At 34.6% G+C, this 59,910-nt stretch overlaps 1 protein-coding gene and 1 long non-coding RNA gene across 2 annotated transcripts; both read right to left on the bottom strand.

The window, feature by feature from the left end:
• Positions 1-7,118: 7,118 nt before the first annotated feature.
• Positions 7,119-7,502, bottom strand: LOC101257505 (ethylene-responsive transcription factor ERF020-like). The gene has a single exon (XM_004229082.5). The coding sequence runs from the start codon at positions 7,500-7,502 to the stop codon at positions 7,119-7,121; it is 384 nt and encodes a 127-aa protein (XP_004229130.2).
• A 7,715-nt stretch (positions 7,503-15,217) lies between these two features.
• Positions 15,218-17,862, bottom strand: LOC138340843 (uncharacterized). The gene is made up of 3 exons (XR_011213688.1): positions 17,775-17,862; positions 16,535-16,611; positions 15,218-15,527 (listed from the first exon to the last, which is right to left on the bottom strand). It is a non-coding gene; the product is annotated as an uncharacterized lncRNA (long non-coding RNA).
• Between the last annotated feature and the right edge of the window lie 42,048 nt (positions 17,863-59,910).

Consider the following 59,910-nt stretch of genomic DNA (forward strand, 5'->3'; position numbering starts at 1 on the left):
TTATGAAGATCTGACTCTGGTGGAGAATATATGTCTCATGAATTCAAAAAAATCTTGCTTGACAAAGGAATTGTCTCGAAACACTCTTGCCCATATACACCACAACAATATGGAGTTGGTGATCGAACAAATCATCATCTTTTAGATGTCACTCATACTTTATTGATTAAGTCATCTGTACCATCTAAATATTAGGTGGAATCATTTTCTACTGTTCTCTATTTAATTAATAGATTTTTATCGAAAGTGCTAAATGTTGAGTCTCCATATTTTTTTCTTTATCAGCAAAATCCTAACCATAGTGATTTTCATGCATTTGGTTGTGTTTGTTTTAGGCATTTGCCTCCTTCACGGCTCAACAAACTTTTTGTACAGTCTACTAAATGTGCTTTTATGGGTTATAGTACTTCACAAAATATTTTTATTTGCTATGATCCCTGTTTTATAAACTTCGTATTTCTAGAATTGTTGTTCTCTTTGAGAATCAGTATGTCTTTCCTACGATATTAGAATATTCATCTTCTGCTTCTCTTCTTATTCCTACTTTTGAGGATTTATCATCTTCTTTTAAGAGGTTCAAACCTAGATTTGTGTATGAACAACTTCGGCTAACTTTATCATATCTTGATATTGAATTGCCACCTGAAATTGTGCCACAACAAGAATTTAAGAATTCTTCAAGATCTGATCCTCTTGAGCCTACTCGGCGATCTACCAGAGTATCTCATACTCCAAATTGGTATGGTTTTTCCTATGCTTTATCCAACATATTTGTTCCATCTTGTTACTGACAAGCTTCCAAGCATGAACGTTTGTAGAAAGCAAAGGAGGAACAACTTTTGTCTCATAAATAAAATGGCACATGGAACATTGTTTAATGTCCTGTAAATATCTGCCCTATTGGATGAAAATAGGTTTATTCAATTAAGCTTCATTCTGATGGAACTCATGATTGGTATAAAGCTCTATTGGTTGTTCTTGGTAACAGACAAGATTATGGGGTGGACTATGAGGAGATTTTTGCACCCTCAGCCAAAATGACAACAATGCTAACTATTATTGCCATTGTTGCTTCACAAAACTGGTCTCTTTATCAAATGGATGTCAAAAAAAAATTCTCTATGGTGATCTTAAAGAAGTATTTATATGAAACCTCCAGCTGGTTTGTTCTCATCGCCTACATCGGATGTATGCAATTTGAAGCAGTCTTTGTATGGATCAAAACAAGCTCCAAGAGCTTGAGTTTGATAAGTTTCAGTTTTCTTTTCTACAATTTTCTTTTGAGCAGAGCAAATATGAATTTTTTTCTTCAGAAAACCTCTACGGGTTGTGTTTTCTTTTGGTGTATGTATATGACATTATTATTATCACAGGAACTGATTCTTCACTGATAACTATCCTCCAACAGTATCTTAAAGATTTTTCATATGAAAGATCTTGATACTCTTACTTATTTTTTGGGTTTGGAAGTTCATAATGTTGCTTTAGGTATGTTTCTAAACCAACACAAATATACTCAGGATTTCTTTGGCTGGTCTTCAAGGTTCCCCCTCCTTAGATACTCCATTGGAATTGAATGTGAAGTATCGTCGTGAGGACAACAATCTTCTGCCTGATCCAACTATATTTCGACAATTAGTTAGAGTTTGAATTACCTTACTATTACTCGTCCTGAAATCTCTTTTGTAGTTTAACAAGTTAGTCAATTTGTGCAAGCTCTCTGTCATATCCACTTGGTAGTTGTTCGTCACATTATTTGGTATCTTCTAGGAACATCTACTCGTGGTTTGTTCTTTAGAAGTGGTTCTCCTATTTGTCTAAATGTTTTTAGTGATTCTTATTGGGAGGGATGTCTCTATACTCATCATTCAGTCTCTGGTTGGTACATGTTTCTTGAAAAGTCATTAATATCTTCGAAGAGTAAAAAGCAATATCGCGTATCAAAATTTTCAACACAGGCTGAATATCGATCTATGTCTACTGCTTGCTCCGAGGTTGTATGGCTTCATGGATTACTTGTTGAGATTGGATTTCCTCAATCTTATCCTACTCCTCTCCCGTTGACAATATAACTGTTATTCAATTTGAATTGTCATTATATACGAGAAGTTATAGATAAAGGAGTCATTACTCTTCCAACAGTGTCCTGTGACCTTCAAATAACTTATGTGCTTACAAAATTCATGGCACAACAATGCCATCAATTTCTAGTATGCAAATTGATGCTTCTTGATCAACCAGCATCAATTTTAGGGGGGATTCTAGCATGATGGACAACTAAATGATTTTATATATTAATGTAATTAAATAGTGATATAAATTAGCATGATCATATACATTTTTCGTAGAATCAAAAGAATAAATATTGTGATAGAATAGTTGATTTAGAGGGATAGCATAGAGGGATTGAATAGCAAATATGTAGAGATATAATAGCTGATCTTTAGGGATAGGAATGGCAGATCTTTAGGGATGTATAATCTTTATTTTCTCTATATAATGGAAAGACTCTCTCACTTTGAGAGGCATTAACCAGAAAAATGATAGTTCTATAAAAATACTTGTCATATATATCGGAGATCACAAACCAAATGGGGCATATATGATGACAAGCTAATGCCTAAAATTATATGTAAATTCCAACTTATTTTGACTGACTCTAAAGCATAAAAATAATAATCATGTTTTACAATGTGTTAACCATTTCTTCCTTTATTATCATATGAACCCTTCCAATTGTGCATTATGAGGCTCTGCAGGTTCTTAGATAACTAAACTGTATTTTGAAAAATGTATTATCAATTTCTGCGGTAACATGTATCCTACATATGTAGCTTTACCTAACTTGTGGCAAACCAGAGGCCGAGTCATCGTGAATGCATCACTGAAACCTGGTTACCCTTGCTACGAACAAGCTTATACTCTATACGTATTGAACACCATATAGACCTTTAAATGCATTTGTTCTGCTTTCTGATTTAACATTCTTGAGATTCTTCTTTTGTCAGTGTTCATATTAAGTATAAAATATTTTTCCCGTATCAGTTGCAGAAAAAGCTGCAGTAATAAACTTTTATGAGACCCTGAGGTCACAGATGAAGAATGACGTTGGGATCAAGGGCGGAGCCACGCAAGCTCCAGGGTGTCCAATTGGACACCCTTTGTGGAAAAAACGCTATATATACACGTGAAATTTTGATTCAATATTGATATATATATAAAATTTGGACCCCTAAAATAACTAAATAAGACGCAGTCGAGTTGGCAATGGCTGGTGAAATCCCTACAGTATGTACGGGTTCAATTCCCCGCTACTCATTTCAATTTTTATAGTTATTTTTGACTTCTCGAATTTAATTATTAAATAGACACACATAGTTTTGGCATAAACATTTAGTGGCTTGTTAGTTAATTGTATCATGAATCGCTCCTTGACCAAAGATCGAATCCCCTCTAACACAAATTATTTTTTTTCAATTTCTTTTCGGACTACGTGGCACTAGTTTGAAAAAAAAGTCAATCAGCATTGGGGCCCACAAGATAGTGCCACGTAAGCCAAAAAGGAATAGAAAATTATTAATATAATTAGTTCAGGGGGTAATAGGACCTTTGTATAGTATAGCGTGTCTCTGAGATTTCGGGCATAGGTTGAGGGGATACTTGTGCATTATACCTAAATTTTAATATCTTTTCACAATGAAATAAGATTTCCTAAAATTTAATACTTTCTCATTGTGGATTTATACAATTAAAATTGAATTATTTCCTTAAATTTTAATACATTTTCCTTATAGAATAAGATTTTGTTAAATTTTAATACCTTTTCTTTGTAGAATAAGATTTTCTTAAAAAAAAATTAATAATTCTAATGGAATAAGGTTTTCTTCTCTATAAATACAAGACGCAATTATCCAAATTATATCGCCATATTATTAAGAATAGAATCTCAATAATTCTCTTTTTTTGTCAATCTTTTATTTTATAATAAAATAACCAATTTGCTTTGCTTTTGTCAGTTGCTACTGCAACCGACAAAAGAGCTTTCTCGGCAATGAAGTATATTAAAAATGACTTGTGAAACCGAATAGATTATGAGTTTTTAGACGGTTGTGTAGTGCCTTATGTAAAAAGGAAGTATTTCGTACTATTTCTAATGAGTCTATTATATAAACATTTCAGGATATGAAACCTCGTCGGGTACAATTGTAAAAATAATTTTGAATCATGTTTTCAGTAGTAATTTATTTTTTTATGTTTGTTTTGAATTATACACTTATAATTCTGTTAAAAATATTCTTATATTCAATTAGATATTGTTTAACTTGATTATTGTTTTGGTAGTTTAAATTATCTTTTTATTTTCGGAAAAAGACCTAAAATACCCTTGAAGTATTGAAAATGGTACAAAATTATCCTTCATCCACCTATTGGCTCCAAATTGCCCTTTTCGTCCACCTATTGACTCCGAAAACCCTTGTCATCCACCTTTGGGTTTAAAATTGATCACTTTTTTAATTGTTTTAAAATAGAACTCTTTAAATATTTTTTAAAACACTTGGCGTTCAACTATTGATTATAATTTTAATTTATTAATATAATTTATAAATCAACCCACTACCCACTCATCACTCAATTAATAATCCAATAATAATATCAAAATTGTCATAAACATTACTAAAACACGATGAAATTATAGACTCCTGAAAATGACATCCAAAATTATTCGAGTCCGAATCAAAGCCCCAATCAAATTTAGGTTGAGCCGCTTATTTAGGAGGACACTTTCTTTCAAAATAGAATTAGAAATTTATGATTAAAGGTACATAAGTTATACATTCCGAATAAATTAATGCACTTTTTTAAATATAATTTTATAAATATTTATGATTTGTTTTAAAACCTTTAATATATTATTTTGAAAAAAAAAGTTACCTATGAAGTAACATCACATAACTGAAACATAAGAATAATTAAGATGAACATAATCAGACTTTTAAGTTTATCGGTGATTTTTATTTAGCCACTTGAATATATGATAAGTTACTTCTATAATTTTTAAAAACACTCAATTGACAGTAGATTGCATTAATAACGTGACGGGTTTATTAAGAGAAATTTAATTAGTGTTGGGTGGGTAATGAATTGATTTATAAATTATACTAATAAGTTAAATTATAACAAACAGTTGAGCACCACGTATTTTAAAAAATATTTAAATAGTTTAAATATAAAACCGTTAAATAAGTGGTCAATTTTGAACCAAAAGGTGGATGACAAGGGTATTTTGGACCTAATAGGTGGGTGGAAAGGATATTTTGGAGCCAATAGGTGGATGGAGGGTAATTTTATACCATTTTCAATACTTTGAGAATATTTTAGGGTCTTTTCTGTTTTATTTTTAAAAAGTACTATAAAAAGTTTGGACACCCTTCATGAAATTCCTGATTACGCCACTGGTTGGGATGAGGTTACCAACACATAGATGAATAGGGCCTGAAATAACAAGGGGAAAATTCATGATGGATTGGAGGAAGGTGTATATATGCAATGGAAAGAAGAAACAGAAGTAAGACTCTCTTGGAATTGATATTATCTGACTCTTCCAATGCACTGCTACTTCATCGATGAAGGAACACGTTTAGGCAGAAAACAGTCATTCTTTCATTTAATAGTTTACCCAAGAGTTGCTCAATGAATCGGTTGATTAGAATTGTGAGGAAAATTTCCTTTAGCAACACGAAACACACGTGGTAGCCTGGTAGGTTTTTCAATGTGTAAAGCTTACAGGATGGAACACAAGGCATAGATACTGCATATGTTTTCCATTTCAAAAGCACCAGTTATGTTTTACCAGTTTTAATTTCCATATCTAGCAACTGATACAATTACAAGGTTATTGGAATAAGCTACACAGCTTTCGCTGTAAATTTTATAAATAGGGGTTAAATTTTTGCAGAGTTAAAGATTGTGTGAAGATGTGAAATTACCACTACTATGTATTTTCCTTGTCATTTATCAGGATCTCAGCTTCACTTCATTTAATGTATTACTAATTAGTGGTAATACATTATGTCCATCACATTGGAGCGAGATTTGATGCTAGTTCGCTTCATCCCCAGTAACTTGAAGGTAGGTTTGGAGAATGAAGTGGGTTTTCTTAGAGGGTTTTCTTTCCCAATTTTAATATAATTAAATTGGGGTTTTTTTGTTTTAGTGCAGGAGTAAATTATATATGCTTAAAACGTTATTCCCAATAACGTAGAGTTAAAACGTAATTTCCACTTACGTATTATTATTTAACGTCGTTAGCAGTCCGTCCTTTTCTCATTAATTTTTTTAAAATAAAATAATTTTTTTTAAAATAAATAAAGTATAAAACGTTATTGTGAACCACGTTTATATTAGTTTTGTAAACAAAATTAAAAACATACTATATTGGTGAATTGATTTATAGAATGACTTATTTTGGTCAAAAATTTCTTCTATCACTTTTGAGTTAATTGTGCAGGGGGCATGTCCGTATATGAAATATCCGAGCTGGTACGACATTCTCCTTCTTTATAGAGTTTTCGTGCCAAACATCCTATCATGATGACAGAGCTGCAGAAAATGGAATGAAGACAACATTAAGACTGAGTCATCACTCTGATTTTCCATTTGTATGTTGAAAAATGTTTCTTTACACAATGATATTTTATGCTCTCAAGCTTAGCTTTTGTATCGTTGTTACTGCTTTAACTACTACTTTTTTCCCCTTTGATGAAGTAGAGCCTACAAGAGCAGCTTGATTACTCACATAGTTTTGATTAAGGCTAGTAAAGATTAAAGAAGCTCTTTCGGACAGGAGCAGACTCGGGGTGCAAGGAGGCTGCTCTGTGTTAGGGAGATTCTATTGCAATGCTTATAGGTTTCCGTTAATCCAGTAGCTTTATATTTGTGTTCATTATACGTATAAGAATTTTTAGGTCATTTAAAATAAATTTGTGAAATAAAGTTTTGTGTCATTACTCAATCCGTCCAATTACTCAACATCATCAAAATTCATGAAATCGAACCAAACTACAAGCCAAAAAGATATTAAAAATTGATTTGAGTAATGTTGTGCTGTGCTTCACTTATCAATATTGATAATCTTCAACGGAAATGTTGAGATCTTGATTTTGCCCATAATTATCAGCATGTTGTTGAGCAGGTGTTGGTGTTGTAAGAAACTGAGCATCAATAGCCATGGCAGCATCAGAGGCAACTTTTTGTACAGATGTTGGTGACATTCCAGGTTGAACATTAGGCGGTAACATGGAAGGGAAGTTTAATTTATGTAAAGACGATGATGATTCTGGACGGAGACAATAATAGGCTATGTCATGTGCTACAGCTGCAGCTTCAGGGCTAGTGTAAGTACCTAGCCAAAGTCGTTCACTACTACCTGGAACTCGAATTTCCGACACCCATTTCCCCCATTTTCTCTTCCGAATACCTCTGTATTTTGCACCTGAACTCATCTTTCTTCCTTATTACTCTTATGCTTGCTGACTGTTGTTGCCTTTTGACAAAAATAGTGTTGGTTATTTATAGGTTGAAGATTGTGCAAGTCAACCCCTTAAGCCTCATGCATGTGGAGTGTGTGGACATAGAATACCTACTCAGGTCAATGGTCAAATTAAAATAGGCTTATGCAAGTTGAAGCAATATGGACTAGTTTTTGATCCACTTAAGGTGCTAAATTGCTAGAAAGAGGCTCAAAAATATCTTCATGATATGATTGAAGTTTGATGCCTTAACAATTTATTTGATGACCAACGTGAATTGTGGTGTGGTGGGAGTGGTTTACTATTAATCAGAGGTTTTGGGTTTGAAATCTGAGTATAAAAAAAATTATGTTGAGATACACCTGTGGGAGTGTTTCACCTTTAACTAGAGGTCTCAGGTTTGAGCCTGCATGTGAAAAAATTATTTTGAGCGTCAATCCAAATGAGCCTTGCAGTGGTCAATTCCGATTTAGTCAGAGTTTCAATGTGAACTTTGAACACCGAATGAGAAATTAAAAAATATTTGATGTATAATTTAAAACATGCAATGCTATTCGGTTTATGGATTCTCGTTGGATTTTAAATCATTATCGAATTAATATCAAGTGATTTGATGTATTACTCCCTCCGTCCCTATTAATTTGTAAAATGTTTTCTAATTTGATTTTTCTTTTTTAGTGGTTATTTTTGACTAATTAAGAATAGACAAAAAAAAAATTATTATAGCCTCGATTTATTAATATTAAGTTAATGTCTTTGAAAATATAGTGAATAAATATGTTTGAGATTCTTTCATTAGTAATTTAGTATGAATAAAATGGTAAACTCACTTCAGTAATTATTTTTTCTTTAATAGGTGTGTCAAGTCAAATTTTGATAAGTTAATAATGGCGTAATGTATTATTTGAAGCATGTCTTTCTATTAATTAAATCGGATATTTCATTTTTCAATTTATGTTGTTTTTTACATTATTTTTGTAGAAATGTTATTTTGCAGTTTAAGAGTTGACCAATCTTGATGTTCAAAGCTATTTCTCCACAATTTAAAAAAATAAAATAATCTTAAGAACAAAATGTGGAATATTGTCATCTTCTAGAGTTGAAGTCTTATTTGTAAGTCACTGGTATAAATTCAAATAGGAAAAAGGCATCATCCGTGGCGTCATGAATTGATTAGTGGACCACAAATTAGGTGATACAGTTCAATTAACATTTTGTTTCACATTACACTTATTTTTAGAAATGTTCTTTCTAAATAACTTTTTAGAAAAATGTGTTTTTTCTTGAAAAAAAAACAATTTGTGTTGAACAAATTCTAGAAAAATGTATGTTTCTTAAAAACAATTTTTTTTCAGTAAATTTGTTTGAAAAATATTTTTTATAAATAATTTGTATTTTCTTATTTAAAAAAGAAGATATTTTTTCATAGTTAAATTACGAAAAAGGGCAAACATTAATGTGCTTTAAATATTAAAATTATTTTATATAGAGAAATAAAAACTAAAAAATTTATTATAAAAAAAGTTCTTGAAGGAAAATTAATTGAACTTATGAGATATGTTTGTTAATTAATTAGTGATATATTGATAAATATATCAATATTTAAGGGATATTTAGTCTTAAAAATTAACTTTCTACTTCTGCTTTTCTTTTAAAACAGAAAATTTTAGTTTCTTTTGAATAACCGAAATTTATTTCTCCTTTCATTTAAAAGCAATTTTAAAAATTCGACAAACACTTAATTTTCTAAAACTAATATTTTTTTCTCAAAAAAGCATTTCTTGCATCCTTACAGCAAATACCAAACAGACTCCAAGAGATAGATTTTGTTACACCACCTGATAATTTAATCTAATTTATATAAATTAGTCTGATTCAATTTATTTTTTATAAATTTATACTCTTTCAATCTATTTTTATTTATTTTAGCTTGCGTTTGATCGGTGAGACGTCGATTGTAACGTTATTCTTATGTGTTTAAGTGAATTTGAGCTTCAAATTCTTCCAACTTTCTTTTCAAGTAAGGTTTGCTTATAAGGTTAACTTCTAAAATTCTCTCAATTAACATTAAAACATAACAATAATTCATGAGTATGATTGTATGAGTTTGATAACTTATCAAATGCAAGGCATAAATAAAATATATAATCAGCTGAAATAGAAGATAAATGAAAGAATCAATCGAAATGTCACGTCAAATGAGTTATTCGTGACTATAGAAAAAATATGGCATGTGGTGCTCATGCTATCATTTATATGCTACATAAGGCCTACCCAACGGATTATAGGTTGGTGGTATACATATTCTTTTGTTTCTATATACTAGTTCTGCGAACGTGAATTGCACGTTTTTACTCTAATTGATATGAAAATTAATTTATATAAGTAAATATATCATAATGGTGCACACATAAAATAATCGTTAAGTTCAAAGCTAAGTTCTTTTATATGTAAGTTTGACATAAGATATATCTCTTCACAAAATATAACATAAAAATCTTGTATCAGATTTGAAATTTTTAATGTTTCATGAAAAATAAACCTTTTATTATAGGAGAGGAATCCATATATTTTAATTACTAAAAGTAAGTTTTAATAATAATAAAAAATTGATCTATAATTAATACTTTTTCACATTATAAAATTGAAACCGTAGATATTATACTCATTATTGACCGATAAAAATCTTTTTGTAACCCATAAAGCAAGTCATCTATGATACAAACTTTTCTATTTTGTATATTTATGATTTGCAAGTTCTCAAGAAGATTGTTGAATTTTTGTTAAGATGAATATTATCATTCTTTACTCAAAAAGAAGAAAAGAGAATATTATTACTTAATTCATCAAAATATTGTGTTAACAAAAATGTCCAGTCACATTTGTATCTTCTAAATAAATCTTTTGCAATTCAAGGGCAAATAATATCCGAAAAGAATTTTTAAAAAATTACTTAAAAGTAAGTTCAAAGTATTAAAAAACACATGATACTAAAATACACAAGCAGAAGAAAGAAGAAGAATAACAAATTTGAATTCATATTTACTATCCCAAAGACTCACGATGATAACTAAATTTAAAGTCTACAATTATACCAAGTTGATGAAAACGGAAAAAAGAAAGCAAGTTTGAGGATTTAGAGGATATATATTGCAAAGCAAGTTTTCACATTCTGATGAATAAATAACAAATAGTAACTTTCTTATTCTTGACGTCAAACATATTTAATCTACTTTTTTTTTCCGCTATTTCTGTTTCTTCTCTTGATTAGCAGCTTTCAACATTTTTTTTGTTTCCCTCATTTGCAGCTTTCAACTCTCTTTTCTTCTCCATGTTAGAATTATGTAATTTCCTTCATCCTATCTCATGTGATTACCATCCATCTTAATAAGTTAGTCTTAAATAGTATTAGATAATGACCTTTAAAATTCAACTTTGATTTCGAAACTGATTCCTATGTAATAGTGGGGATTGACCCTTCATATTCAATTTTTATTCTATATAGTAGTGCCTATTCAAAATGCAAACATTTATTCAGTAATTCTTCGTAACTTTTTAATTGCCAAAGACCTATTATTATTTAATTTATACAATACAATGAATTCGGTCTACATTAAATTATTTTTTCCAACTTCCTATCTTCTCTCAGTTTTGGACATAATTAATTGATAATGTAAAGAATTGATGTAATCTTTTAATGGAAAAAGTTTTTAAAACAATGATAACTATATACTATTTAAGTAGTAATTAGATATTTTAAGGGTAAAATGATAATCTAATTTTAATGTTAGGAGTTTTTTACTTATAATAATATATGATTTGTATAATAATATATGATGTGTTGAGTTAAGTGTATACACGGTTGAAAAGTTCAACTCCACAAATTAAATACAGTGCACAATATACATATTTATAAACAAGACTTTAGTAGACATGACTTGTAAATTTCGTTAAATATGACATTTTGTAATATCAAACTTATCAAAATTCAACTTAAGGATGCAATGTGCACTCAATGTCATACTTGACCCTGAGCTACTATGTTGTAGCGTTGTGTATCAGTCGGTTCAGTTCGATTTTAAAGTTTATTAGGTTGGATTATTGGTTATTGGTTTGTAGAGATGCTAAATCGTTATAGAACCATTAAGATATTGGCTTATCAATTATTTGTTTATCGATTTTTGATCGTTATCGGTTTAATCATTAAGATTTGACACAAAATAAAAAATATTGAAAATCACTTAAAAACAAGGTGACAAACCAAATAAACCATGCACTTGAGTTCACAAGTTACATCTTGCTCAAAAGCAAATACTTTTACATTGTAGAATAATCAAGTGTTTGAGACAATAAAAAATAAAAGTAGGAAATTAAACTCCTAGTCGAGAACTTTATATACAAAATGACATAAATATAATTATTTAATTTACTATCGGGTCACCGGTTAACTCATTAAGAAAAAACTTTAAACCGTTAAGAATCAATAACCCGATAACAAAAAAAATCAAAACCGTTATCAAAATCACTAAATAAATAACTCAATACTATAAACCAATAACTATTTTATCAGTTCGGCTTATCGATTTCGATTCGATTTTGAACAGCCCTACTATACTGCTAGCTTTATACCAATCATAAAATTTAATAAAATAAACAAGTATATCTTGACTTAAAAATCAGATCTCGACCGACAAGATCTCTGCCAACATAATCTTTAACTTCGAAATTCATTCAATCTCAAATTTAAAGGGTGATATAATAAAATTATCCTTTTACATATAATTTCTTAAAAAACATACAAACTCAATAGTAGACGAATATTATTGAATAAAGTGAGTTATAAGGTTGACGATGTCCAAGGTCAAAGCTAAAGTAGGATTTGCGCAAGTAAAGGACGATTCAAATGCAGTTCGAATTTCCTAGTTATTACGGAGAAAAGGGAACAATAGTTTCAAACAACTTGTAGAGGTTACGAAATTTGTGGCACCTAAATTTATTGCAAAAAAGGCAATCTTTGTCCCTTTCATATAAACGCGTTGAATTCCACGCATGGGGGCTGGGGCACCTACACCGACATAAAAATGTACTCCCTTCTCTCATAATGAACATCAGTTATTGTCTACTTCCTTATATACTTCCCAAGTCTTTTTTATGTTTTTATCTCTTTCTATAAATTCTTGTCAGTTTGTAAAATCAATCCGTAAATTATTATATATTGTTTCTTTTTTATTCTTAACAGTTATTAGTCTTGAAAATATACATTTGATGAGCTTAGAAAAATTAGGTAAATATTTCATGTTAATTGGTTAAATAAATTCATCAAAACAAATTAATTCATAATGATTGATAGAAAATTGAATTTCCAAAAAATTAAATAAGTGTAGAAGGGTAACATCATTTTTTAATGCAAGTGCAAAGCAAAAATGTGACATATAAAAAAGAACAGAGGGAGTACTTCTTTATCTTCTATTTACTTGTCCATTATATTAAGAATAAAATAATTGACATAATAAGTTTACCAAGAACTCCTATTAATTGATAGAATTTCAAAATCAATTTACTTATTATAGAGATTATGTTCTTTTTTTTTCAAAAACATTAACTCTCTAAATAAATTGAGGGGTATAGTAGGTACAAACCATTATTTTTTCTTAATTTATTAAGAATGACAAGTAAAAAGTCAAAATTGAACAAGGAATATAGGGAAAGTGGGAGTACTCCATATGTCCAAATTAATTGGTTATTATATTTTATATATATAGTTGTCCAATATTAGTTTATCACTGATGTGTCATGAAATCATGAAACATTTGACGCTCGAAACTAAGGATTAGTGAGAGAACTTCAATGTATCTATGTGTATATGATGTGTGCTTTGATGATTGAATTGGTAAAACACTTGGACGTGGAAGATAGAAAATGATCTGAAACAACACCATGGATCCCCGAATGGGGCGTGATCATGATGACGACCGTCAGAGGGGTGGAGGTGAGGTAGTGAAGGTAGTGAAATGAACAAGGGCCAAGTAAAGACCATGAAGCCCCGAACGGTTCGTGGTCATGATGAAGAGCCGTCTGAGGGCTCGTGAATCTCAAAAAGTGAAGGTAGTGAAAATGAACAAGTGCCAAGTAAACACCACGGAGCCCTAGACGTCGTGGTCCACTCGACGAGCCGACTGAGGGCTCGTGAGGAAGAAACAGTGCAAGGCCCTTACGAGCTAAGTGTTAACTGAAGGCCACGGGTCATTGACGGGTCGTGGTTGCATAGAAGAATTGTATTATTGCTCATAGGCAGAGGCAAGAACTCCAGTGAAGACTCAAGTTCAAACACAAGTTCATGGAGCTCTAGACAAGTTGTCTAACCTTAGACGAGTCCTCTAGTAGCTCATGAAGGTCATCAGTGAAAGACCCACATTGTCTAAGTGTGGGACGATGATAGGGTTCACATGTCGTTTGGTATGTGATGAGTCGTCAAGTGGGTCGTGAAGTGTCGCGACAAGTCAATCCTATTCCGAGTAGGACATTCTTCACAACTAGTTTAATTATTTAGGGTTTATATTTTAAACACCACTTCTTATCATCCGACTTTGGCAATATTTTCCATATTCTAAACTTGGTTTTTGTCGTTTATTTTCGGATTAAAACTTCATGATCGTGACTAAGTGTTGATAATCAAGATTTTGTGTTGGTTTGCAATTGTTGCAAGTTAATTACTTTATGCTTTCAATGATGATTACAACTAGTTTTCTTTGAATATATGAGCGGCTAAACACCACAACCAAGGTTGTGGAAACCGTGAATAAAATTAAGTAATGTATGATTGTTAGTTGTACATGTGACTTACTTTTATCATCAATTCTTTCTAATGAGTACACGCATTAGACATTGTTCGTATTTACCACTTGTTCGAGAGAAAAATGTTAATTAAGAAAAAGTAAAATCATATTCTATCAAGTTGTTGTGAAAATCGAGTTTGAGAGAAGAGAATTTCATCAACAGACATGCAAGGTTAAAAATGAAAACCTCTAAGACAGAGAGGAAAAGAGTGAAAGTCATCTAATAGGGTTGAGAAATGTTTAGATGCATCTAACTTGATAGGACCGTGTAATGCTAACAACTAATAATTTCTTGTATAGGATTCATTACTAAACTAAAATTCAAGGGGAACAATATCATTAATCAACTACTACAATCTTGAAATTGGAGCGATTGTCACTTGTATTTGACATACCCTTGATGTGACAAGTTTAGGCGACATAATAGTGTATTTGTTCGGTGATCGATACCCCTTGACATGCAAAACACCTAATGGGATCACAAGACTGGGATAGTCACTGTTATGCTTTCATCGAGTTCGAGGACAAGAAATCTCATGAACAACAATCTTAGACCTAATTTCAAATGCTAAAACACCTAATGGTCCAAACTCGTATTGAAGGCCTCAATACTTGTGTCAACCCTACTACTAGCCTAATCTGGTCATTTTTGGAGCTGATGGAACCGCCAGAATTCCATTTTGAGGTCGTTTAGATGAACTTTTGACTAAAGTCAACTATTCAAGCTTTAAGGTCTCTAAAATACGGAAAGATGCACAAAATTCAAAGGAACGACTAGGCGAATTGTCACGACCCAAAATGAGTCGTGAGTGGCATCCACACTTAACTACCTAGGTGGACGAACCAAGAAACTTAAATCCCAACATGTACCAATAATTCAACTGTGAATAACAAAATATTGCGGAAGCTTCAAAATTTATTAACTATCGTTTCCCAAAACCTGAAAGTCATCACATCAAGGACATCTAATCTCTAATTACTAAGTCTAAGAGTATCAAAGACACCAAAATAAATGAATAAAATGGTATGTGTCCGAAAGTATAGGACATCATGTCATGACCGAAAGAATCCAACACGAGCTTGAATGAATAGCTCACCCTGAAAATTGATATGCGGGAGGCTGGCTAGAGCTGAGGGACATCTGAAGTCATAGGTACACTCGCTGCATTTCATAAAAGGAAAACAAAGAAAAACACAAGTAGGACTCAGTACGGGGGCAACATGTACTGAGTAGATACAATAAATAATAGTATGAACTCAACTATAGCACTTAACAGGTGATAACAACAAACAACATGAACAAGTATCAACAACATTAAAGTAAGCTCGTAATAAGTCAACGATATCGAGATCACACATGAGGACTCATGCCTCCAAACCAAACCATTTTGGGAGATAGTTTCTTCGAATTTGAGTATACTAACATAATTCAAGATTACTTCTCTTTATTATTATCGTGTCAGAACGTGACACTCCGATCCCCTAATGCTACCGTGTCAGAACGTGACACTCCGATCCCCTAATACTACGTGTCGGAACGTGACACCTGATCCCCTAATACTACGTGTCGGAATGTGACACCCGATCCCCTATTACTACGTGTCATAACGTGACACCCGATCCCCTATTACTACGTGTCGGAACGTGACACCCGGTCCCCTATTACTACGTGTCCGACACACCCGATCCCCTATTACTACGTGTCGGAACGTGACACCCGATCCCCTATTACTATGTGTCGAAACGTGACACCGGATCCCCTATTACTACGTGTCGGAACGTGACACCCAATCCCCTAATACTATGTGTCGGAACGTGACACCCGATCCCCTATTACTACGTGTCGGAACGTGACACTCGATCCCCTATTACTACATGTCGAAACGTGACACTCCGATCCATTTATACTTTTAATTTATCCTTTATTATCACCGCTTTCAATTCATTGTTATATTATTTTCATCAAGCCTTCTTTATTCAAGGCATCACTTCGATAGAGAGGGTTAGAGAATATAAATTCTACGGTCTCGGGATTTCAGACCTATCACAAATCACACAACCAAATCACACAAACACACAGCCAAGTACATAGAGAACTTCACAATATAATTCAAGGCATATCAATCACTATTAAGAGTTTACTATCAAATAGCATAAACCATAACCTACCTCCACCGAAGAATCGAAGCCAAGCAACTACTTCTCCAAGGCCTTTCCTTTCCTTATTGCCTCTGAACCCTTCCAATCTATCAAGTATATATATGCATACGGTGTAAGTAGACAATCCATAAACACTCAGATTATTTTGTGTCTAACCTATACCCATCAATTCACCTGATTATGTAATCATTTTCTTAAAGTTCCAACCTAAGGGTAAGTCTTAATTCCTCTATTTAACACAACTTAATGAAATTTAAATCATTCAATAAACCTAATATTTAATTACCTATCTATATCAATATATTAAAAACTAACTTTATAACATGATTCGAATTTAATAACCTTAATTCCTATACTACTGGTGATAAAACTAGTAGTAGGCTCAACCCACTGTAATCCTATTCCTATATATATATATATATAAAACTCAATTTAATAAGCACTAAGCATTAATGGTCATTTTAAGGCTAGTGTAGTATCCTTATTATACGTTTGTTTGTCCTGACAAGCTCCTTATCATTGTGCACCTGAACATGCATTGATACCCTTAAAGGGCTATGCACTAGAATGTTATACTAGTTGTCAAAGTGTGAGCATTTCTCTGTTCAAGCCTTGATCTACACGGCTGAAAATTAACCTTTATCTTTCTATTATGGTTGCAGCTGCCACAGATAGTTGTGGAGGATGTTCTCGCTTTCGACGAGAGCTTTTGGATAAGTGTTGCAGCTAGAGCAGACACCGGCAAATCTGCTGATAACAAAGCATGGTTCTATTTCTTATTATTTCCGATAGCATATGCTTCATTACTTCTTTCAACTTGTGGAATAAGCTTTATTGAATTTCTTTTTACAGAAAGACTATGAAGAGCTGGCATTGACAGTAATGAATATCGTAGATCGTCTTGTTCACAAAACATATGTACATATTCTATTTCCTTCCTGCACTACACATACTAAGTGTATGTATTTTCCTACCTGATCACAAGTAACTTTCCTTAGCATATATATTAAGGTCTGCACATGTAATTGGAAAGATGGAGATGAACAGTGAGGAGAAATTGTCAAGGATTTTCCTATACACAATCGTAATAATATTAATCCGCAATAACCGCATCTACAATTCAAAGCCGCCACCACTCAACTTACACTACATGCATCCCTAAATAATTGATATTGCATCACATTCAACCTCCTAATGGTATTTTTAAGCCATTAAAATTTTAATTAACGAAGTTGGAGAATGAAGTCACCTGGGTATCGTCTTCACTGGTAGATGCTGCAGCCCCCCGGTAAGGTTTCTCTATCGTAATCTTCTTGTTTTGCCTTTTAATTATTTAGGGTAAGAAAATTATCAACTAATAATTAAATAATTACTAAACCCTCTAATTTATTCTAATTCATGGGCCATATGCTAATTTAGTTAAATATTTATGGATTTAGTTCATTAATTACCAACTAGTAAAACAATTAAGATCACCCCACTAAATTTGTAATTGTAGTTACGAATAGTCTAAAATATCCATTTAGAATCTACCGGAAAAATATTTATGAAATAAACAGTTCTAGTACTCAAAACGACCACGAGAGTCGTTACAATGCGAATGAACAATCAGTGTTAATAAGTCATAAATGACTTGGGGTCACTGTAGAAATGCTTGAAACAATAAAAAGGAGGCAATTAAGCAGAAATGACCTGGAGCGTCATTACAACTACTCATATTGATGATCGAATAATACTCGAATTGAGTTCGAGGACAAAGTATATTGTCAGAAAGCATACTTTAAGGTGGATAATACGCAAATTGGTGATCGAATAATACTCAAATTAAGTTTTAGGTCAAAGGGTCGCGTGAGCAAGCAATTTTAAGATGGATAATACTGAAATAGTTGATCGAATAATACTCAAATTGATAATCGAAGGATACGAGATGATTTCAGTTAGAGTATAGCAAAGTTATGGTCCCAATATCGACCTAAAAGCCAAAGAGGCAGTGGTGTTGATGCCATCAAAGAGCAGAATGAAGACAACATGGATGGCGGAGATGGCAACTCAAAGTACTCAAAATAAAAAGACGAGAAAGCACAAAGAGAAAAAACACCGGCAAATAACAAAGCCATGTTAGATGTTTGCACAGTTTCTAACTTGTAATGATAAAGCACTAAGGGAGGTATTTATTTCGTTTTCAACTTGTAACTTAGTTTCTAGAATCAAATCAAATGTCTTGATAAAAAATTTGTATAAATTTTTTGAATTGTCCCTTAGATCTAAAATTTCAAGTATATATATTTTCTGATTAGGAAGCTATAGGCTCAAGCAGAGAACCCAACTTTTTTCATTCCTGCAAGGTAAGGCTTCACCAATGTGGCCCCGAACCCCACGCTCCATCAAGTATTGCAAATGTTTTGCTATCTCGTCCTACATTATGAAGCTGAGCTATGATAGAGTTTTTGTACCAGCCCGTCTTGCAAGAATGTAAGTTCCCAATTTCTCCGAAAAAAATTCTTGTTAAAATATAAAATTTGCAGTATTAAAGCGTCTTGCAAGAATGTAAGTCCCAATTTCTCCAAAAAGAATCTTGTTAAAACATAAAATTTGTAGAATTGAAAAATAAAAGTATAAAGAAATTATTCAATTACCAGTATATCATTGGACATGAATTTTCAGATTTTATACTATAAAGGAGTAATCATCTTTCCTATTTAGCCGCCACTAACAAAGCGTGCACAACTAAATCTGTATAGAAAAAATAGTGTATAATTGTGACATCAAATCTATATTTGGTTATGAATATCTTCTAGTACTGTCATCAAACTATCTTTATCAATGCTTGATTATGATTTTTAAGTGTTGGTTGTTTAGTTGAAGTTAAGCATCTCCCCCACTTTCTAATTCCTTGGAAAACACAAATTTTACCTAAAAATTATCAACTTTAATAGATAGAATAGATGAATCAATTACAGTAGAATCAAATTAGGTGACAGAAGATTATATGACAAAAAAACATTTAATTTTGTATTGTAATGTATAAAGTATTTTAGAATTTTTAGTTTTACTAGTCTAAAATATTGAAATTATTCAATATCTTACACCTTCACTTTGACTATTAACCAAAACTTCGGTGAGAGCAATAATTTTTCTCCCCAATTTATAGTCTTCTTTACTTTGAAATGTTAATACTATATTATTAATCTAGTCTTGTTATTGATAATTTTTTAAATTGAACAAAATAAGATTTTAGTACTTATTGTCATTCAAATTTTTTTTTTAATTATATTTTAAGCATAGATTTTAATTTGATTAGAATATGTATTTTATACACTTTTGATCAAAGATTCATGGTGACAACTATGTGTGGCAGCGGAACCGGTACCTACCGGTTCCCGGTCCGGTTCGGTACCGGTTAGTACCGGTTAGGACCAGAAATTTTCGGTTCCGGGACAGGAATCGGGACGGAATTAGGTAAAATCCGGAATTTACCGGTTCCGGTAATTACCGGTCCGATTAATTTTTTTTTAATACAGCCGTTACTAGCCATTGGGTAACGGCTAGTGGGCCCCCCAACGGCTAGTTGAAGAGAAATTCATCCAATAGGGCCCCTACCCCACCCCTAACTTTTTTAATACCCTAAAGCTTTAAAAATTACACTTTAACCCATTTTTTTACTTATAAATACCCCTAAATTTCATTCTTTTAAATCACAATATCATCTATTCATCTTCTACTCTCTCAACTCTCTACTCTCTATCTCTAATCTCTAATTCTATAATATATAATATCTTAAATTCCGGTGTTGCCTTACTTGGTCTTTGGAAATTAGATTTGGAGCTTCAAAATTCAATTTTCAACTTTTCACGTTCAGCTTTCGGCGGTCATAAACGTCTACTTTTAAGTAGACGTTCGGTACATTCGTTCTAACTTTTATTTTACGTTTCATTTATATTTAAATAATTATTTATGTATTTGTGATTTATTATTTGCATAATTGCACAACATTTTTCGTATTATATTTAATCTCACGTTTAATTTTTTAATATGGATTTCGAAAAAAATATTGTTCAAAAAGGAAAGGGGAAAAAAGTGCATTAGAGCGTGTAAGAAATGTTTGTAACTTTACATCCTCCGATAATGCAAAAATCGGTAGTTCTTCTAAATCAAAAACTAAAAAATCTACTATATTAAGAATAAATACAGATGATTATACACATGTTGATGATACGGTTTTAATATTGATAGTAATTCAGGATTAGATCCTTATCATGAACATTTACAACGTCGCTTTGGTAATTTTGATGAGGATTTGCCTAGTGATAATGATAATGATAATGATATTGATAATTATACTGATACGCCTATTTTTGATGATGATGATGATGAAACTCAGCCACCTATGACTACTACTACTCCTAGTCCCGCTCCCTTTCGTTGTCCTGCCCCAGTTCCCCCAGTACATCCTAGGCCTAAGGTAGAACGTGTTAAAAAATTGGTTGTTTGGCAATTTATGACACAAAACGAAGATAAAACACAAGTTATTTGTAATAAATGTAAACATATATTAAATCGTAAAACTGTGGGAAAATCTGACGGGACGGGACATTTGAGTAGTCATTTAATGTCTTGTTGTAAAAATGAATTTTTGCATGCTAAAGCGGTAGTGGAAGCTAAAAAAAAAAAAGGTACCCCGCTTCCTGAAAATATAGGAGTAGGCGGCTCTAAAATGGTACAAACACAATTAAATCCGTCTAATGTTTCTGGCTCTAGTTTACTACCTTCATATAGTAGAGAAAAAGATCTTGAAGAACTAGCTAAAATGATATGTGTTATGGGTTTGCCATTTAGTTTTGCTGAAAATCCCGGTTTTATACATTATATTCAAATTTTATATAATCCAAATTTTAAAGGTTTTGCTAGAAATACAATAAAAAAGGCTGTATTTGATTATCATGCACAACATTTTCGATATCTTCGTTGTTTATTTTATTATAATACTTGTAATATAGCTATTACTTCTGATATGGGTCGTAGTGTAAATGGTAACGATTATTTGACTGTTACTGCACATTGAATTGATGAAAATTGGTATATGCAAAAAAGAATTTTAGGTTATAAATGTTGTTAAATGCAAAAAACCGATAGTTATATTGCTCAAACTATTTTAGATATTTTCCAAAGTTATGGAATATGTGATAAAATAAGTAGTATAACCTTAGATAATGCTTCAAGTAATAATTCTGTTGTTCAATATTTAAAAACTACACTTTGTCCTTTCTATGGTGATAATTATCATATTAGGTGTACTGCACATATATATAATTTGATGGTTAGAGATGGTGTAAATATGTATGATGATGGATGTACGAAAGTTGAAAATGCATGTCATTTTATATTTAAATGTCAAGTTAAGTCTCGGCGTAAAGATTTTCAAAATCGCTATTTTGAAAATAATCTTCCACCTAGAAAAATTCCAAAAACAGTGGCTAATAGATGGATTACTTTATATGAAATGCTTGTAGTCGCTTATGAATATCGAATACCCTTACAAATGATTTAGAATGCTCATAATTTTGATATGACATATAGACTAGATGATAATGATTGGCGTGATATAAATGAACTTATAGATTTCCTAAAAGTTTTTTACTTAACTACAAATAGAATTTTTGTACTTTATAGTCCATCAATTTGTACTGTTTTGCTTGATATTTGTATGATTTCTTCTAAATTATATAAATTTAAAAATAAACCAAGATTTCAACAAACCATTGAAAAAATGATTATAAAATTTAAAAAATATTATATCCCTATTCCTCAAATTTATTTAACTGCATGTTTGTTACACCCTAAGTATAAAGATTTCGGTTCATCAAGAATGGTTGAAAAAATATATTTTAACTTAGATATTAATGATGAGTTAGAAGAAATTCCTAGCTGTGAACAAGTTAAAGATAGCATAAAAATTGAAGCAAGAAAATTGTATGATTTATATAATGCTAATAAAAATTTATCAAGTGAAAATGAACCTGAAAGCTCTAGGGTTAGATTTGATGAAAATAATATTGATAATTATTTAGAGGATTATCTTGAACTTTCTCACGATAATAGAAATGATTTTGATGCATATATTAATCAAATTACAGAACCTACTGAAGATGTTCTCAAATGGTGGAGAGATCGCACCAAAGGATTTCCAAAACTAGTACCGATGGTTTGAGATATATTAGCAATGCAAGCGTCGTCGGTAGCTTCGGAAGGCGTCTTTAGTGCAACAAGGTTTCAACTTGGAGAACATAGGCATTCACTAGCAGCCGACAGCTTGGAGATATCGGTATTATTTCGAGATTGGATTAATGCGGAGAGAAGAAATTTGGATCGTGAACCACTACCGACCAAATTTCAAGATGACGTTGATGAAGTAATGCAGGATTATAGTGACGACGGGATTGAAGCAATGGAAGATCTTTCTATTCAACCTATTCCCGAACATGTTACTAAAGAAATGTTGAATGATTTACGAAGGGATTTATATGGTCGCACCAACTATTAATTCAAACTAATATTTTTGTAAATGTAATTGTAATATCAAATATATATTAATAAAAATATAGGCTATTCGCCTTAATTTGTTTTTTAATATTGTTGTATTAAATTTAATTTTTGATATAGTCAATGTTAAATTTTATAACTTTAAAGTTTAAATTCAAAAATTTCAAACTTTAAGAGTTTGAAATTTAAATTTTATAACTCTAAAATTTGAATTTAAAATTTTCAAACTTTAAAAGTTTGAATTTAAAGTTTGAAAATTTAAATTTGAAAGTTTAAAATTTTGAAAATTTTGAATTAAAACTTTAAAGTTTATAACTTTAAAGTTTGAAATTTAAATTTAACTTTAAAATTTGAATTTAAAATTTTCAAACTAGTTTGAATTTAAAGTTTGAAAATTTAAATTTATAACTTTAAAGTCTGAAATTTAAAATTTTAAATTGCTTAATTATTATAATAAAAATTAGATTCAATTAATTTTTTTTTTAAAATGCGGTTCGTCCCGGATACCGGTCCGGTCCGGATCGGTATTCTACCGATTTACTACCGGACCGGAACGGAACAATATTTATTTTACCAGTTTCCTAGATCGGTCCGATTCCGGTTCCGAAACTTTACCGGTACACGCAGTACCGATTCCGATAATTACCGGTCCAGTTTTCCCCGTTCTGGTACCACTGCCAGCCATAGTGATGACTGACGAAAAAGAACAATATGTGTGTGATTCACTTACTTTTTATAACACAATATAATTATCATCAAATAAATTTATTGGTGTTTAAAATATGTATTTGATTAAATTTAAGTATTTATTTGAAATCTCATTAAGTACTGTCCAAGCAAGTAAAAAGTCTTCTAAATTTTTTCACCTTTAATTAAATCAAGTCCTCTAAACTATAAGAATCTATGCATGTTATTGTGAATGCTATCGTCTATAACAATTTCTTAGGCGTGATATTTTTCTGTTATTAATATATTACTAATGTACTTATCTGGGTTTCGCTTTATAAATTTTTTATTAATTAAAAAGTTAAAACTTAATGTTATTTAATAAAAAGTTAAAATTAATTTTGTTACTATAGTTCTTTTAAGGATTCTTAATATTATAAAATGTTATTGATGAAAATTTATTATTTTACTAATTCCCTTTTTATTTTATATAGAGGAAATACATAATTATCCCATCAAAGAAAGACCTATTTAAAGTGTTGTAAATACCTCATTTTTTAACTATCCTTACTTGCAAGAAAAAAGATGCAATCACGCGCTAATTATAGTCTGTCACGTATTAATTTTTATTTTTATTTTTCTTATTTTATCAACTTCATTTTCTTTTTCTTTTTCTCTTTCTTTCTTCTTTCTTTATTCTCTTTCTTCTTCTTCTTCATTACCCTCCTTTGTTCTCTTTCTTCTTCTTTTTCATAACCAAATTCTCCACATACTGTCATTTCGTCAATTCTTTGAATAGTCTTCATTACGTCACTATTATTTTACAATCTTTGTCATTAATATTATCAAATTATTGTTAAATCAAAAATAAAATTGCAAAAAATTATAAATTGAAAATTAGTAATCACCTTCAATGTACAATCTCCTTTTCAAAATTACAACAATTATGAAGCGGAACACCATTACGATGAAGGCAATGAAATTCTATAATATAAGTCTAAGAAGTTTCTTTATTTACATGCTAAAGAACTACATAACAATTTATTTTAATTTTTTTAACAAAAGAAACAATGTTATCAACGAAGTTTACAATTATTACTATTTAAAAAAAAATTAGAGCAAAAGAAGAAAAAGGAACAAAGAGAAGCAAGAAGACAAGGAAAAAAATGACTGAAGTAAATGGGTCTTTAGAGAAAGGGTAGTTTGTTCTTTGAAAAAATTGAGGAAAAAGATAACAAAATTAAAGAATTGAGGAAGTACAATAAAATAAATAAAAGAAAAGAAAAAAGAATGTTTCTAATTAAATAAATGTGTAAATAAATATTTGTTTATTTTTTTATTCAACTCACTCTCTAGCAGAGAGTGAACTACACTCTACATGCCACGTAGGCACCTAATGGGACAATAAATTCATTATAAATAAAGATAAATGATACTAGAATCCCGCATTGTTGAAGTGTCTTTTTAAAAAATAGATCTTACTTTGATTGGGTAATTATGTGTTTCCTCTTTTATATATTAGAGATAAGTTCTTTTAGCAAAAGAAATTATCTTAAAATTCAAAAAAGGCTAATAAAAATTGTAAAAAAAAAAATTCAATTAATATGAAGTTATAATAATAACTAAAAAGAAAAAGAAAAGGAAGTGATTTAAGAAAATAATATAAATAAAATCAATGATGAAATTAATGAAAGAAGTAAAAGAAACCAATAAGATTGATGATGATAGAAATTAAATATGATTATTTATTGATATATTTTCTTACTTTTTCTATAAAAAAAATCAGCCTTTAGTAATTGAAAATAGAACTCTAAAAACTAAATAAAGATTTGAGGCATATTATATTTTGGAAGAGTAATTTATTTAAGAGAAAATTTCATAAATATTGATAAAATTCAATTTAAAAAATATAAAACTTTAATAGAAAATATAAAGAGAAAAGGTAATTTAAGGAAACAATATAATTAAAAATAATATTGATGAGATTAAGGAAAGAAAGTAAATTAAATTAATAGAATTGATGATGATAGAATTAAATATTGCCATCTTTGATATTCTTTTCTTAGTTTTTTTTTTTAATAAAACGATCTTTTGAAAAATTTTAATAAAATACTCAAACAAATAAAATAAAAATTTGAGGCACAATTTCTTTTAAAATAATAACTTTATTTCTGAAAAATTATTTTAATAAATATATAAGTGAAAAGAAGAAAGAAATGAACGGAACAAATAAGTTGAAAGAAATAATGTTAGCAGTAAACATTGATAAATTGAAGATGAATAAAAGGAAAAATGTACAAGTATCTCTAAACCTATATCTGATATTTCAGACACATATTTAGACTATACTAAAGTTCTATTACCTCTTGAACTTATTTTATAAGTAATTTTCTACCCCTTTTGACTTATGTGATACTAACTTGAAAAAAAAATCAATCAATATTGAGCCGACAAAATAATCTATCAATGACATATAACTAACCTCTAAATTTAACAACTCCACTTGTCTATGGGAACCTACATGCAAGAAGTAGCATTAATACAAAATAATATATATATACCAATACATATACATATATACATATATATACATATATATATATATATATATATATATATATATATATATATATATATATATATATTAGAACAACGGATCAGATATCACGTTAATTAATTAGAGAGTCAAGAATAAACTTTCTCCTAAATGTAGCAAGCAAATACTAATCAATCAAGCCCGATAGCTATAAACAATACAACCTATCTGAGCCTCACTAAGAAGAATTTTTTTTTTTTAAAAAAAGATCATTTTTATCTTGATTTTGTTAAATAAACAAGATTTTAAAAAATAAGAATAACAAGTAAAATAGTCGGGTTATAATATTCCCTCCGTCCAAGTATTGTTACTTTATGAAATCAATAGATAATTTCATATTTAATTCTTAATTTACTCTAATTATTAACTATAGTCATTTTTGTTATATTTTTTTAAGACATTATATTTATTATATTCAAATGGTGATATAATAAATTATCAATTTATTTATAATTTTTTAGAAAATATACAAATGTAGAAAATATATAAATGTGTTATTTATGATTGTCTTAGTAATAGACGAGTATTATTGGATTGAGAGAGTAATAAATTGAAAGGGTGGACAATGTCCAAGGTCAAAGCTGAAGTAGGATTTGGGCAAGGAGGATTCAAAAGCAGTTAGAATTTCCTAATTAATTAGGGAGAAAAGGGAACAATAGTTTCAAACAACTTGTAGAGGTGACGAAATTTGTGGCACCTAAATTTATTGCAACACCAATTACTAAATAAACATTTATTACGAATGGGGGGTTGGGGCACTTACACCGACACAAAATGTACTTTTTTCTCAAAATGAACATTAATTATTGCCTCCTTTATTATATACTCCCTTCATTTCATATTGCCTCTGTTCATAGCTGTTCTTATTTATTTATTTAGATTAATTAAGTATAGATAAAAAAAAATTATATTCTCATTTAAATTTTTTTTAAAATTTTAAGTTTTAATTCATCATTTTTGAAATCATAATCAATAAGGGTATACTTGTAACTTCACTATGCTAATTATAGATATCTTAATATATGTGTCATTTGTAAAGTGGACAACTAAATAGTAACGGAGGAAGTATTAAGTTAATTTTTGAGGTGTTTCACACCCTTTAACACTACAAAAGGAACCTTAATTACCAACAAAAAAAACATTTTTAAATTAATCAAATCGGTTGACAAATTGAGTTACCAACCAAATGTCAACTTATATTAGTCTGTTGTTAAAAAACTCGTCAGTAAATATTACCAACTGATTTTAATTTGTTGGTAAACTTACCGATCAAATTTATTGGCATATTACCAACTAATTTTTGGTTAGTATATCGTTAGTACCTTTACTAACGAATTGAAAAGGAGTTAGTAAATTTTATTCTTCATTTTTCGATTCATACATTGATAATTGATTGGTAATTTTAGTAACAAAAAATTATGTTGGTAATATGCCAATAAATTTAAATACTTTTTTTGAATTTCTATTTTAGTTTTCTATCCGGTGTTCGGTACCCACATTGGAGCCCGTCTAAATCTGGATTCACACCGGAAAGTCCCACATTGAACCGCTTGGTTAAAGATGCAGAAATACTTACCACTACACCACAACCCTTATTTGTAATAAATTTAAAATACTTTAGTATGATTATTTATTTTTCTAATAAATTTTCTATTTGATTGTTGGTTTATTAGTAATATATCATTCAAGTTCAATATTAACTTTGTAATTGATTGGAATATGTTCAAAATATTATTAACTGAATAATTGTTCTATTGCAAAATATTTATTAATTTATTACATTTAAAAATCTAAGAACACGAATATAAATCCAAAATTATTAATCAATTTTATAAACCATATTTGAATGAAACAATGCAAAATCTATGATAACAAGCTAAATTAATCTAAATATGTGCTACATATCATTATATCAAAAAATTTAATTTGAGCACGTTTATAAAAAATATTGACCAAGTATAAATTTTGACCAAAAGTTGAAATGCCTAACAACACAAACTGAAAGTGGAAATCTCAAAACCTGAAACAACCATCTAGTTAGATATAAAAGTGACCTTTCGAAGCTAATTGAACAGACAAAATTTTCATCAGAGCACATTTATAAAAAAAAATCTAAGCAAAATCAAATTTTTGCTAAAAGTTAAAAGTTAAATCGCCTAACGGTACAAATTGAATATGAAAACTTTAAATCCAAACCAGTCATCCTATAAAGTGAAAAATGACCTTCCATAGCTAACCGCGCTGACGAAATTTAATTGCCTAATGAATCCACAAACCTTTCTATGCAACAGATTCCACTCTTCATCTGTTTTATTATCAGGCTTTAAAGTGGTAAATACTGGTTTGTAAATTTTTTTACATAAAGCAGATCTTCCATTTTTCCCTTCCAAATGTCATAATTAATACTATTCAAAGCAATCATTCTACTTGTGTTGGCTTCTATTGTTATTCCCAAAAAATAGTTATCGTAAATCAAAGTAAATCTTTTCTGATGTGGAAGTTCAGACTGTGCTGCAACCACAGAGCATACTCAGATAAAAACTTGGCTCCGATACTAGTTTGTTGGAAAAATGCGGACAAGCACAAAAGTATATATGGTAAAAGTAATGGAAATAAAATGAGAAAATAACGACACCGAGAATTTTACGTGGAACCTTCTGAATAAAGGAAAAAATCACGAGCGAAGAGGAGCAACTGTCACGACCCAAACCGGGCCGCGACTGGCACCCACACTTACCCTCCTATGTGAGCGAACCAACCGATCTAAACCTTAAACATTTCAATATAATATCAACAGAACGTAATGCGGAAGACTTAAACTCATTAATAAAATCAATAACTATTATTATCCCCAAAATCTGGAAGTCATCACCACAAGAACATCTACTTCAAACTACTAAATCTAAGAGTTTCTAAGAAGCTAAAAATACACAAAAGCTAGTCCATGCCAGAACTTCAAGGCATCAAGACATGAAGAGGAAGATCCAGTCCAAGCTAGAAGCATTAGCTCACCCTGATATCCGGAGTAATGAAGACTGGCTAGAGTTACTGTTGAGTCGAAGATGACGGCACGTTTGCTGCACTCCACAAATAAACAAGAAGAAAACATAAAAGTAGGAGTCAGTACAAAACACGAGTACTGAGTAGATATCATCGGCCAACTCAAAATAGAAAGCAATATATATCAGATAATAACATAAAATCAACTATGATACTCAACATGTAGCAACAGCAAGTACTATATCATTAACAATTACCGTCAAGTTCACACATAAGGACTCAAGCCTCAATACCATACTCATTTGGGAATTATGTTCATTATATTGAGTATATTAACATCTTTCAAGATTCATTATCTTTATTTCTCTTGTGTCGGTACGTGACACTCCACTCCCTCATATTCATTAATCCTCTTGTGTCGGTACGTGAGACTCCGATCCCCTACTACTATGTGTCGGAACGTGACATCCGATCCCCTAAATCTACGTGTCGGTTCGTGACACCCGATCTCCTAAATCTACGTGTCGGTTCGTGACACCCGATCCCCTAAATCTACGTGTCGGTTCGTGACACCCGATCCCCTAAATCTACGTGTCGGTTCATGACACTCGATCCCCTAAATCTACGTGTCGGTTCGTGACACCCGATCCCCTAATCTACGTGTAGGTTCGTGACACCCGATCCCCTAATCTCATTCTATCAATTCATCAAGCCTTCTCCCTTACCAAGGCATCATCAATCTCATTACTTTAGTTCATCAAGCCTTCTCCCTTACCAAGGCATCATCATTAACAAGAGATTAGGTTTTTATCAAGATTTGGGATTCAATAGCTTCATCATGCTTAATATAATCACAATTATATAATCACGTTCATGCAAGCATACAATTAAGCACATAGCAGGGTTTACAATACTATCAATACATATCATTCGCTATTAAGAGTTTACTACGAATAGCATGAAAACCATAACCTACCTCCACCGAAGATTAGTGATCAAGCAAGCAAATTTTCTCCAAAGCTTTGTGTTTCCCCTTTTCGATCGACCCTCTCTTTCTCTTCTTGTTCTTTCTATTTTCTTTATTCAAACCCTCTTTATTTTACCCTAATTAGCATATAATTAAGAATAAAAGATGGCAATAATAACCCACTAATTAACTTAAGGTTACCTCTTTTAACCCCCAAGTAATTAGACTTATTAACATTAACCCACTAACTTTATAATTAAAGCAGGAATAGTCAAATACGTCCCTTAAAACGTATAAAGAAATCCGACCCAAACTGGGATTACGCAGCCTGTGACGGCCCGTCGCGCCTGCGACGGTCTGTCCTGCTACTCCGTCACATACTTCAGAGACTCAATTTCTCTAAAGATTCTGTGACGGTCCGTCACACCTGTGAAGATCCGTCCTACCATTCCGTTACGAAGTTCAGAGAGTCGATTTCAGTACCGAATTTTCAGATTTTCTAAGTGTTTTAAAACGAGACCCTGCGACGGTCCGTCGTGCCCATGACGGTCCATCGTGGGGTCCGTCGCCTCAGCCTGTTTTTCCAGAAATAAAATCTACTACTCAAAACGACTAAACAGGTCGTTACAATAGATACCAATTTACCCATCGTTCGTCCCCGAACGATCACAAGAAGGAAAACAAGGGCTAAAAGGAGTACCTGAATCTGTAAACAGATGTGGGTATCTTTCTCGCATATCTGCCTCCTTCTCCCAAGTGGCTTCTTCAACGGGTCGATTCTTCCATTGAACTTTGAGGGATGCAATCTCCCTTGATCTCAACTTGCGAATTTCTCTATCTAGAATAGCAACAGGCTCCTCCTCATATGACAAATTCTCATCAAGCAAAACTGAATCCCAACGGATAATGTAGTTTCCATCCCCATGGTATCTTTTCAACATAGACACATGGAATATCGGATGCACTCCGGACAGCCCTGGAGGCAAGGCTAACTCATAAGCCACCTCCCCTATGCGCTTCAGAACCTCGAAGGGACCAATATACCTTGGGCTTAGTTTACCCCTTTTTCCAAACCGCATCACCCCTTTCATGGGCGAGACTTTCAACAAGACTTGTTCACCCTACATAAACTCCAAGTCTCTAACCTTCCGATCTGCATACTCCTTCTGTCTACTTTGCGCCGCTAGAAGCTTTTCTTGAATAGATTTCACTTTATCTAACGATTCCCTCAGAAGGTCAGTACCCCAAGGTCTAACTTCAAATGCATCAAACCACCCAATGGGAGACCTACATCTTCTCCCATATAGTGCCTCAAATGGGGCCATATCAATGCTTGAGTGATAGCTATTGTTGTAGGAGAACTCTGCTAAGGGTAAGAAGATATCCCACTGACCACCAAATTCTATCACACATGCCCGAAACATATCCTCCAACACTTGAATCGTTCGCTCAGACTGACCATCGGTCTGAGGATGGAACGCAGTACTAAGGTCCAACCTAGTACCTAATTCCGCATGCAATGTTTTCCAAAACTTAGAAGTAAACTGCGTACCTCTATCTGATATAATGGAGAGTGGAACCCCATGCAATCGCACCACTTCCGAGATGTAAAGTTTGGCTAACTTCTCTGCATTGTAAGTCACCTTGACCGGAATGAAGTGAGCAGACTTTGTTAACCTATCAACAATTACCCAAATAGAATCAAACTTTCCCAATGTCTTCGGAAGACCAACCACGAAATCCATTGCAATCCTTTCCCACTTCCATTCAGGAATGGGCATTCTCTGAAGTGTTCCTCCGGGCCTTTGGTGTTCATACTTCACTTGTTGACAGTTTGGACATATGGCAATAAAATGCACAATATCACGCTTCATTCTACTCCACCAAAAGTGTTGCTTTAGATCACGGTACATCTTGGTTGCACCCGGATGTATCGAATACTTTGAACTATGAGCTTCTGTCAGAATAGTGTTGATCAAATCACCGACGCGGGGTACACATACCCTTCCCTTAATCCTCAAAACACCTTCCTCATTGATTGTCGCTTCTTTAGCCTCTCCTTGCAACACTTTATCTCAGATCCGGATCAATTTTTCATCATTAAACTGCTTTCCCTTAATCTTGTCAAGGAAGGAAGATCTTGCCTCCACACAAGCTAAAAATCCTCCCTTCTCATTTACTTCTAATCTCATAAGGTCGTTAGCCAAAATCTGAACTTCTCTAGCCAATGGGCGTCTAGAAGCTTGCAAGTGAGCTAGACTTCCCATGCTTCCCGCCTTTCTACTTAAAGCATCCGCTACAACATTCGCCTTCCCCGGATGATACAAAATAGTGATGTCGTAGTCCTTCAGTAGTTCTATCCATCTCCTCTGTCTCAAGTTCAAATCTTTCTGAGTAAAGACATATTGTAGGCTACGATGATCCGTATAGACCTCACACTTAACCCCATGTAAATAGTGTCTCCATTGCTTTAATGCAAACACTACCGCAGCCAATTCCAAATCATGAGTTGGATAGTTACGTTCATGCACTTTTAATTGCCTCGAAGCATAAGCAATCACATTCTTCTCGTGCATTAGTACTGCACCCAAACCAGAATAGAATGCATCGCAATAAACAATGAAGTTCTTACCCTGTACGGACAAGGTGAGAATGGGTGCGGTAGTCAACAAAGTCTTGAGCTTCTGAAAGCTTTCTTCACACTCGTCCGACCATACAAATGGAACATTCTTCTTGGTCAAGTTCGTCAATTGGGAAGCAATGGAAGAGAATCCCTTGACAAATCGGCGGTAGTAGCTAGCTAACCCAACAAAGCTCCTTATTTCTGAAACATTAGTAGGTCTTACCCAATTCTTCACTGTCTCAATCTTAGAAGGATCCACCATCACTCCATCCTTAGAAACCACGTGCCCCAAGAAGGACACTGCATCTAGCCAAAACTCACACTTAGAGAACTTGGCATAAAGCTTTTCCTCCCTCAACATTTCCAATACCATTCTCAAATGCTCCTCATGTTCCTCCTTACTTTTAGAGTATATCAGTATATCATCAATAAATACGATCACAAAGAGATCCAAATATGGCTTAAAAATCCCGTTCATCAAGCTCATGAACGTAGCAGGGGCATTTGTAAGACCAAAAGACATCACTACAAATTCGTAATGCTCATACCTGGTTCTAAAAGCAGTCTTTGGCACATCCGTTGCCCGTATTTTCAATTGATGATAACCGGATCTCAAGTCAATCTTAGAGAAGACACAAGCACCTTGTAACTGATCGAACAAGTCATAAATGCGAGGAAGAGGATACTTGTTCTTTATGGTTACCTTGTTCAACTGCCGGTAGTCTATGCACATCCGAAAACTCCCATCTTTCTTCTTTACAAACAAAACCGGAGCACCCCAAGGAGATGCACTTGGTCTAATGAAGCCTTTGCTCAACAACTCTTGAAGTTGGGCTTTTAACTCTCTTAACTCCGCGGGAGCCATTCTATAAGGGGGTATAGAAATGGGGCGAGTACCCGGTTCAAGATCAATACAGAAGTCAATATCCCTATCTGGTGGCATACCAGGAAGATCTGCAGGGGACACATCCAGAAACTCACGGACCACCGAAACCGACTCAATCGAAGGCACTTGGGTAGTGTCATCCTTGGGATGTGCCAAGAAATCTAAACACCCTTTACTAACCATTTTCTTAGCACTAAGAAAGGAGATGATACGCACCGGATTGGAAGTGTAGTCACCCTCCCACACTAACGGATCTGTCCCAGGCTTGGCTAACGTCACCGTTTTAGCATTACAATCCAAGATCGCAAATTGCGGAGAAAGCCAAGTCATACCCAGAATTACATCAAAGTCAACCATTTCTAAGATGACCAAATCTACATAAGTGTTGCTCCCCACAAAGTTCACCAAACAAGACCTATATACCTTTTCAACTACCACAGACTCACACACCGGAGTAGAAACACGAATAGGCATATCAAGTATTTTACAATGTAAATTTAGACCATTAGCAAATGAGGAAGATACGTAAGAAAATGTGGATCCAGGATCAAACAATACAGAAGCCATGCAATCACAAACCAGAAGATTACCTGTGATGACATCATCAGATGTCTCCGCCTCCAATCTCCCAGGGAAAGCATAACAATGGGCCCTTTCGTTTGTTTGTCCGTTGCCCCTACCATGTTGTGATGTAGTGGCTCCAGTTTGCCCATCACCCCAGCCGTTTTGGTGACCACCATTACCTCGACCACCACGTCCTCCAGAGTAACGGCCTCTACCATGACCACCTCTACCTCTAGCTATTGGGGGTCTATAACTCTATTTGGGACAATTCCTCCTAATATGTCCAGTCTCCCCACATCCATAACACTCTCTAGAGTCAAGCACAGGTCTCTCAGAGAAGTGTTGACCGGTCTGAGGTGGACCCCCAACTGCAGTCTGTAGTGAAGACTGAATGGGTCGAACTGAGTAACCTCCGGAACCCTGTCCTCTAGAGTAAGAACCATTAAACTCACCTCCATTTCGAAACCTCTTTGATGTCGATGCCATGGTGAATTCATCTGGCTTCACTCCTTCCACCTCTACCACGAAATCTACCACTTCTTGGAAGGATTTTACCGTAGCCGCTACCTGTAAGGCTGAAATCCGCAACTCTGACCTCAACCCCTTCACAAAACGACGAATCCGCTCTTATGGACTGAAACAAAGTTGGGTGGCATATCTGGATAGTGTACGAAACTTAGCCTCATACGCATTGAACGGCATCCTACCTTGCTCTAGGCTCAAGAACTCATCCCTTTTCCTATCCCTCAAAGTCAGGGGGATATACTTCTCCATAAACAAGCTAGAGAATGAGGCCCAAGTCATAGGTGGTGCCTCCGTTGGTTGACACTCAACATGTGAATGCCACCACATTTTGGCATTCCCTTGAAACTGATAACTCACGAACTCAACACCAAACTGTTCTACTATACCCATCTTGTGTAGTAGCTCATAACAGTCAACCAGAAAATCGTAAGCATCCTCAGATTCAACACCCTTGAAGACTGGAGGTTTCAATTTCAAGAACTTACTGAAAAGTTCATGCTGATCATTTGTCATTATAGGCCCAGTAGTCAGACGAGGAAATGTGCCTATTTTCCAATGAGGCATCCATGCGGGGAGCCACAGTAGACGCATGTTGTACCTTCGGAGCCTGAGGTGCTGGTGCAGAAAACACTGGAGGCACTTGGCCTTGATCAGATAACCCGCTAAGATAAGCAAGAACGTAATTGATCATCTCTGGGGTAGGTTGGGGAGGCAATCCCTCATTCTGTACTTGTTCAGTTTCCCCTTCCTCACCCTCTCTTACTACTTCTTCAGTCGGTGGAGGAGTCACTGCCCTAGTATCAGATGGCTAGGTGCTCGTCCTCTTCTTCTAGAGGACGTCCTCCCACGACCTCTACCACAGTCTCTTGCCGCTACTCTTCCTCGAGCTACAGCCCCAGTGGCTGGCTCAGACGCTTCTTGTCTTCTCGATGTTGGTGTTGGCGCAGTTGTTGCTCTAGTTCTAACCATTTGCGAAATAGAGTGAAGATGGTCAGATACCAATTTGTATCACCTAGATACCAATTGGACCCAAGTAATAGCATGAAAGAAAGAATGAAAGAATGGAATTTTCCTAAAGTCTTATAGCCCCCCAAAGAAAAGTAAAGGCGTCCCCTACCGTTCCTTAAGACTCTACTAGACTCGTTCTTGTGTGATGAGACCAACGAACCTAATGCTCTGATACCAAGTTTGTCACGACTCAAATCGGGCCGCGACTGGCACCCACACTTACCCTCCTATGTGAGCGAACCAACCAATCTAAACCTTAAACATTTCAGTATAATATCAACAGAACGTAATGCAGAAGACTTAAACTCATTAATAAAATCAATAACTATTATTATCCCCAAAATCTGGAAGTCATCACCACAAGAACATCTACTTCAAACTACTAAATCTAAGAGTTTCTAAGAAGCTAAAAATACACAAAAGCTAGTCCATGCCAGAACTTCAAGGCATCAAGACATGAAGAGGAAGATCCAGTCCAAGCTAGAAGCATTAGCTCACCCTGATATCCGGAGTAATGAAGACTGGCTAGAGTTACTGTTTAGTCGAAGATGACGGCACGTTTGCTACACTCCACAAATAAACAAGAAGAAAACATAAAAGTAGGAGTCAGTACAAAACACGGGTACTGAGTAGATATCATCGGCCAACTCAAAATAGAAAGCAATATATATCAGATAATAACATAAAATCAACTATGATACTCAACATGTAGCAACAACAAGTACTATATCATTAACAATTACCGTCAAGTTCACACATAAGGACTCAAGCCTCAATACCATACTCATTTGGGAATTATGTTCATTATATTGAGTATATTAACATCTTTCAAGATTCATTATCTTTATTTCTCTTGTGTCGGTACGTGACACTCCGCTCCCTCATATTCATTAATCCTCTTGTGTCGGTACGTGAGACTCCGATCCCCTACTACTATGTGTTGGAACGTGACACTCCGATCCCCTAAATCTACGTGTCGGTTCGTGACACCCGATCTCCTAAATCTACGTGTCGGTTCGTGACACCTGATCCCCTAAATCTATGTGTCGGTTCGTGACACCCGATCCCCTAAATCTACGTGTCGGTTCATGACACTCGATCCCCTAAATCTACGTGTCGGTTCGTGACACCCGATCCCCTAATCTACGTATCGGTTCGTGACACCCGATCCCCTAATCTCATTCTATCAATTCATCAAGCCTTCTCCCTTACCAAGGCATCATCAATCTCATTACTTTAGTTCATCAAGCCTTCTCCCTTACCAAGGCATCATCATTAACAAGAGATTAGGTTTTTATCAAGATTTGGGATTCAATAGCTTCATCATGCTTAATATAATCACAATTATATAATCACGTTCATGCAAGCATACAATTAAGCACATAGCATGGTTTACAATACTATCAATACATATCATTCGCTATTAAGAGTTTACTACGAATAGCATGAAAACCATAACCTACCTCCACCGAAGATTAGTGATCAAGCAAGCAAATTTTCTCCAAAGCTTTGTGTTTCCCCTTTTCGATCGACCCTCTCTCTCTCTTCTTGTTCTTTCTATTTTCTTTATTCAAACCCTCTTTATTTTACCCTAATTAGCATATAATTAAGAATAAAAGATGGCAATAATAACCCACTAATTAACTTAAGGTTACCTCTTTTAACCCCCAAGTAATTAGACTTATTAACATTAACCCACTAACTTTATAATTAAAGCAGGAATAGTCAAATACGTCTCTTAAAACGTATAAAGAAATTCGACCCAAACTGGGATTACGCAGCCTGCGACGGCCCGTCGCGCCTGCGATGGTCAGTCCTGCTGCTCCGTCACAGACTTCAGAGACTCAATTTCTCTAAAGAGTCTGTGACGGTCCGTCACACCTGTGACGGTCTGTCCTGCCATTCCGTTACGAAGTTCAGAGATTCGATTTCAGTACCCAATTTTCAGATTTTCTAAGTGTTTTGAAACTAGACCCTGCGACGGTCCGTCGTGCCCATGACGGTTCGTCGTGGGGTCCGTCGCCTCAGCCTGTTTTTCCAGAAATAAAATCTACTACTCAAAACGACTAAACAGGTCGTTACAGCAACTGATATTACTATAGTATGGAATGTTACATTGTGTAGTCACGAATACAATACTCAAAGTGACTACTACACACTCAAAAGGAACAACACTCTTTTGATATCCATCTTACTAAAATATCGCTCACACTCTATTTTTCTTCACAGACTATTTTCTTGTATAGTCTATGGAATACCTCACTTTGATCTCAAAATGGTTTTTCTCTCTAACTTGGTGTTCTCTACAAGTGAGCAAGAATGCTCTATTTATAGAAGAATAAAATCAAGCCTATGTCACTAATGACATATGTAAATATAGCAAAGTCAAGAATGGTTGCAAATCTTACCAACTTGCCAACTACAAAATCTTTTCTTTTCAACTCCAATTACTATTCCTTTTTAACACGTGCAACTTTAGTGGCATGCAAATTTAGGAGACTTGTTTAATAGATAGGATGACATCTCATTAAGCAGTTTACCCATTATTTACAGCCGAGGTATGCATATTGTTTGAATTGTTGTTATGTACAAATCTCGCAATGTAATGCATACATAGGAACATTATTTACATATTTACAGAAGTTAATATCAAAATGAGAAAGGTAAAATAATAACACAATTGATATGTCGTTTGCAGTTGTTTGGTTCTTCCTGTAATCATTGTAGTTGTGTGACATGTAATTGACAAAACACATGAAGAGGTGATAAAAAATGAACTTACTTATACCTTCAATAACTTCTTGTGAAAAACAAATGAGAGGATAAGATTATATATGATAGGTGCAAGGTTATAGGTAACAAGAAATCTATAAGGAAAGAAATCATCAATGTAAGGTAATAAACATGAACTTCGATAAAATGATAAACATAACATATACATATAAATTGATGAAAAATGCTTAATATAGTTCATAAAATTCATACAACCAATATGATGGATTCTAGAAACTTTAATGTCATCATTTTCCTTCTTATATTCTTGAATGAACATCTTTAGATGTTCATAGGCAGTATAGTTCTAGTCTATGGTATCAAATATTAACTCAATTTTGTATATGTTCATGCTAATAGTTGCATATGCTAAATGATTTTTGATTTTTGTGTTTTAGGCAAATGTGCTGCTAGTCAACAAATTCTGATAAAATTTTATGGGGTATATAGATATATATATATTTACTCAACACTTTTCTTGCATATTTAGTACGTGAGAAGTGAGTTTTGTTACAAAGGAGAACCTAGTTCCATGACTAATTGAATTATAGGGCACCATACTATGGCTACCAACTCTACCCAAATGATACACCCAAACAAACACAAGAATTTAAGCAACACAATCAAAGCAAGCTGAAAGAGCTACGAATTATTTTTACACAACAAAAAATAATAATAATTAAGAAACATGCAAATTCAAGAAGCTAAGGATAATAATCAAAGCAAGCAGAAGAGCAACACATACCAAAGTCAAGAAAGTTGAACACACTGAAGAATAATAATTACAATAACACAAACTTAAATCTGAAAGAGAGAATTTCAAAGAAATATTTGATCAAGCACAATTATTACAATGTCACACCAGCGTTTCTTGTGTGAAGTTGTTCAAAGTCAAGTTTGAGAACTGAAAGTAGGATTAGAGAAGCTATAGAAGTTGGAGGACACATTATTCTTGGAATGTCACAAATCAATTTGCTTCGTATTTTATTTTGTGGGTTATAATTTTTGTGTTCTTAACTGTTGCATCAATCCTTTTTCCCCTTCCCATGAAACTTCGGTTAAAAGGGAATGAATTTGGATAAAAAAAATGTAGTAAGAGTCATAAAATGGACATAAAAATCAGGGATTAACAAAGGATCAAGAATGTTATATTATTTCATTTATATCTGCCAGATGCATATCACAATTGGCAATTTCACAAAGAGGGACAAAAAAGCCGCATTCATCTTCTTTTTATCCTTTTGTCACTGCAATTGATGAAAACAAATACCGACTAAGAGATTTGATGATCACAGAGGAATTCGACAACAACTTAGATACTCACATTGATATCACTGGAGATTAAAGCCACGTATAGTGATACCGTGTATGTGCATATGGTTGATTGTGACGTGCTTTGTTATGAATTGGGCGTCACAAATCTTTTTGTTCTAATGTTGCAAAAATCAGTTCATACAATAGAATAGAAATAGACAACCTATCATCTAATAATTAAGAGAAGAGGGTGTGTAAATATGGTGTATGAAGTAACTACCGTAAACATATGACAATAATTCAGATTTGATAATTCTTTATATCGTTGAGATAATATATAATCAACGAATCTTGCTGCAAATTTCTTATAGAAAGAAGTATACAATTTTTCCGACAAAGCTAAACAAAAGTAACTAAAACCTTTCTATGAGCTAAGCTCACAACAAATTAAAATTGAATTTCTACTAAACTGTCTACAATCTCTTTCTCTGTCACCTAGTGAGGGCTATGAATTACGAAATCTGAAATTAAAAGACTTGTTGCAGGCATAAATTGAAAGTTGCTCAGATTTTTTAATTTTGGTATCGCACCCGTAAAGGTACAATATGGGTGTGGGTGTGGGTGTGGAATTTGCGTCGGATATGAACAATTGATTTTGGATAGTTTGCGAACTAGAAATTCGGGTAAGAAATTCTGTTGATCGAGGGAAAGGTGTTAGGCACGCCTCGAGTCCCGTGGTTTTAGCACGGTTATTTTATTAACTTTAGTATGACTTGACTTAAATTTTTAGATATTATATTATTAGCTTAATAATAAGAAATGTTATTTACCCTGAGATTTATTTTATTTTTATTTGAAACTGTCTTAATAATATTTTTTATTGTCTTATTTTCTATATGTGTCCACTAATTTGAAACTTCAAAACTTGTATTTTTCCGTTCTTTTTTTTACGCGCGTATTTGTATTTTTTTAACTATGATAGAATATATAATTGTATCTAATCGTTAGAATTATAATTTTATTTAGAAGTTAGATTTTTAGAGGTAGGGTAATTTTAGAATTGTTTTTTATAGTTAGATTTAAAATAAAAGATAAATTTTATGAAATTTATAATTAGTTCTAATGAAAAAGTTTTAAAACATTAGGACTATTTTTTTTGGAGAATTTTTTAAAAATATTTTTCCTTTTTTTCTTCTCTTCTCTTTTTTTTTTTTTAACTTTCTTTGGCACGTTTTTTTCTTACCCTTTTTTTTTCTTCACTTTTTATTTTTATATATTTTATATTTTTTATTCTGTTTTTCTTTTCTTTTTTAAGTTCTGTTGTCATTTATTTTCTTGTTTTTTTTGTAAATATTCTTTTTTTTCTTATCACTTTTCTTTATTTTTATTTTTTAAATCTATGTTTTTCTGTCGTTTTGTTAACTTTTTTTTCTTATTGCTATTTTCCCTCTGTCATGTATATTTTGTTTTACATTCTATTTATTTATTGTTCTTTTTTTCACTTTTTTTTTGAAATCAAATAACAAAATAAATAAAATAAAATCTTAACTTAAGTACTAATTAAGCAAAAATACATATACCATTTTTGAATAGAATTGCCAATAGACTAACACATTTTGTATATTTTTAGTTATTTAGGGGATTCAAAAGTTATTCAAAGAAATAATGTCATTCACTTGTCAATTGAAACGGTCATCAACGAATGAGTTAAAGCAAAACTTAAACAAAATAAAGTTCATGACAATCCACATATAGTATATCAAGAAAATTGAATAACCTTTTTGTTCAACATGTTAGCCACATGCATCATATAGTTTAGATGTATGATAAATAAATGAGAGTATTCCATCGAGATTCACTTCTGATCATGTGCTAAAATTCGTTAACCTAGAAGATGAAATTAGGTGAGCTGAGTGTTCACCTTTATGTTAATTAATTAATAATGTATTAGCTTTCGGGACAACACCGTTGATATAAACCTGAAATGATATCACCTTGATGCTCTCTTGATTGCATCAAGAATTTGGATTGTATTTTTATCATTTACATGTGTTTTATTAGAAATAAAGTTCAAGCTCTCTTTCTCCTATAAAAAGTATCTACAAGTAATCATATTGTTACAACATATTCTGTCGTGCATTCTATGCAAAGCTTCTTCCAGCTGCTATGAATTCTTTTAAAGTAAGTAGAGTTATTATCATGTCCTTATCTTTGTTATATAGTAGACTACAACAGGAGCCCTTTCTGATTTTTCACGTATTATAATGTTGTTCATCTTCATTTCTCCCTCAAAATCAAGGTATCACGGTTGAAATAAATTTCAAAATGATAAGCTAGCATCTCCCTACTAATCTATATATATATGGTGGAATGGCGCACAAGGTAAGAAAATTTATATGGGGCAAAAACTTCTGTCATAACCGATGGTGTTAGACTTTTGTAATTTCAAAATTTTATGCACATCTGAATAAACTATGGTCCTGATTCTATGGAGGTGACAAATAGGGCTATTGTAGTTAATTGTTGAGTTTTTGCTTTTTGAGAATGCTGGTGAGACATTCCAAGTAGAAGTTATGTATCTGATATACCGTGGTTTCACGGTATAATTAATACTTTTTCCATAAGTTTAGTGTGTCCGAAAGCCTTTTTGTGCTAATTTTGATATAAGTTTCTCTTTGTTTTGCAGGAAATTTGTCCAAAGCTGAAAGCGGAGATTTTGAGCGAAAAAATGCAGAAGAGACCACCTACGGAGCTTATGAGGGTCCGTCGTGCCTGTGACGGTCCGTAGGTGGCAGCATAGAGAAGCTGCTGAAGGAAGGTTGGGAAGTCTGACCAAGTGTGGGATTACAAAGCTTGTGATGGTCCGTCATGGCTATGACGGTCCGTCCTGCAGGTTCATCGTGAAGATCAGAGAAGTGATCCCAGTACCCAGATTCCAAAAGTTGAAGTATTTTGAAACGAAGACCCTCGATGGACCGTTGTGCCTATGACGGTCCGTCACACTTGCCGTTGAGGGGAATGAAGAAAGCAGCAGAAGAAATTGCACCAAGTATGGGACGACGGAGTCCACGACGGTCCGTTGCATGGCCCGTCGACCCAGCCGCGTTTTGGCAGATTTCCAGTTTTTAGAATCCTTGTTTAATTTGGTTTTTATTTTTTATAAATAGTTCAAAAAAACCTTGTTTTTGAGGTCAGACTCGGGGAGATTAGACATCATATTATTAGACTTTGTGTATTAGTGTTTGATTTTTTGGAGATTCTTACAAGTGATTTTTGGAAATTAATCAAGCAAATTTTCGGACTTTATTCTTTCTCATTGAAGTAAGTACATGAATTCTTATTTAATATATTTGAATATTGTGTTTATGGCTATGAGTAACTAAACTCCATAACTAGGGTTGTGGGAACCATAGGCAAATAATGAGATAAACCCTAGCTAAAATAACAATTCTAGAATAGTGTATTGCATGTATTAATAATTCTTTCGCTTAGAAGTCTTTTTAACGGATGATCAACGTTAGAACTCGCCTTAATGCTACTTGCCGGACCAAGGAGGTAGATAATAGGAAAAGAATTATTAACATAGATTTAGTGTATACTATCTAATAGGCTAGTATTGATTGGTACGAGGTAATAACTTAGTCAAATATCGAATACGATGCTTAATATGAGGTAAAGATAAGGGTTAGGAAAGCAACACACGTAGCCGGACTAAGGTGCGGAGTGAGATTTTCTAGATGCCGGACCAAGGATTTAGAAATACATAACTTATCACTTTGCATGCAAGATACTAGGAAAGAATTGTTATAGTTAGAATTATCAAGTTATGAACCTGTGGGGAACACGTAAACCCTAGTTACTTTGATTAATTAATTAAAACCCAAAATTAAAAGTTGTTAAGTGTCTCTTTCAAGTTCGTTGTTTATTTTCACTTATTTAGAGATAGAACCCCCCTTTTTATGTTTTTACTTTCTAAGGAAGTCATCAACCGAACAATAGTAATAACAAGTTGAAGTTAAGTCTAGACTATTTTCCTCGTGGGAACGATCTCAACCTCACTAGTTGGGTTATTTACTTGACGCAACCGCTTTACTTCTCATTTGAGAAGTAAGTTTGAGCGTATCAAATTTTGGCGCCGCTGCCGGGGAAATTAGCTTTTAGATTAACTTGAACTTATTACTAAAGTTTAGTTGATATTTTCTTGATTTTACTTTGTTTTATTGTTTTTGATTTCCTTTCAGAACTATCCTCCTTGTATGCCAAATACACGGAGAGAAAGAGAACCCTTGTTTCCCTAAGATCACGAGCTAGAGCGTATACTGTGCAATATGAATCAAAACTTGGGAATAAATGATGAGGATCCAAACCAGAACATCCCAGATCCAGTGGATGTTCATGGTCAGATGTTACCCGACGCTCCGGATGAACATCAACAGAGGGGACAAAATCCCGTTCCACGGCCCCAAGCATACTACAGGGGGTATGATAACATAGCAGACTCGGATGGGCAACTTGTCTTGCCCCCTCTACCCACAGGCCACACTTTTGTGGTAACTAGTATCCTGATGCAAATGCTCACTGCCAGAAGGTTGTTTTCAGGGCTACCTTCTGAGGATCCACATGCCCATATAGGTAAGGTAAGGGTAGTGTGTAAAAGTTGTGTGGGGAGGCCTGATTTGGATCTAGATGTAATAGGTCTCAGAGTGTTTCCTCTCTCACTGACGGTAGAGCTGCTATGTGGTTTACTGAGCTCCCATACAACTCCATCTTCACTTGGAACCAACTACGGGATGTCTTCTTAGCACGCTACTATCCGGTCTCGAAGAAACTAAACCACAAAGACAAGGTGAACAACTTTGTGGCACTACAAGGAGAGTCAGTTAGTAGTTCTTGGGATAGATTCACCTCATTCTTGAGAAGTGTTCCAAATCACCGTATTGATGATGAGTCACTGAAGGAATACTTCTATTGGGGACAGGATGATAACAATAAAGCGGTGTTGGACACTATAGCAGGTGGATCTTATGGAGAATGCCCTTATGCTTAGATTGCTGAGAAATTAGAGAAAATCTCCCGTAACAACAAAGCTTGGAGTACTAGGAAGTCCGATACAGGGAGAAACACCTTCGCAGTGCATTCTACTCAAAACCCAGCCACAGATGATATTCGTGAAGAAATGGCTCAGATGATAACTGAGCTTGGGTTGGTACTAAAACATGTCACTAGGGGTGCAGAAAAGATTAATGCAGTCAATTACTTGGCTAAACCACCACCTCCAAATGATGAGTGCTATTATGTGGAGGACACTTATGCGGTAAATGAGCAGACGGGGGGTTTCCGACCAAACGCCCAAGGCTCGCATCAGGATAATTAGCGCCAAGGTCAAGGGAACCAAGGTCAGAACTATGGTAACTACAACCGTGAGGGTCATTATGTCCGAGATGGAAACTACAACCGCGACAACAACTTTAACGGGGGTAACTATGCTAATAGAAATGACAGGAATGAGACCTATATCCCTCCTCAAAATCGTGAAGTTACTCCAAGAGATGGTGGAGATAGTATGGCGCGAGTCGAGGATATGTTGCAAAAAATGATGAGGAGGTTCGACACTAGTGATGAACACATTAAAGAGTTGAGGTGTGATTTAGCTAGTATTGGGCAAAAAGTTGATACACATGCAATTTCGATTAAACAGATCGAATTGCAAGTGGCCCAATTATCTGCGACAGTGAACACACGACAACCAGGCACTCTTCCTAGCAACACTGTCCAAAATCCAAAGAATGATGCGCACTGCATGACAATCACTACACGGGGTGGTAGACAAACCATTGATCCACTTATGCCATCTACTGAGGAAAATGTGGTAAAGGGTAGTAGTGAAGTAGAGGGAAGTAATGGAAAAGCTTCAGAAGTACTTATCAAGGTAATTCCCATGCCTAGGCCACCACCACCCTTCCCTCAGAGATTAGTGAAAAAGACTGAGGATGGCAAATATCGGCGCTTCATAACAATGTTGAAGCAGCTCTCTATCAATGTCCCTTTGGTAGAAGCTCTAGAACAAATGCCCAGTTATGACAAATTTATGAAAGATCTGGTCACCAAGAAAATATCGGTCACTTTTGAGGATGATGATAGATTGCAGCATTGTAGTGCTATTGCTACAAGATCCCTAGTACAAAAGAAAGAAGATCCGGGTGCGTTCACTATTCTCTGTACAGTTGGGTCATTACATTTTGTGAAAGCATTATGTGATCTGGGGGTAAGCATAAATCTAATGCCCCTCTCAATTTACAAGAAGTTGGGTTTGGGGGATCCAAAACCCACTGCGATGCGGCTACTGATGGCCGATCGGACAGTGAAAAAGCCCATAGGGATACTCTATGATGTGCTAGTAAAAGTGGAGTCATTCATCTTTCCAGCAGATTTTGTTATTCTTGATTGCGAAGTCGATTTTGAGGTGCCCATTATTCTTGGGAGGCCATTCCTTGCTACAGGTAGAGCCTTAGTTGATATGGAGAAGGGGCAGATGATATTTCGGTTGAATAATGAAGAAGCAACCTTTAACATTTGTAGGACCATGAGGCATAGTGGTGAGCTCCAATCGGTATCTGCCATATCCCACAAAGAAAAGATGAAGAAGGAGACTGAACAAAAAATTGCAAAACAAGAGTTTATGGTTGGGGATTTGGTGCTTGTAGACAATTCTGGGGTGTCTTGTCTTCCGGGCAAGCTCAAGTCCAAATGGACTGGCCCTTACTTGATTACCCAAGTATTCCCTCATGGGGCAGTTGAGTTAAAAGCTAAGGAGGGAGTGCGGTTTAAGAGGAATAGAGATAGAATAAAACTCTATTTTGGGCATAAAGCATCGGGGAATAAAATGATAGAGGCATACCATCTTGATGAAGTCTGAGTAATCAAGTGGCCCCAGTCGTGCCGCGACATTAAATAAGGCGCTTGTTGGGAGGCAACCCAATTCTTGTCATTTTTTTTAGTAAGGATAACATTTTTCTACTAATGGGTTTTTAAATTTGCAGGCACATCACCAGGAAATTCTGCAGAAAACTACTCCGCAGTAGCCACTGACGGATACATCGACAGACCGTTGCGCATGCGACGGAACGTCATATTCATCCGTCGTCCAGGTACGTTTTTCTGCTACGTTGAAATTAGGGCACACACGACAGAACCTACGACGGGTCATCACAGCTGCGACGGACCGTCGTTGGGGAACCGTCGCGTGATTAATGAATTATACCCGACCCGACCCGGCTGGACCCTTTTCAAAATATGACCGTTTAAACCCCCCCCCCCCCCTCCCCAACCCCTCATTTTCACCCCATTAATTCCTTATTCCTCTCATCTCCCCTCTCTTTTCAACTTCCATATTTCCCCCTCACTGATCATTACCCCCAAAATTCTCCAAAGCCTTAAAACTATCATCTACTAGTCGGAGCTGCTGCTGTAGGTGTCTACCCTGCCAACTGAGTTATTGTCCATTTGCTTTTTCTCCATTTTTAAGGTATGTGTCTCTAAATTTATACTCATTTATCTTGTATTTTTGTTTATTAATTAGTATTAGCTTAGTTCTTAGTCGTATATTGTTCCCTTTATATGATTATGTCTAAACCTAGCCTCAAAATGTTCGAATTTGCCATGTTGACAACCCTAGACATAGGTGATTTTGCATTAATAGTTTTCTAGGTAGTTGGGATAGACACATATAGGTCCACAACACTACAAGACCATGTGGGTTCATCGGGGTTGCTTAGGGTATCTACAGTTCTGTCTATGTCATTCAGAACGAGACCCCGACGACGGACCATCGTAGCCACGATGGACCATCGTAGGGTCCATTGCAAAAGCCCTAGCCCCCCTGCCCAACGGACACATGTGACGGACCGTCGTACCCACGACGGTCCGTCCTGCATGATTGTCGTACCGGTCAGAGACCCCTCTCCTAAGGGTCTCCATTTTTTCCCAAGTGTCCTTCAACGGACACTTGTGACGGACTGTCGTACCCACGACGGTCCGTCCTGCATAACCGTCATAACAGTCAGAGACCCCTCTCCTAAGGGTCTCCATTTTTTTCCCAAGTGTCCTTTAACGGACACTTGTGATGGACTGTAGTACCCACGACGGTCCGTCCTGCACACACCGTCATGCTAGTCAGAGACCCTCTTTTAGGGTTCTCTATTTATATAGAGTCCAAGTACACCACGACGGACCTCACGACGGACCGTCATAGTCACGACGAGCCGTCACCAGGACCATCGTGTGTCACTGTTTATATAGCATTTACATATTATTTTCACTGTTTTATATCGTATGGTTTCGCTTGTCTTGTTTGCCACTACTCGTACTAATAGTGATCCTTTGCAGGTACTATCTACTATGGCACCCAAGCAAGACCGAACCTACGCACGCGGGCGATCAAAATCTATTGCCTCGTTTGCACGCTTGATCATCGGCTCTGATGATGAGCGGGACCCTGAATATGTGCCCCCAAGCACTTCCGCACCTTCCCGTGCTGCACGTGCTCCCAGAGCCACACCCAAGACGGTGGCGTCCGGCGTAGTCACTACCTCCCAGTCTGATGAGGAGTGCACACTAACCGGCACACCCTCTTGGTCAGCCACAAATGAGGAAGGAGCGTCTGGCTCTTTAGGAGTATCATGGTCCGAGGAAGCTTCAGGCTCTGCTGAGGTTCCCACACCCGCCACTGCTGCAGCGTCGGCCTCGTCTGATGAGGCTGACAGTTCAGACTCTACATCCAGAGCACCAGCCTAAGTCCCCACCCCAGCCTCTGACCAGCCAAACCGGTGGTGTGTCGAAGGCCAGTTTCAAGTTTACTCCGACGCCAAATTCCTGACTGATAAAGGAGTAATGACTCGGACACTCACCTTGGAGCGACGGGTACTTACAGGGAGTCTCCCATCGATGTCGGAGATCCAAAACCCCTTCACCAGGCATCGCTTAGAGTGGACAGCCCGTCCGTTGGGACGATACAGCGAGGAAATGGTCCGAGAGTTCTACGCATCCTACGTAGCAACTCTCCAATCACAGATCAATAGGCGAGCTGCTCTCGCTAAACAGGCCCCACTGGAGCAGGTTCGAGTCCGGGGCGTACAGGTTGACATTTCCCTGCCAGCTATCCACCGGTTCCTATACGGTGAGAGTGCAGATGCTACACGGACCCCCATCACTGCCGAGTTTGACTACCGCTAGCAGATAGTAAAGGATGGACAATTCTTGCACGAGCAAGCACTGAGAGAGACCACCAAGAGGTGGATGGCCCAGCACCTGTCAGTAGATGGAGAGGGTGCCGATTGGGTCACTGAGCCGAAGGGGGCCATCAAGAAGGCCAACCTCACGTTCGTCGCAAAGTTCTTGTGGCTGCTCGTCCGTCACTGCCTTTCCCCCACAGCTGCTGATAACATCGTCACCTGGGATCGAGCAGTGTTGATGGCGGTGATGATAGCCGGATTCGAGGTCGACTTCGCATGGCTTCTCCAGGCAATCATGCACGAGAGGGCATTCAAGGTCACTACTACCTACCCCTTCCCGTGTATGATCTTTGCCCTTTGCAGGTCCACAGGTGTGCCCATATGGCACATAGATCAGTTGAAGACCCTGCAGGGCACCGTTGACGTCGGCCTTATCAGAGACGAGGCCAATGAGTTGGCCTCACGTAGAGGGCCCCGTCCAGAGCTGCCACCACTTGCTGATGATCTTGCGGATACGGTAGCCTAGGCCCGTGCAGCTACACACGCATCCACTGACACTACCCCGGTCGAGTCTATCTCGGGTAGTAGCCCAGCCCCGAGCTCCTCTCGCACAACCCCTCTACCGGTACTGGTCCCGCTTGCTAGGTTCCAAAAACTGGAGGCACAAATGGCCACTCTTCTGCACCATATCCAGCCGTGGATGCAGAAGTCGATTACTGAGTCTGAAGGGCGTCTAGAGAGGAAAATGCAGCAATTTACCGAGCGAAAGATTGTTGAGGTTAACCAGCGCCTAGATTCCTTTGAGTTGAGAGTGTAAGCTCGACCAGCCCCTCCAGTAGATGTGTCGACTCTTCAGGCTGCAGTCGACAGCCTTCGTGCAGACATCGACACGATACTAGAGGCGAGGGTGCCGGATTATGAGGTCCCTTCTGTCAAGCCTGCTGAGGACACAGTATTGGCGGCCCTGTTTACTACTTCTGAAATTCTACCACCTCCCCCTCGAGAGAGTGCCAAGAGGCATAAGGGTCGAGCAGAGGATGAGGCGCGAGCAAGGAAGAAGGAGCGCCGAGAGATGGAGGCTGCGAGAAGAGCCTCACTTGCTGAGGCGGAGGCACACCAAATCAGAGCATCACAGATAGCGGCTGGGGCGTCTAGCTCCCGCACTGTAGAGACAGCAGGAGGCACTACTGATGGTGCGGGTGTTGCTGAAGACACCACTGAGGGTGTCCAGATTGCAGAGGATGTGGGTTCCGGGGAACCGGACCCACCAGCTTGTTGAATCGACGGCGCTTTGTGCCACAGGTTTGCTTCACCTACCACTCTAATATTTAGATTTTTTTTATGCATTGGGGACAATTGCATGTTTTTTTGTTGGGGTGGGGTAAATGGAAAGTGAGTGTTAGGGTGAAGTCTGAGTAGCCCAACTCACTATCCTCTTTTGGGGTTTTCTTGCCTGTGTTCTTTTTCCCCAAAAGACTGATTACTTTTTCTGTTGAACCGGCACGTTATATCTTTTGTACATAGTTTAACTCTGAAGCATGATGGCTAAAATGTTATCCTTATAAAACTGGAAAATGATGCATGACTAGGCGTAGTAACTGATCATTGTGTGGCGCTAAACATGAAATAGAGTTACACCATTGCATTACCCTAAATCTTCAAGTCAAACTAGGTGTCTGATAATCTGGTATAGTGATGAGATGTCAAGTTTGTGTGAGGAAATTTGAATAGTCCACTACTGGTACTGAGCTAGAACTTGCCTGGTTAGTCCTGCTAAAAGTAAGTTGTAACAGACAATTAGGAAAGGATCATAGGCCCTTATTCAAGATAGCCCGTTTCTAGCCTAAATAAAAGAAACCAAATAAAAGTTATCCTTCTTTGATCCAAATAATTTGAGCTTAAAATTACAACTTTCTTTTTCACCCCAACTGATCTTTTCTGGGAACAATATATTGGCCTTGGTCCCTCCTTGGACATGTGCACCTCAGCTTATGCCAAAAGCATAAGTTGAGGGTGGCTAATGCATCAACAACCTTCGTTATGGCCCTGACCCGACTTTGGGTATTGTGTACCTTAACTCATGGCAAAGCCATGAGTTGAGGGTAGCTGTTTTGAGGAATGCTCTGGAAAGTGGGGTTGAAATAACAAAGAGAGAGAAAGAATAAAAGCAAAGTGACTCAAGAACTCGTTGAAATAAAGAAAAAAAAAGAAAAAAAAAAGGAAAGAGTCACTTACATAAATGAAGAAAGAAGGGAAAATAGCAAGGTGAAAGAATGGGAGAAACTGGGCGAGATAAAGTGATAGAAAGTGGAAGGTTTAGCTGATATGTCAAGGAGGGCAAAAAGTCACTAAAGTATACCTAAATATACCCTACCTGACCCTGAGCCTATGTTACAAGCTAAGAAAGTCCTATCGTGATCCTAAGGGTTGTATAGCGAACTTAAGGCAGTGAAAATAAGGGCAAGCTTATGGCAATAGGTATGAATGAGTGTGATTTTGTTCTGAGAGCGAGTGTTGAAAAGTAATCCTTATACTCAAACTGAAATCATTGTGTGAAAAATAAGGATGTTGTTTTGAAGTGAGGACATTAGTTGCAATACCAGAATTGTTAGCACCTCAGTGAGAAATTGAAGAGGATAGGTGTTAGTGCATGGTGAGTCTGTGTCATGTTTGAATCCCATAAAATTCAAGCCTAATAGTGATAGCATGCATAGATTTGATGAGATTACTTGGGATTGATAGCCAAATGATTGCAAAGGATAAAACATGAATACTATTGTACAAAGATTGTGTAGTGAGTCATAGTGCGTCGCTTGAGGACAAACAACGAATTTAAGTTGAGGGTGTTGATATACCTGGTTTCACGGTATAATTAATACTTTTTCCTTAAGTTTAGTGTGTCCGAAAGCCTTTTTGTGCTAATTTTGATATAAGTTTCTCTTTGTTTTGCAGAAAATCTGTCCAAAGCTGAAAGCGGAGATTCTGAGCGAAAAAATGCAGAAGAGACCACCGACGGAGCTTATGACGGTCCGTCGTGCCTGTGACGGTCCGTAGGTGGCAGCGTAGAGAAGATGCTGAAGGAAGATGGGGAAGTCTGACCAAGTGTGGGATTACGAAGCTTGTGACGGTCCGTCATGGCTATGACGATCTGTCCTGCAGGTTCGTCGTGAAGATCGGAGAAGTGATCCCAGTACCCAGATTCCAAGAGTTGAAGTATTTTGAAACGAAGACCCTCGACGGACCGTTGTGCCTATGACGGTCCGTCACACTTGCCGTCGAGGGGAATGAAGAAAGCAACAGAAGAAATTGCACCAAGTATGGGACGACGGAGTCCACGACGGTCCGTCGCGTGGCCCGCCGACCCAGCCGCGTTTTGGCAGATTTCAAGTAATTAGAATCCTTGTTTAATTAGGTTTTTATTTTTTATAAATAGTTCGAAAAAACCTCATTTTTTAGGTTAGACTCAGGGAGATTAGACATCATATTATTAGACTTTGTGTATTAGTGTTTGATTTTTTGGAGATTCTTACAAGTGATTTTTGGAAATTAATCAAGCAAATTTTTTGACTTTATTCTTTCTCATTGAAGTAAGTACATGAATTCTTATTTAGTATATTTGAATATTGTGTTTATGGCTATGAGTAACTAAACTCCATAACTAGGGTTGTGGGAACCATAGGCAAATAATGAGATAAACCCTAGCTAAAATAACAATTCTAGAATAGTGTCTTGCATGTATTAATAATTCTTTCGCTTAGAAGTCTTTTTAACGGATGATCAATGTTAGAACTCGTCTTAATGCTACTTGCGGGACCAAGGAGGTAGATAATAGGAAAAGAATTATTAACATAGATTTAGTGTATACTATCTAATAGGCTAGTATTGATTGATACGAGGTAATAACTTAGTCAAATATCGAATACGATGCTTAATATGAGGTAAAGATAAGGGTTAGGAAAGCAACACACGTAGCCGGACCAAGGTGCAGAGTGAGATTTTCTAGATGCCGGATCAAGGATTTAGAAATACATAACTTATCACTTTGCATGCAAGATACTAGGAAAGAATTGTTATAGTTAGAATTATAAAGTTATGAACCTGTGGGGAACACGTAAATCTTAGTTACTTTGATTAATTAATTAAAACCCAAAATTAAAAGTTGTTAAGTGTCTCTTTCAAGTTCGTTGTTTATTTTCACTTATTTAGATATAGAACCCCCCCCCCCTTTTATGTTTTTACTTTCTAAGGAAGTCATCAACCGAATAATAGTAACAACAAGTTGAAGTTAAGTCTAGACTATTTTTCCTCGTGGGAACGATCCCAATCTCACTAGTTGGGTTATTTACTTGACGCGACCGCTTTACTTCTCATTTGAGAAGTAAGTTTGAGCGTATCAGTATCAACAAGAAATTGGTGTTGAAGATAGGAGGTTAAGCATTGTGAAATGTGTGAGTTTCATGCTAAAGGAATTCTGAGAAGTCATTTTCATGTGTAATCAAGATTTTACTTGATAATGTTGGTAGCTTATGTCTGTACTACATGTTATTGTGCTTTTATTAGCAAATTCCTTCTGGAATATTTCCTGTAGAATCATTTGCCTTGTATTTATCAAAAGTGACCATCGTGATTCATGGTTGCAGTATGCGATTCTTTAGGATTGCCTCTTGCCTTTGACTTTTGTCAATAAGTGATGGAAGCTATGCCATCTAAATTATATGGTTATTCCTAAGTGTTTATTGTTTATTTCAGATTTCAATCATATTTCTAAGTTAGATTTGAATAAATATAATCAGATCAGAATTTAAAATGTTGGGCCGTGCTAAGCACGGGCAAGAGCCATCTAGTATATATAGAAGAACCATAAGAAACACGATTAATGACATTTTAGTAATTTTAACATAATTTAAAGATAAAATAATAATTGTATAGTTAATGATCAAAATAAAAATCTAGAAAAATCCATGTATGTCTTTACTTTTGTTATGGGTCCATAAGAATATTTTTGTAATTATTTTAAAATGAAGAGTTTCTATTGGTTAAATTTGACAAATAATAATAAGTGCTAAGCTTGTTTTGACGTGTTTTTTAAGAAGAAAAAACTTGAACTAATTTATGATATATTGCGTTTGGATAGTTAATGTTTTGTTCCTAAAAATACTTTCAAGAATTATTGCATAAACATATTTGTAATGTTATATCACATAATATGATTACTACTAAAGTTCGTATTTTTATTATCGAAATAGTATTCAAAATGATGTATCAATATTTTTAAATTTACTTAAAGAAAATATCAAATTTTGTGGTTAGAAAAATTCTAACTATCAAAAAAGTTCAGTAATACACATTATTTGCTGTCTCATTAAAAAATTTTACAAGAAAAATTCAGTGGTATAAAATATTGTTGAATCCATCCCATTGTTTTAGTCAACTTTAGCTATTCAATCGGTACAAGCAATTGTTAAAAAGTAATAGCAATTGGAGTTGAAAATAAAAGATTTGGTAGTTGGCAAATTGGTAAGATTTGCAACCATTCTTGACTTTGCTATGTTTACATATGTCATTAGTGACATAGGCATGGTTTTATCCTTCTATAAATAGAGCATTCTTGCTCATTTGTAGAACACACCAAGTTAGAGAGAAAAGTCATTTTGAGAGCAAAGTGAGGTATTCCATAGACTATATAAGAAAATAGTCTGTGAAGAAAAATAGAGTGTGAGCGATATTTTAGTAAGACGGAAACCAAAAGAGTGTTGTTCCTTTTGAGTGTGTAGTAGTCACTTTGAGTATTGTATTCGTGACTACACAGTGTAAAATTTCTTAATATAGTAATATCAGTTGCTCCTCTTAGCTTGTGGTTTTTTTCCCTTATTCAGAAGGGTTTCCACGTAAATTCTTGGTTTCGTTATTTTCCCATTTTATTTCCATTACTTTTACCATATATATTCTTGTGCTCGTCTGCGTTTTCCCAACAAACTGGTATCAGAGCCAAAGTCTTATTTGAGTATGCTCTATGGTTGCAGCAAAGTCTGAACTTCCACATCAGAAAAGATTTACTTTGATTTGCAATAACTATATTTTTCGGGGGAAAACAATGGAAGCCAACACAAGTAGAATGGATACTTTGAATGGTGTTAATTATGCCATTTGTAAGGGGAAAATGAAAGATCTTCTTTATATTAAGAATTTTTACAAACCAGTATTTACCACTGTAAAGTCTGATAATATAACAGATGAAGAGTGAAATCTGTTGCATAGACAGGTTTGTTAATTCATTAGGCAATGTGTCGACGATAATGTGTTGAACCATATTTCTGGGAAAACACATGCTCGAACCCTATGGGAGCATCTTGAAAGTTTGTATGCTCGAAAGACTGGCAACAACAAAATGTTCTTAATAAAGCAGATGTTGAGTTTGAAGTATCGTGATGGTTCTCCGATGACACACCATCTGAATAATTTCAGGGTATTATGAACCAATTATCTGCTATGGACATCAAATTTAATGAGCATGTTTTTCAAAAAAATTGACCCAATTCAAATTTTAGCCAAAAGTTTAAAGTTAAAACACTTAACGACACTAACCGAAAATAAGTCTCAAATCCCGAACCAACGATCCTATGAGATCAAAACTGAACTTCGCTAACTGCGGTGACAAAATTTCAATACAAGCAGGATTACCAAAAATATTGAGTAAAGTGAAATTTTGGCCAAAACATAAAAGCAAAAATGCCTAACGATATAAAATAAAAGCGGAAGCCTCAAAATCCGAACCCTCTATCTTATTACATCAAAAATGATTTTTCGCATCTACCTGTCTTATCTGGGTACATTATCAAATATATTGACCAAACTTAATTTTTTGTTAAAATTTATATGTTAAACACCAAACGGCCCACAGTAAAAATAAAAGTCTCAAAACTCAAACCAACCATCCTACTAGATAAAAAAGACCTTCGGAGTTAATTACGCTAACGAAATTCTCATCTGAGCACGTTCACAAAAATATTGATCAAAGTCAAATTTTGGCCTAAATATAAAATTTAAAACACATAACGGCACAGACAAAAATAAAAGTCTCAAAACATGAACCAACCTTCCCGTTAGATAAGAAACGACATTTCAAAGATAATGACACTGACGGAGTTGTAATCTGAGCACGTTTACCAAAAATATTCACAAAAGTCAAGTTTTGGTTAAAAATTAAAACGCCTAATGACACAAATTAAATATGAAAGCCTCCACACTAAACGTTGATTTATCAAAAAAAATTAACTTCAATTGGTAATTTACCAACTATTAAAATATAAGTTAGTAATTAATAATTTACCAATAAATTTTATCAGAGTTGGTAATAGTTACTGTTCAACTAAACGTTCATATGTAATATTACTAACTAATAATTAATATGTTGGTAAATTTTATCAATGGATTAGTGATCGATTGGTATATTATCAACTATTTTAATGATGTTAGTAATTTACTAACTACAATCTTTATTCGTCGGTAAATTTTCAACTAATTTGATATTGGTTGGCAAGATTACCAACAAATTACATTTCATTACTAATTTACCAACACATTTATATTTGGTTGGTAAATTTAGCAACACAACCTTGTCATTGGTAAATGAATGGTCAGTAATTCATTGGTAATGTTAATAAATTATATAAATAATTTTTATCGTATTTACCAACCGATATGTACTTCGTTGGTAATATTATCAATCCATTTTGATAGAAGGTTGCTAAATTGGCGCCATTTTTTCCCGTCTTATTTACCAACTAAAATATTTTGTTAGTAAGATTTATGTTGGTAATCTGTTAGAATTTTGTTGTTAAGTTTTAAAATATTATTCGGTTAGAAATATGTTGGTAATTTTTTAGTAAAATACTAATCAACTTAAGTTGTTCGTAAAATCTGTTGGCAATTAGAGGTTTTTTTGTAGTGTAAGATAACTAGATTACGACATAAATTGAACCTAGTTCTCCATATTAACCCTTATTAATTATTGTCAAATTTATGATTAAAATAACTAAATATTAATTAACCACTAGTTCCAATACTAACTAATGATGGATAAACTTGAAAGAACACTCTCAAAATAGTTTTAAAAATTGAACAATTAAGTTAATCTGAAAAATGAAAAATAAAAAATTAACTTAATGTGGAATGGAGGGATTACTTTTCTATCTCCTACTCCGCCCATCTCATTTTATGTCTCGTTTTTACTTTGCACTTGCATTAAGAAATGATGTAATTTTACCCTTCTACTCTTGTTTAATGTTTCTTAAGTCAACTTTATAATAAATAATGGATACATTTTCAAGATTAATTAACTACTCTATCAACGGTAAAATATGATAATTTATACATTAAATTTTATAAAATAATAAGTATTTGTAGAAATCCATATAGAAATCTCACGTCTAGGATTAGAGAAATCAAGGATTGTATTGATGATATTGATAAATAATGTTGAGTTACAAGCTCCTTATATAGGAGAGAATTGTAGAGTTCTAAGTTAACTATACATAGAGTCCTACTAGAATACATGTTACTACTATAATAATAATAATAATGCAATTATAAATAATCTAATCCTAGTTATACTATAATTTTAATCATGATATAATTCTAGACGAAATAAAATCCTAATAAATATAATTAGTCTAATCCTAGTACGACCCTAATTCTACAGCGGTGTTGTAAACTCGTCGATCAGCTTCGTTAGAACTGTTTCTTTGACATGTTCCAGTCATCAACTTCCTTCGTCATCAACACTTGCTGCAGACAAGTAAGTCAACTGCGCTGGACTTGTTCCTTTGACATGTTCCAATCGTCAGTTTTCTTCTTCTTCAACACTTCCCCTCAAACTAGCGAATAGAGGAATGATTACTCCTAGTTTGGTTTTAATATCCAACAAAAAAAAACTTTGAATACCCAACAAAAACTTGTTTCATCAATGCTTCGATATGTTGATGTTGTTGTTTCCTCTTCCCCTGCATTTTTTAGCGAATAATATCATGTTATGATTTTATTTTTGTACCTCTTCTTTCTCTTCCCTTATATCAAAGCCTGTGAGAGCATTATCAAATCGATGAAGGGTGGGATATTGTGTCTTAACTAAACCTCTTGCAAAATTAATTGTTCTTGTTGCTTGAATATAATTTTTTTTCAAGCATTTTCACATCTCCTTGGCAGTTGAGTAGCCACAATTAGGTACATGTTTTCTTCTGTCAAGGTGCTCGAGATCCAACTTCTTAGAAACATATTTTTATCCTTCCAATCATCAATAGGGCTCCTATCTTTTGCTTCCTTCTTGGACGCTACAACTTTCCCAACAGTCTGTCTAGTGAAACAACTACTTTTACTTGATTTATTCTTTGTGATATGAATCAATTGGGATATGTATGTCCTATTTATGGTGTGGTCTGTTAGTTTAAGTTTAATGGAGAAAGCGAAAATGAGTTGGTGAAGTAAGGAGGTCGACAATTTTTGGTTGAAGTGGTCATTGCAACATGTGGATATTTTTTTTGTTATTGTTTTTTTCTGATTAATACTCAGAGAGCGGAAGAGATTTTATGTTGTGATACCATGTAGAACTCTCTCTCTAGATTAGAGAAATCAAGAATTGTATTGATGGTACTGATGTATTGATAAAAATAATGTTGAGTTACAAACTCTTTACATAGGAGAGAATTGTAGAGTTCTAAGATTACTATACTTAGAGTCTACTACAATACCTATTACTACTATAATAATAACATAAATTATAAATAATTTCATCCTAGTTGTACTATAATCCTAATCATAAAATAATTTTAGATAAAATATAATACTAATAAATATAATTAGTCTAATTCTAGTACGACTCTAATTCTAAAGCAGTGTTGTGAACTCATCGATTAGCTTCATTGGACCTGTTTCATTGAGATGTTCCGATCATCAGTGTCACGACCAGGGGTTACCCCCTAGACGTAACATGGCGACGTTGACCCCAAAGGGTTCCATACAAGCCCTTAGCATAATCATACACAATGTCATAAGAAATAATGTGGAAAATTAAATCTTTTTAAACAAAAGTCATACTTCAAATATCATCAATAAAGAGTTGTGAATTACTAGACTTGTCTCATTAAAATCATCTAAACTTAAGAGTACAAAATTAGGGACTCAACCCTTTTACATCGATGAAAGTCATAAGAAATAAAATACGTCTAAAACTAGAGCTGAAATAACAATCTGGTCCTCAAGTTGAGCAATTGTAAAAGTACATTTATTACGTTCGTGTGGAAATAGTAACCACAATTGAGTAAGAGTGTTAGTAAGACTATTTCGGTAAGCAAATTTCTTGTGGGATTGACCTCAACTCCAGTTGAGTTTTATAATTTGGCATCGATCGTGTTTTGATTATAGGACAATTTGGGTCATCATCTTGTCCACTTTTTCAGCCCGCTCTTGGTCCTTTTCGATTTGTTCTTTTATCAACTTGAAGTTTAAAGAAGACACTTGATCTTGTCTAGTGTACCATACTTGGTTAATCTTTGTCATTTCATCGAGAAGAGTAGATGTTATTTCAAATGGTTATTGCATGATTCCTCCTTGAACAAGTTGGTCAGCGACAGTGTTGTTGACTAAACCTAGATTCTGGTAGAAATATTATGGCAAAACATTGTTGGCGAGTCTATGAGTTGGACATTGGAGCAACAAGTTCTGAAACCACAGCCATGTCTCATGAATTGGTTCAACAT

This window comes from Solanum lycopersicum, chromosome 1 (assembly GCF_036512215.1).
Source record: "Solanum lycopersicum chromosome 1, SLM_r2.1".
NCBI classification, from domain to species: Eukaryota; Viridiplantae; Streptophyta; class Magnoliopsida; order Solanales; family Solanaceae; genus Solanum; species Solanum lycopersicum.

Excerpts from the sequence above, each read along its gene's own strand:
- LOC101257505 (XM_004229082.5), bottom strand. The coding sequence starts at position 7,502 with ATGAGTTCAGGTGCAAAATACAGAGGTATTCGGAAGAGAAAATGGGGG.